At 48.5% G+C, this 71,722-nt stretch overlaps 2 protein-coding genes across 3 annotated transcripts; both read right to left on the bottom strand.

The window, feature by feature from the left end:
- Positions 1-46,053: 46,053 nt before the first annotated feature.
- Positions 46,054-51,475, bottom strand: LOC133115424 (uncharacterized). 2 transcript variants are annotated; one of them, XM_061225332.1, is made up of 4 exons: positions 50,720-51,475; positions 47,285-47,349; positions 46,713-46,891; positions 46,054-46,426 (listed from the first exon to the last, which is right to left on the bottom strand). In XM_061225332.1, the coding sequence occupies exons 1-4, from the start codon at positions 51,233-51,235 to the stop codon at positions 46,269-46,271; spliced, it is 918 nt and encodes a 305-aa protein (XP_061081316.1). In that variant the 5' UTR covers positions 51,236-51,475; the 3' UTR covers positions 46,054-46,268. The 2 variants fall into 2 exon arrangements, with proteins under 2 accessions (XP_061081316.1, XP_061081317.1); XM_061225333.1 differs by having other exon boundaries at positions 46,054-46,423.
- LOC133114208 (probable cyclin-dependent serine/threonine-protein kinase DDB_G0292550) lies at positions 51,444-67,597 on the bottom strand. The gene is made up of 16 exons (XM_061223377.1): positions 67,586-67,597; positions 66,286-66,416; positions 64,864-64,989; positions 64,522-64,629; positions 64,148-64,205; positions 62,578-62,708; positions 61,156-61,281; positions 60,814-60,921; positions 60,472-60,597; positions 58,564-58,653; positions 56,716-56,835; positions 56,098-56,385; positions 54,808-55,053; positions 53,252-53,547; positions 52,232-52,395; positions 51,444-51,614 (listed from the first exon to the last, which is right to left on the bottom strand). Exons 1-16 carry the CDS (start codon positions 67,595-67,597, stop codon positions 51,444-51,446), a joined length of 2,301 nt encoding a protein of 766 aa, XP_061079361.1.
- Positions 67,598-71,722: the final 4,125 nt, after the last annotated feature.

Here is a 71,722-nt window from a genome sequence, read left to right as displayed (position 1 = left end):
TCGCACATGAATATTAATGGTGAAAATAAGTATAATAAATTAATTTTCATTCCAGACATTGCAGGAGCTGCAGCCCAAACAACAACTGAAGCTCCCACAACAACTGCAACCCTTAACACAACTGTAGCTCTAAATACAACTTCAGCCCTGACTACAACTGCAGCCCTGACTACAAGTGCAGCCCCCATTACAACTGCAGGCCTGACTACGACTCTAGCTGCCACTACAACTGCAGCTCCCACAACAACTGCAACCCTGAACACAACTGCAGCCCCAATTACAACTGCAGCCCCCAATACTACAGCAGCCCAGAATACAACTGTAGCCCCCACTACAACTGCAGATCTGACTACAACTGTAACCACCACTACAAATGCAGCCCCGAATACAACTGCAGACCCCACTACAACTGCAGATCCAACTACAACTGCAGCTCCGAATACAACTGTAGCCCCCACTGCAATGACAGCCCCTTCTACAACTGCAGACCCCACTACAACTGCAGCCCCGAATACAACTACAGCCCCCACTACGACGGCATCCCCAAGGAAAACTTTAGGCCCTACTACAACTGCAGCCCAGACAACAAATACAGCCCCGAATACAACTGCAGCTCCGAATACAAATACAGCCCCCACTACAACTTCAGCCCTGACTACAACTGCAGCCCCTACCACAACATCTGCAGCCACAACTACAACTGCAGCCCCTACCACAACATCTGCAGCCACAACTACAACTTCAGCCCCTACTACAAAAGGAGCCCCAACTACAACTGTCACCCCCACTGCAACGACAGCCCTTTCTACAACTGCAGACCCCACTACAACTACAGCCCCGAATACAACTGTCACCCCCACTTCAACTACAGCCCCTTCTACAACTGCAAACCCCACTACAACTGCAGCCCCGAATACGACTGTAGTCACCACTACAATGGCAGCAACAAATACAACTGTAGCCCCCACTAAAACTGCAGCCCTGAATACAATTGTAGCTCCCACTTCAATTGCAGCCCCCAATACACCTGAAGCCCCAACTTCAACTGCATCCCCAACAACAACTGCAGCCCCAAATAAAATGTTTGTCCCCACTACAACTGCAGCCCCAAATACAACTGTAGCCCCCACTGCAACTACAGCCCCTTCTACAACTGAAGCTCCCAATACAACTGCTGCTCTGAATACAACTGCATCCCCCAAAACAACTGCAGCCCCCACTACATCTGCAGCCCCCAAAATAACTGCTGCCCCAAATACAACGGCAGCCTCCACTACATTTGCATCCCAGACTATAGCCCCAACTACAACTGCAGCCCTAACTACACATCTAGGCCCCAGTACAACTGCAGCCCAGACAACAACTGCAGCCCCCAATACAACTGCAGCCATGACGATAACTGCAACCCCCACAACATCTACAGCCCCCACTTTTGGCCCAACTAAATCTGCAGCCCTGACTACAACTGCAACCATGAATAGAACTGTAGCCACAACTACAACTGCAGCTCGAACTAGAAATGAAGTCCCCAGTACAACTGCAGCCACAAATGCAAATACACTCAGCACTACAACTGAAGCTCCCACAGCAACTACAGTCCCGACTGAAACTGCAGCCCCTATGACAACTGCAGCCTCAACTAGAACTGTCGTCCCCACTACAATTGCAGGCCCCTCTACAACAGCAGCCCCAACAAAAACTGCCATCCCCAATACAACTGTAGCCCCCAGTATAATGGCATCCCCCAAAACATCTGCAACTCAAAACACAACTGCAGCATCAAATGCAGCTGAAGCCCCCACTCGACCTGCAGCACCTTTTACAACTGCATCCCCCACTACAACTGCAGCCCCGACTACAACTGCAGCCCTGAATACAACTGCGGCCCAAACTACAACTGCAGCCCCCAATACAACTGTAGCCCTCACTACAACTGCAACAACTACATTCGCAAATACAACTAAAGCACCGACTACAACTGCATCCTCAAGTACAACTGCAGCGCCCACAACAAGTGCAGCCCCGATGATAACTACAGCCACGAATATGACTGTAGTCCCCACTATAACTGCAACCTCAACAACAACTGCAGCCTTGGCCACGACTGCAGCCCCCACAACAACTTTAGCACACCCTACAATAAAAGCCCTGAGTACAACTCTAGCTGCCACAACAACTGCAGCCCCCAATACTACTGCAGCCCAGAATACATCTATAGCCCCAACGACAACTGCAACCCAAACTGCATCTGTAGACCCAACTACATTTGTAGCCCCCACTACAACTACAGACCTAACTACAACTGCAGCCCCGAATACAACTGCAGCTCACATTACAACTGTAGCCCCCACTACAACTGCAGCCCCTTCTACAACTGCAGATCCCACTAAAGCTGCAGCCCCGAATACAACTGCAGCTCACATTACAACTGTAGCCCCCACTACAACTGCAACCCTGAATACAACGACAACCCCCACTATGACGGCATCCCCAAGGAAAACTTTAGGCCCTACGACATCTGCAGCCCCCAATACAACTGCTGCCCCTAATACAACTGCAGCCCCAACAACATTTGAATCCCAGACTATAGCCCCAACTACAACTGTAGCCCCTAGCACAACATCTACAGCCCCCACTAAAACTGCAGCCACAACTACAACTTCAGCCCCTACTACAAAAGGAGCCCCGACTACAACTAGAGGCCCAACAACATCTACAGCCCCCACTACAACTGCAGCCCCGAATACAACTGTAGCCCCGAATACAACTGCAGCCCCCACTACAACTACAGCCCCCACTACAACTGCAGCCCCGAATACAACTGTCACCCCCACTGCAACGACAGCCCCTTCTACAACTACAGGCCCCACTACAACTGCAGCCCCGAATACAACTGCAGCCCCCACTACAACTACAGCCCCTTCTACAACTGCAGACCCCACTACAACTGCAGATCCAACTACAACTGCAGCTCACATTACAACTGTGGGCCCCACAACAACTGCAGCCCCGAATACAACTGCAGACCCCACTGCAACTACAGCCCCTTCTACAACTACAGCCCCCACTACGACGGCATCCCCAAGGAAAACTTTAGGCCCTACTACAACTGCAGCCCAGACACCAAATACAGCCCCGAATACAACTGCAGCTCCAAATACAACTGTCACCCCCACTGCAACGACAGCCCCTTCTACAACTGCAGACCCCATGACAACTGCAGCCCCGAATACGACTGGAGTCATCACTACAATGGCAACAACAAATACAACTGTAGCCCCCACTTCAAGTGCAGCCCCCAATACACCTGAAGCCCCAACTTCAACTGCATCCCCAACAACAACTGCTGCCCCAAATAAAATGTTTGTCCCCACTACAACTGCAGCCCCGAATACAACTGTAGCCCCCACTGCAACTACAGCCCCTTCTACAACTGTAGCTCCCACTACAACTGCATCCCCCAAAACAACTGCAGCCCCCACTACATCTGCAGCCCCCAAAACAACTGCTGCCCAAAATACAACTGCAGCCCCCACTACATTTGCATCCCAGACTATAGCCCCAACTACAACTGCAGCCCTAACTACACATCTAGGCCCCAGTACAACTGCAGCCCCCACTACAACTGCAGCCCCGAATACAACTGTAGCCACAACTACAACTGTAGCCCCCACTACAACTACAGCCCCTTCTACAACTGCAGATCCCACTACAACTGCAGCCCCAAATACAACTGCAGCTCACATTACAACTGTAGCCCCCACTACAACTGCAACCCTGAATACAACGACAACCCCCACTATGACGGCATCCCCAAGGAAAACTTTAGGCCCCACGACATCTGCAGCCCCCAATACAACTGCTGCCCCTAATACAACTGCAGCCCCAACAACATTTGCATCCCAGACTATAGCCCCAACTACAACTGTAGCCCCTACCACAACATCTACAGCTCCCACTAAAACTGCAGCCACAACTACAACTTCAGCCCCTACTACAAAAGGAGCCCCGACTACAACTAGAGGCCCAACAACATCTACAGCCCCGACTACAACTACAGGCCCCACTACAACTACAGCCCCCACTACAACTGCAGCCCCGAATACAACTGTCACCCCCACTGCAACGACAGCCCCTTCTACAACTACAGGCCCCACTACAACTGCAGCCCCGAATACAACTGTCACCCCCACTGCAACGACAGCCCCTTCTACAACTGCAGGCCCCACTACAACTGCAGCCCCGAATACAACTGCAGCCCCCACTACAACTACAGCCCCTTCTACAACTGCAGACCCCACTACAACTGCAGATCCAACTACAACTGCAGCTCACATTACAACTGTGGGCCCCACAACAACTGCAGCCCCGAATACAACTGCAGCCCCCACTACAACTACAGCCCCTTCTACAACTGCAGACCCCACTACAACTGCAGATCCAACTACAACTGCAGCTCACATTACAACTGTGGGCCCCACAACAACTGCAGCCCCGAATACAACTGCAGACCCCACTGCAACTACAGCCCCTTCTACAACTACAGCCCCCACTACGACGGCATCCCCAAGGAAAACTTTAGGCCCTACTACAACTGCAGCCCAGACACCAAATACAGCCCCGAATACAACTGCAGCTCCAAATACAACTGTCACCCCCACTGCAACGACAGCCCCGAATACAACTGCAGACCCCATGACAACTGCAGCCCCGAATACGACTGGAGTCATCACTACAATGGCAACAACAAATACAACTGTAGCCCCCACTTCAAGTGCAGCCCCCAATACACCTGAAGCCCCAACTTCAACTGCATCCCCAACAACAACTGCTGCCCCAAGTAAAATGTTTGCCCCCACTACAACTGCAGCCCCGAATACAACTGTAGCCCCAACTGCAACTACAGCCCCTTCTACAACTGTAGCTCCCACTACAACTGCATCCCCCAAAACAACTGCAGCCCCCACTACATCTGCAGCCCCCAAAACAACTGCTGCCCAAAATACAACTGCAGCCCCCACTACATTTGCATCCCAGACTATAGCCCCAACTACAACTGCAGCCCTAACTACACATCTAGGCCCCAGTACAACTGCAGCCCCCACTACAACTGCAGCCCCGAATACAACTGTAGCCACAACTACAACTGTAGCCCCCACTACAACTACAGCCCCTTCTACAACTGCAGATCCCACTACAACTGCAGCCCCAAATACAACTGCAGCTCACATTACAACTGTAGCCCCCACTACAACTGCAACCCTGAATACAACGACAACCCCCACTATGACGGCATCCCCAAGGAAAACTTTAGGCCCCACGACATCTGCAGCCCCCAATACAACTGCTGCCCCTAATACAACTGCAGCCCCAACAACATTTGCATCCCAGACTATAGCCCCAACTACAACTGTAGCCCCTACCACAACATCTACAGCTCCCACTAAAACTGCAGCCACAACTACAACTTCAGCCCCTACTACAAAAGGAGCCCCGACTACAACTAGAGGCCCAACAACATCTACAGCCCCGACTACAACTACAGGCCCAACAACATCTACAGCCCCCACTACAACTGCAGCCCCAAATATAACTGGCACCCCCACTGCAACTACAGCCCCTTCTACAACTGCAGACCCCACGACAATTGCAGCCCCAAATACAACTGTAGCCCCCACTGCAAAGACAGCCCCTTCTACAGCTACAGACCACACTACAACTACAGCCCCTTCTACAACTGCAGACCCCACTACAACTACAGATCCAACTACAACTGCAGCTCACATTACAACTGTGGGCCCCACTACAACTGCAGCCCCGAATACAACTGTAGCCCCCACTGCAACTACAGCCCCTTCTACAACTACAGCCCCCACTACGACAGCATCCCCAAGGAAAACTTTAGGCCCTACTACAACTGCAGCCCAGACACCAAATACAGCCCCGAATACAACTGCAGCTCCGAATACAAATATAGCCCCCACTACAACTTCAGCCCTGACTACAACTGCAGCCCCTACCACAACATCTACAGCCCCTTCTACAACTGCAGACCCCACTACAACTGCAGCTCCGAATACGACTGTAGTCACCACTACAAAGGCAGCAACAAATACAACTGTAGCCCCCACTAAAACTGCAGCCCTGAATACAATTGTAGCTCCCACTTCAAGTGCAGCCCCAAATACACCTGAAGCCCCAACTTCAACTGCATCCCCAACAACAACTGCTGCCCCAAATAAAATGTTTGTCCCCACTACAACTGCAGCCCCGAATACAACTGTCACCCCCACTGCAACGACAGCCCCTTCTACAACTGCAGTCCCGAATACAACTGCATCCCCCAAAACAACTTCAGCCCCCACTACATCTGCAGCCCCCAAAACAACTGCAGCCCCAAATACAACTGCAGACCCCACTACATTTGCATCCCAGACTATAGCCCCAACTACAACTGCAGCCCTAACAACACATCTAGGCCCCAGTACAACTGCAGCCCCCACTACAACTGCAGCCCGGAATACAACTGTAGCCACAACTACAACTTTAGCCCCCACTACAACTACAGCCCCTTCTACAACTGCAGATCCCACTACAACTGCAGCCCCGAATACGACTGTAGTCACCACTACAATGGCAGCAACAAATACAACTGTAGCCCCCACTAAAACTGCAGCCCTGAATACAATTGTAGCTCCCACTTCAAGTGCAGCCCCCAATACACCTGAAGCCCCAACTTCAACTGCATCCCCAACAACAACTGCAGCCCCAAATAAAATGTTTGTCCCCACTACAACTGCAGCCCCAAATACAACTGTAGCCCCCACTGCAACTACAGCCCCTTCTACAACTGAAGCTCCCAATACAACTGCTGCTCTGAATACAACTGCATCCCCCAAAACAACTGCAGCCCCCACTACATCTGCAGCCCCAAAAATAACTGCTGCTCCAAATACAATGGCAGCATCCACTACATTTGCATCCCAGACTATAGCCCCAACTACAACTGCAGCCCTAACTACACATCTAGGCCCCAGTACAACTGCAGCCCAGACAACAACTGCAGCCCCCAATACAACTGCAGCCATGACGATAACTGCAACCCCCACAACATCTACAGCCCCCACTTTTGGCCCAACTAAATCTGCAGCCCTGACTACAACTGCAACCATGAATAGAACTGTAGCCACAACTACAACTGCAGCTCGAACTAGAAATGAAGCCCCCAGTACAACTGCAGCCACAAATGCAAATACACTCAGCACTACAACTGAAGCTCCCACAGCAACTACAGTCCCGACTGAAACTGCAGCCCCTATGACAACTGCAGCATCAACTAGAACTGTCGTCCCCACTACAATTGCAGGCCCCTTTACAACAGCAGCCCCAACAAAAACTGCCATCCCCAATACAACTGTAGCCCCCAGTATAATGGCATCCCCCAAAACATCTGCAACTCAAAACACAACTGCAGCATCAAATGCAGCTGAAGCCCCCACTCGACCTGCAGCACCTTTTACAACTGCATCCCCCACTACAACTGCAGCCCCGACTACAACTGCAGCCCTGAATACAACTGCAGCCCAAACTACAACTGCAGCCCCCAATACAACTGTAGCCCTCACTACAACTGCAACAACTACATTCGCAAATACAACTAAAGCACCGACTACAACTGCATCCTCAAGTACAACTGCAGCGCCCACAACAAGTGCAGCCCCGATGATAACTACAGCCACGAATATGACTGTAGTCCCCACTATAACTGCAACCTCAACAACAACTGCAGCCTTGGCCACGACTGCAGCCCCCACAACAACTTTAGCACACCCTACAATAAAAGCCCTGAGTACAACTCTAGCTGCCACAACAACTGCAGCCCCCAATACTACTGCAGCCCAGAATACATCTATAGCCCCAACGACAACTGCAACCCCAACTGCATCTGTAGACCCAACTACATTTGTAGCCCCCACTACAACTACAGACCTAACTAAAACTGCAGCCCCGAATACAACTGCAGCTCACATTACAACTGTAGCCCCCACTACAACTGCAGCCCCTTCTACAACTGCAGATCCCACTAAAGCTGCAGCCCCGAATACAACTGCAGCTCACATTACAACTGTAGCCCCCACTACAACTGCAACCCTGAATACAACGACAACCCCCACTATGACGGCATCCCCAAGGAAAACTTTAGGCCCTACGACATCTGCAGCCCCCAATACAACTGCTGCCCCTAATACAACTGCAGCCCCAACAACATTTGAATCCCAGACTATAGCCCCAACTACAACTGTAGCCCCTAGCACAACATCTACAGCCCCCACTAAAACTGCAGCCACAACTACAACTTCAGCCCCTACTACAAAAGGAGCCCCGACTACAACTAGAGGCCCAACAACATCTACAGCCCCCACTACAACTGCAGCCCCGAATACAACTGTCACCCCCACTGCAACGACAGCCCCTTCTACAACTGCAGGCCCCACTACAACTGCAGCCCCGAATACAACTGCAGCCCCCACTACAACTACAGCCCCTTCTACAACTGCAGACCCCACTACAACTGCAGATCCAACTACAACTGCAGCTCACATTACAACTGTGGGCCCCACAACAACTGCAGCCCCGAATAACACTGCAGACCCCACTGCAACTACAGCCCCTTCTACAACTACAGCCCCCACTACGACGGCATCCCCAAGGAAAACTTTAGGCCCTACTACAACTGCAGCCCAGACACCAAATACAGCCCCGAATACAACTGCAGCTCCAAATACAACTGTCACCCCCACTGCAACGACAGCCCCTTCTACAACTGCAGACCCCATGACAACTGCAGCCCCAAATACGACTGGAGTCATCACTACAAAGGCAACAACAAATACAACTGTAGCCCCCACTTCAAGTGCAGCCCCCAATACACCTGAAGCCCCAACTTCAACTGCATCCCCAACAACAACTGCTGCCCCAAATACAATGTTTGTCCCCACTACAACTGCAGCCCCGAATACAACTGTAGCCCCCACTGCAACTACAGCCCCTTCTACAACTGTAGCTCCCACTACAACTGCAGCCCTAACTACACATCTAGGCCCCAGTACAACTGCAGCCCAGACAACAACTGCAGCCCCCAATACAACTGCAGCCATGACGATAACTGCAACCCCCACAACATCTACAGCCCCCACTTTTGGCCCAACTAAATCTGCAGCCCTGACTACAACTGCAACCATGAATAGAACTGTAGCCACAACTACAACTGCAGCTCGAACTAGAAATGAAGGCCCCAGTACAACTGCAGCCACAAATGCAAATACACTCAGCACTACAACTGAAGCTCCCACAGCAACTACAGTCCCGACTGAAACTGCAGCCCCTATGACAACTGCAGCATCAACTAGAACTGTCGTCCCCACTACAATTGCAGGCCCCTCTACAACAGCAGCCCCAACAAAAACTGCCATCCCCAATACAACTGTAGCCCCCAGTATAATGGCATCCCCCAAAACATCTGCAACTCAAAACACAACTGCAGCATCAAATGCAGCTGAAGCCCCCACTCGACCTGCAGCACCTTTTACAACTGCATCCCCCACTACAACTGCAGCCCCGACTACAACTGCAGCCCTGAATACAACTGCAGCCCAAACTACAACTGCAGCCCCCAATACAACTGTAGCCCTCACTACAACTGCAACAACTACATTCGCAAATACAACTAAAGCACCGACTACAACTGCATCCTCAAGTACAACTGCAGCGCCCACAACAAGTGCAGCCCCGATGATAACTACAGCCACGAATATGACTGTAGTCCCCACTATAACTGCAACCTCAACAACAACTGCAGCCTTGGCCACGACTGCAGCCCCCACAACAACTTTAGCACACCCTACAATAAAAGCCCTGAGTACAACTCTAGCTGCCACAACAACTGCAGCCCCCAATACTACTGCAGCCCAGAATACATCTATAGCCCCAACGACAACTGCAACCCCAACTGCATCTGTAGACCCAACTACATTTGTAGCCCCCACTACAACTACAGACCTAACTAAAACTGCAGCCCCGAATACAACTGCAGCTCACATTACAACTGTAGCCCCCACTACAACTGCAGCCCCTTCTACAACTGCAGATCCCACTAAAGCTGCAGCCCCGAATACAACTGCAGCTCACATTACAACTGTAGCCCCCACTACAACTGCAACCCTGAATACAACGACAACCCCCACTATGACGGCATCCCCAAGGAAAACTTTAGGCCCTACGACATCTGCAGCCCCCAATACAACTGCTGCCCCTAATACAACTGCAGCCCCAACAACATTTGAATCCCAGACTATAGCCCCAACTACAACTGTAGCCCCTAGCACAACATCTACAGCCCCCACTAAAACTGCAGCCACAACTACAACTTCAGCCCCTACTACAAAAGGAGCCCCGACTACAACTAGAGGCCCAACAACATCTACAGCCCCGACTACAACTACAGGCCCAACAACAACTACAGCCCCCACTACAACTGCAGCCCCGAATACAACTGTCACCCCCACTGCAACGACAGCCCCTTCTACAACTGCAGGCCCCACTACAACTGCAGCCCCGAATACAACTGCAGCCCCCACTACAACTACAGCCCCTTCTACAACTGCAGACCCCACTACAACTGCAGATCCAACTACAACTGCAGCTCACATTACAACTGTGGGCCCCACAACAACTGCAGCCCCGAATAACACTGCAGACCCCACTGCAACTACAGCCCCTTCTACAACTACAGCCCCCACTACGACGGCATCCCCAAGGAAAACTTTAGGCCCTACTACAACTGCAGCCCAGACACCAAATACAGCCCCGAATACAACTGCAGCTCCAAATACAACTGTCACCCCCACTGCAACGACAGCCCCTTCTACAACTGCAGACCCCATGACAACTGCAGCCCCAAATACGACTGGAGTCATCACTACAAAGGCAACAACAAATACAACTGTAGCCCCCACTTCAAGTGCAGCCCCCAATACACCTGAAGCCCCAACTTCAACTGCATCCCCAACAACAACTGCTGCCCCAAATACAATGTTTGTCCCCACTACAACTGCAGCCCCGAATACAACTGTAGCCCCCACTGCAACTACAGCCCCTTCTACAACTGTAGCTCCCACTACAACTGCATCCCCCAAAACAACTGCAGCCCCCACTACATCTGCAGCCCCCAAAACAACTGCTGCCCAAAATACAACTGCAGCCCCCACTACATTTGCATCCCAGACTATAGCCCCAACTACAACTGCAGCCCTAACTACACATCTAGGCCCCAGTACAACTGCAGCCCCCACTACAACTGCAGCCCCGAATACAACTGTAGCCACAACTACAACTGTAGCCCCCACTACAACTACAGCCCCTTCTACAACAGCAGATCCCAATACAACTGCAGCCCCAAATACAACTGCAGCTCACATTACAACTGTAGCCCCCACTACAACTGCAACCCTGAATACAACGACAACCCCCACTATGACGGCATCCCCAAGGAAAACTTTAGGCCCTACGACATCTGCAGCCCCCAATACAACTGCTGCCCCAACAACATTTGCATCCCAGACTATAGCCCCAACTACAACTGTAGCCCCTACCACAACATCTACAGCTCCCACTAAAACTGCAGCCACAACTACAACTTCAGCCCCTACTACAAAAGGAGCCCCGACTACAACTAGAGGCCCAACAACATCTACAGCCCCGACTACAACTACAGGCCCAACAACATCTACAGCCCCCACTACAACTGCAGCCCCAAATATAACTGGCACCCCCACTGCAACTACAGCCCCTTCTACAACTGCAGACCCCACGACAATTGCAGCCCCAAATACAACTGTAGCCCCCACTGCAAAGACAGCCCCTTCTACAGCTGCAGACCACACTACAACTACAGCCCCTTCTACAACTGCAGACCCCACTACAACTACAGATCCAACTACAACTGCAGCTCACATTACAACTGTGGGCCCCACTACAACTGCAGCCCCGAATACAACTGTAGCCCCCACTGCAACTACAGCCCCTTCTACAACTACAGCCCCCACTACGACAGCATCCCCAAGGAAAACTTTAGGCCCTACTACAACTGCAGCCCAGACACCAAATATAGCCCCGAATACAACTGCAGCTCCGAATACAAATATAGCCCCCACTACAACTTCAGCCCTGACTACAACTGCAGCCCCTACCACAACATCTACAGCCCCTTCTACAACTGCAGACCCCACTACAACTGCCGCCCCGAATACAACTGTCACCCCCACTGCAACGACAGCCCCTTCTACAACTGCAGACCCCACTACAACTGCAGCTCCGAATACGACTGTAGTCACCACTACAAAGGCAGCAACAAATACAACTGTAGCCCCCACTAAAACTGCAGCCCTGAATACAATTGTTGCTCCCACTTCAAGTGCAGCCCCAAATACACCTGAAGCCCCAACTTCAACTGCATCCCCAACAACAACTGCTGCCCCAAATAAAATGTTTGTCCCCACTACAACTGCAGCCCCGAATACAACTGTCACCCCCACTGCAACGACAGCCCCTTCTACAACTGCAGTCCCGAATACAACTGCATCCCCCAAAACAACTTCAGCCCCCACTACATCTGCAGCCCCCAAAACAACTGCAGCCCCAAATACAACTGCAGACCCCACTACATTTGCATCCCAGACTATAGCCCCAACTACAACTGCAGCCCTAACAACACATCTAGGCCCCAGTACAACTGCAGCCCCCACTACAACTGCAGCCCGGAATACAACTGTAGCCACAACTACAACTTTAGCCCCCACTACAACTACAGCCCCTTCTACAACTGCAGACCCCACTACAACTGCAGCTCACATTACAACTGTGGGCCCCACTACAACTGCAGCCTCGAATACAACTGTAGCCCCCACTGCAACTACAGCCCCTTCTACAACTACAGCCCCCACTACGACGGCATCCCCAAGGAAAACTTTAGGCCCTACTACAACTGCAGCCCAGACAAAACATACAGCCTCGAATACAACTGCAGCTCCGAATACAAATACAGCCCCCACTACAACTTCAGCCCTGACTACATCTACAGCCCCCACGAAAACTGCAGCCACAACTCCAACTTCAGCCCCTACTACAAAAGGAGCCCTGACTACGACGACAGGCCCAATAACATCTACAGCCCCTACTACAACTGCAGCCCCGAATACAACTGTCACCCCCACTGCAATGACAGCCCCTTCTACAACTGCAGACCCCACTACAACTGCAACCCTGACTACAACTGCTGCACCAACAAGAACTGCAGCCACAACAACGGCTGCAGGCCCCAATAAAACTGTTCTCCCCACTACAACTGTAGGCCTGACTATGATTCTAGCTGCCACTACAACTGCAGCCCCAATTACAACTGCAGCCCCCAATGCAACTGAAGCCCCAAATATATTTGCATCCCAGACTATAGCCCCAACTACAACTGTAGCCCCTACCACAACATCTACAGCCCCGACTACAACTACAGGCCCAACAACATCTACAGCCCCCACTACAACTGCTACCTCGAATACAACTGTCACCCCCATTGCAACGACAGCCCCTTCTACAGCTGCAGACCCCACTACAACTGCAGCCCCAAATACAACTGTAGCCCCCACTGCAACAACAGCCCCTTCTACAGCTGCAGACCCCACTACAACTGCAGCCCTGAATACAACTGCAGCCCCCACTACAACTACAGCCTCTACGATAACTGCAGCCCTGATTACAACTGCAGCCCCCACTACAACTGCAGCCCCAACTAGAATTGCAGCCCCCACAAGAACTGCAGCTTCAGCAAGAAATGCTGTCTTGACTACAACTGCAGCTCCAACTAGAACTGGAGCACCCACAACAACTGCGGCCCCAACTCCAACTGTAGCCCCAACTAGAACTGCAGCCCCCACAAGAACTGCAGCCCCCACAAGAACTGCGACCACAGCAAAAAATGCTGTCTCAACTACGACTGCAGATCCAACTCGAACTGCGACCCCGACTACAGCTGGAGCCCCCACTATAATTGCAGTCCCATCTACAACTGCAGCCTCGACAACAACTGCCTCCACCACGACAACTGCGGCCCCAACTCCAACTGCAGCCCCCACTACAACTGTGGCCCCCACTACAACTACAACCCCTTCTACAACTGCAGGCCCCACTGCAACTACAGCCCCTTCTACAACTGCAGACCCCACTACAACTGCCGCCCCGAATACAACGACAACCCCCACGATGACGGCATCCCCAAGGAAAACTTTAGGCCCTACTACAACTGCAGCCCAGACAACAAATACAGCCTCGAATACAACTGCAGCTCCGAATACAAATACAGCCCCCACTACAACTTCAGCCCTGACTACATCTACAGCCCCCACGAAAACTGCAGCCACAACTCCAACTTCAGCCCCTACTACAAAAGGAGCCCTGACTACGACGACAGGCCCAACAACATCTACAGCCCCCACTACAACTTCAGCCCCGAAAACAACTGCAGACCCCACTACAACTACAGCCCTGACTACAACTGCTGCACCAACAAGAACTGCAGCCACAACAACGGCTGCAGGCCCCAATAAAACTGTTCTCCCCACTACAACTGTAGGCCTGACTATGATTCTAGCTGCCACTACAACTGCAGCCCCAATTACAACTGCAGCCCCCAATACAACTGCAGCCCCAAATACATTTGCATGCCAGACTATAGCCCCAACTACAACTGTAGCCCCTACCACAACATCTACAGCCCCGACTACAACTACAGGCCCAACAACATCTACAGCTCCCACTGCAATTGCAGCCCCGAATACAACTGCCACCCCTACTGCAACTACAGCCCCTTCTACAACTGCAGACCCCACTACAACTGCAGATCCATCTACAACTGCAACTCACATTACAACTGTGGGCCCCACTACAACTACAGCCCCTTCTACAACTGCAGACCCCACTACAACTGCAGCCCCGAATACAAAGACAACCCCCACTATGACGGCATCCCCAAGGAAAACTTTAGGCCCTACTACAACTGCAGCCCAGACAACAAATACAGCCTCGAATACAACTGCAGCTCCGAATACAAATACAGCCCCCACTATAACTTCAGCCCTGACTACATCTACAGCCCCCACGAAAACTGCAGCCACAACTCCAACTTCAGCCCCTACTACAAAAGGAGCCCTGACTACGACGACAGGCCCAACAACATCTACAGCCCCCACTACAACTTCAGCCCCGAAAACAACTGCAGACCCCACTACAACTACAGCCCTGACTACAACTGCTGCACCAACAAGAACTGCAGCCACAACAACGGCTGCAGGCCCCAATAAAACTGTTCTCCCCACTACAACTGTAGGCCTGACGATGATTCTAGCTGCCACTACAACTGCAGCCCCAATTACAACTGCAGCCCCCAATACAACTGCAGCCCCAACTGCATCTGTAGCCCCAACTACATTTGTAGCCCCCACTACAACTTCAGACTTGACTACAATTGCAGCTCCGAATACAACTGCAGCCCTCATTACAACTGTAACCCCCACTACAACTGCAGCCCCCACTACAACTACAGTCCCTTCTACAACTGCAGACCACACTACAACTGCAGCCCTGAATACAACTGCAGCTCACATTACAACTGTAGCCCCCACTACAGCTGAAGCCCCAAATACAACTGTAGCCCCCTCTACAACTACAGCCCCTTCTACAACTGCAGACCCCACGACAACTGCAGCCCCGAATACAACGACAATCACCATTACGACGGCATCCCCAAGGAAAACTGTAGGCCCCACTACAACTGCAGCGCAGACAAGAACTGCTGCCCCAAATAGAATTGCAGCCCCAACAAGAACTGTGGCAACGGCAACAACTCCTGTCTCGACTAAAACTGCAGCTCCAACTAGAACTGCAGCACCCAGAACAACTGTGACCCCGACAACAATAGCTACCCCGATTACAACTGGAGCCCCCACTACACCAATACCCTTGAAAACAACTGCAGTCCTCTTTACTACTGTAGCCCCCACTAAGAAAGCATCCTTGACTACAACTGCAGGCACCACTACAACTGGAGCCTACACTAAAACTGCTGCCCCCACTACAACTGCAGCCCTGACTACAACTGCAGCACCCACAACAACTGCGGCCCCAACTCCAACTGCAGCCCCAACTAGAACTGCAGCTACGACAAGAAATTCTGTCTTGACTACAACTGCAGCTCCAACTATAACTGCAGCACCCAAAACAACTTCGGCCCCAACTCCAACTGCAGCCCTGACTACAACTGTAACCTTGACTACAAATGCAGCCCACACTGCAACTGCTGCCCTGACTACAACTGCAGAATTCACTACAACTGTAGCCCCCACTACAACTGTAGCCCTGACAACAACTTCTGCCGCGACTACATCTGGAACTTTGACTACAACTGCAGCCCCCACTACAACTGCAGCCCCGAATACAACGACAGCCACCATTACGACGGCATCCCCAAGGAAAACTGCAGGCCCCACTACAACTGCAGCGCAGACAAGAACTGCTGCCCCAAATAGAATTGCAGCCCCAACAAGAACTGTGGCAACGGCAACAACTCCTGTCTCGAATAAAACTGCAGCTCCAACTAGAAATGCAGCACCCAGAACAACTGTGACCCCGACAACAATAGCTACCCCGATTACAACTGGAGCCCCCACTACACCAATACCCTTGAAAACAACTGCAGTCCTCTTTACAACTGTAGCCCCCACTAAGAAAGCATCCTTGACTACAACTGCAGCCCTGACTACAACTGCAGCATTCACAACAACTGTTGCCCCCACTACAACTGTAGCCCTGACAACAACTTCTGCCGCGACTACACCTGTAACCTCGACTACAAATGCAGCCCACACTGCAACTGCTGCCCTGACTACAACTGCAGCATTCACAACAACTGTTGCCCCCACTACAACTGTAGCCCTGACAACAACTTCTGCCGCGACTACATCTGGAACTTTGACTACAACTGCAGCCCACACTGCAACTGCATCCCCCACTACAACTGCAGCCTCTACGACAAATACAGCCCTGATTACAACTGCAGCCCCCTCTACAACCGCAGCCCAAACTAGAATTGCAGCCCCCACAAGAACTGCAGCTGCAGCAAGAAATGCTGTCTTGACTACAACTGCAGCTCCAACTAGAACTGGAGCACCCACAACAACTGCGGCCCCAACTGCAACTGCAGCCCTGACTACAATTGCAGCCCTCACTACAACTGCAGCCCTCACTAGAACTGCAGCCCCGACTCCACCTGCAGCCCCAACTAGAACTGCAACTGCATCCCCCACTACAACTGCAGCCTCTACGACAACTACAGCCCTGATTACAACTGCAGCCCCCTCTACAACTGCAGCCCCAACTAGAATTGCAGCCCCCACAAGAACTGCAGCTGCAGCAAGAAATGCTGTCTTGACTACAACTGCAGCGCCAACTAGAATTGCAGTACCCACAACAACTGCGGCCCCCACTACAATTGCAGCCCTGACTACAACTGAAGTCCTGTCTACAACTGCAGCCCCAACTGGAACTACAGCCCGCCAAACAACTGCAGCCCCAACTGAAATTGCAGCATTCACTACAACTGGAGCCCCCACTACAACTGTAGCCCTGACAACAACTTCTGGCGCGACTACATCTGGAGCTTTGACTACAACTGCAGCCCTCACTGCAACTTCTGCCCCCATTACAACTGGAACCCTCACAACAACTGCATCCCCCACTACATCTGCATCCCCCACTGCAACTGCAGCCTCGACAACAAGTGCAGCCCCCACTAGAACAGCCGCCTTGACTCCCAGGACAGTCCTCATGATAACTGCAGCCCTCACTGCAACTGCAGACCCATCTCCAACTACAGCCCCCACTTCAACTACAGCCTCTATGACAAGAACTGCAGCCCTGACTTCAACTGCAGACTTCACAGCAACTGATACCCTGACAACAATGGCTACCCCGACTAGAACTGGAGCCCCCACTAGAACAGCACCCTTGACTAAAACTGCAGTCCTCACTACAATTGCTGACCAAACTGGAACTACAGACCCCCAAACAACTGCAGCCCCAACTGAAATTGCAGCGCCCCCTACAACTGCAGCCCAGACTCCAACTGCAGACCCAACTAGAATTGCAGCCCCCACAAGAACTGCAGCTACTGCAAGAAATGCTGGCTTGACTACAACTGCAGCTCCAACTAGAACTACAGCCCCCCAAACAACTGCAGCCCCAACTGAAATTGCAGCATTCACTACAACTGGAGCCCCCACTACAACTGTAGCCCTGACAACAACTTCTGCCGTGACTACATCTGGAGCTTTGACTACAACTGCAGCCCTCACTGCAACTTCTGCCCCCATTACAACTGGAACCCTCACAACAACTGCATCCCCCACTACATCTGTAGCCCCCACTAGAATTGCAGCCCCCACAAGAACTGCAGCTGCAGCAAGAAATGCTGTCTTGACTACAACTGCAGCGCCAACTAGAATTGCAGTACCCACAACAACTGCGGCCCCCACTACAATTGCAGCCCTGACTACAACTGAAGTCCTGTCTACAACTGCAGCCCCAACTGGAACTACAGCCCGCCAAACAACTGCAGCCCCAACTGAAATTGCAGCATTCACTACAACTGGAGCCCCCACTACAACTGTAGCCCTGACAACAACTTCTGGCGCGACTACATCTGGAGCTTTGACTACAACTGCAGCCCTCACTGCAACTTCTGCCCCCATTACAACTGGAACCCTCACAACAACTGCATCCCCCACTACATCTGCATCCCCCACTGCAACTGCAGCCTCGACAACAAGTGCAGCCCCCACTAGAACAGCCGCCTTGACTCCCAGGACAGTCCTCATGATAACTGCAGCCCTCACTGCAACTGCAGACCCATCTCCAACTACAGCCCCCACTTCAACTACAGCCTCTATGACAAGAACTGCAGCCCTGACTTCAACTGCAGACTTCACAGCAACTGATACCCTGACAACAATGGCTACCCCGACTAGAACTGGAGCCCCCACTAGAACAGCACCCTTGACTAAAACTGCAGTCCTCACTACAATTGCTGACCAAACTGGAACTACAGACCCCCAAACAACTGCAGCCCCAACTGAAATTGCAGCGCCCCCTACAACTGCAGCCCAGACTCCAACTGCAGACCCAACTAGAATTGCAGCCCCCACAAGAACTGCAGCTACTGCAAGAAATGCTGGCTTGACTACAACTGCAGCTCCAACTAGAACTACAGCCCCCCAAACAACTGCAGCCCCAACTGAAATTGCAGCATTCACTACAACTGGAGCCCCCACTACAACTGTAGCCCTGACAACAACTTCTGCCGTGACTACATCTGGAGCTTTGACTACAACTGCAGCCCTCACTGCAACTTCTGCCCCCATTACAACTGGAACCCTCACAACAACTGCATCCCCCACTACATCTGTAGCCCCCACTGCAACTGCAGCCTCGACAACAAGTGCAGCCCCCACTAGAACAGCCGCCTTGACTCCCAGGACAGTCCTCATGATAACTGCAGCCCTGAATACAACTGCAGCCCCCACTACAATTGCAGCCCTGACTACACCTGTAACCTTGACTACAACTGCAGCCCACACTCCAACTGCTGCCCTGACTACAACTGCAGCATTCATTACAACTGTAGCCCCCACTACAACTGTAGCCCTGACAACAACTTCTGCCGCGACTACATCTGGAACTTTGACTACAACTGCAGCCCTCACTGCAACTGCTTCCCCCACTACAACTGCAGCCTCTACGACAACTACAGCCCTGATTACAACTGCAGCCCCCTCTACAACTGCAGCCCCAACTAGAATTGCAGCCCCCACAAGAACTGCAGCTGCAGCAAGAAATGCTGTCTTGACTACAACTGCAGCTCCAACTAGAACTGCAGTACCCACAACAAATGCGGCCCCCACTACAATTGCAGCCCTGACTACAACTGAAGTCCTATCTACAACTGCAGCCCCAACTGGAACTACAGCCCGCCAAACAACTGCAGCCCCAACTGAAATTGCAGCATTCACTACAACTGGAGCCCCCACTACAACTGTAGCCCTGACAACAACTTCTGCCGCGACTACATCTGGAGCTTTGACTACAACTGCAGCCCTCACTGCAACTTCTGCCCCCATAACAACTGGAACCCTCACAACAACTGCATCCCCCACTACATCTGCATCCCCCACTGCAACTGCAGCCTCGACAACAAGTGCAGCCCCCACTAGAACAGCCGCCTTGACTCCCAGGACAGTCCTCATGATAACTGCAGCCCTCACTGCAACTGCAGACCCATCTCCAACTACAGCCCCCACTTCAACTACAGCCTCTATGACAAGAACTGCAGCCCTGACTTCAACTGCAGACTTCACAGCAACTGATACCCTGACAACAATGGCTACCCCGACTAGAACTGGAGCCCCCACTAGAACAGCACCCTTCACTAAAACTGCAGTCCTCACTACAATTGCAGCCCAAACTGGAACTACAGACCCCCAAACAACTGCAGCCCCAACTGAAATTACAGCGCCCACTACAACTGCAGCCCAGACTCCAACTGCAGACCCAACTAGAATTGCAGCCCCCACAAGAACTGCAGCTACTGCAATAAATGCTGGCTTGACTACAACTGCAGCTCCAACTAGAACTGCAGCACCCACAACAACTGCGGCCCTAACTCCAACTGCAGCCCTGACTACAACTGCAGCCCCCACTACAATTGCAGCCCAGACTCCAACTGCAGCCCTGACTACACCTGTAACCTCGACTACAACTGTAGCCCACACTGCAACTGCAGCTCCCACAAGAACTGCAGCTACAGCAAGAAATGTTGTCTTGACTACAACTGCAGCCCCCACTACAATTGCAGCCCTGACTACACCTGTAACCTTGACTACAACTGCAGCCCACACTCCAACTGCTGCCCTGACTACAACTGCAGCATTCATTACAACTGTAGCCCCCACTACAACTGTAGCCCTGACAACAACTTCTGCCGCGACTACATCTGGAACTTTGACTACAACTGCAGCCCACACTGCAACTGCATCCCCCACTACAACTGCAGCCTCTACGACAACTACAGCCCTGATTACAACTGCAGCCCCCTCTACAACCGCAGCCCAAACTAGAATTGCAGCCCCCACAAGAACTGCAGCTGCAGCAAGAAATGCTGTCTTGACTACAACTGCAGCTCCAACTAGAACTGGAGCACCCACAACAACTGCGGCCCCAACTGCAACTGCAGCCCTGACTACAATTGCAGCCCTCACTACAACTGCAGCCCTCACTAGAACTGCAGCCCCGACTCCACCTGCAGCCCCAACTAGAACTGCAACTGCATCCCCCACTACAACTGCAGCCTCTACGACAACTACAGCCCTGATTACAACTGCAGCCCCCTCTACAACTGCAGCCCCAACTAGAATTGCAGCCCCCACAAGAACTGCAGCTGCAGCAAGAAATGCTGTCTTGACTACAACTGCAGCGCCAACTAGAATTGCAGTACCCACAACAACTGCGGCCCCCACTACAATTGCAGCCCTGACTACAACTGAAGTCCTGTCTACAACTGCAGCCCCAACTGGAACTACAGCCCGCCAAACAACTGCAGCCCCAACTGAAATTGCAGCATTCACTACAACTGGAGCCCCCACTACAACTGTAGCCCTGACAACAACTTCTGGCGCGACTACATCTGGAGCTTTGACTACAACTGCAGCCCTCACTGCAACTTCTGCCCCCATTACAACTGGAACCCTCACAACAACTGCATCCCCCACTACATCTGCATCCCCCACTGCAACTGCAGCCTCGACAACAAGTGCAGCCCCCACTAGAACAGCCGCCTTGACTCCCAGGACAGTCCTCATGATAACTGCAGCCCTCACTGCAACTGCAGACCCATCTCCAACTACAGCCCCCACTTCAACTACAGCCTCTATGACAAGAACTGCAGCCCTGACTTCAACTGCAGACTTCACAGCAACTGATACCCTGACAACAATGGCTACCCCGACTAGAACTGGAGCCCCCACTAGAACAGCACCCTTGACTAAAACTGCAGTCCTCACTACAATTGCTGACCAAATTGGAACTACAGACCCCCAAACAACTGCAGCCCCAACTGAAATTGCAGCGCCCCCTACAACTGCAGCCCAGACTCCAACTGCAGACCCAACTAGAATTGCAGCCCCCACAAGAACTGCAGCTACTGCAAGAAATGCTGGCTTGACTACAACTGCAGCTCCAACTAGAACTACAGCCCCCCAAACAACTGCAGCCCCAACTGAAATTGCAGCATTCACTACAACTGGAGCCCCCACTACAACTGTAGCCCTGACAACAACTTCTGCCGTGACTACATCTGGAGCTTTGACTACAACTGCAGCCCTCACTGCAACTTCTGCCCCCATTACAACTGGAACCCTCACAACAACTGCATCCCCCACTACATCTGTAGCCCCCACTGCAACTGCAGCCTCGACAACAAGTGCAGCCCCCACTAGAACAGCCGCCTTGACTCCCAGGACAGTCCTCATGATAACTGCAGCCCTGAATACAACTGCAGCCCCCACTACAATTGCAGCCCTGACTACACCTGTAACCTTGACTACAACTGCAGCCCACACTCCAACTGCTGCCCTGACTACAACTGCAGCATTCATTACAACTGTAGCCCCCACTACAACTGTAGCCCTGACAACAACTTCTGCCGCGACTACATCTGGAACTTTGACTACAACTGCAGCCCTCACTGCAACTGCTTCCCCCACTACAACTGCAGCCTCTACGACAACTACAGCCCTGATTACAACTGCAGCCCCCTCTACAACTGCAGCCCCAACTAGAATTGCAGCCCCCACAAGAACTGCAGCTGCAGCAAGAAATGCTGTCTTGACTACAACTGCAGCTCCAACTAGAACTGCAGTACCCACAACAAATGCGGCCCCCACTACAATTGCAGCCCTGACTACAACTGAAGTCCTATCTACAACTGCAGCCCCAACTGGAACTACAGCCCGCCAAACAACTGCAGCCCCAACTGAAATTGCAGCATTCACTACAACTGGAGCCCCCACTACAACTGTAGCCCTGACAACAACTTCTGCCGCGACTACATCTGGAGCTTTGACTACAACTGCAGCCCTCACTGCAACTTCTGCCCCCATAACAACTGGAACCCTCACAACAACTGCATCCCCCACTACATCTGCATCCCCCACTGCAACTGCAGCCTCGACAACAAGTGCAGCCCCCACTAGAACAGCCGCCTTGACTCCCAGGACAGTCCTCATGATAACTGCAGCCCTCACTGCAACTGCAGACCCATCTCCAACTACAGCCCCCACTTCAACTACAGCCTCTATGACAAGAACTGCAGCCCTGACTTCAACTGCAGACTTCACAGCAACTGATACCCTGACAACAATGGCTACCCCGACTAGAACTGGAGCCCCCACTAGAACAGCACCCTTCACTAAAACTGCAGTCCTCACTACAATTGCAGCCCAAACTGGAACTACAGACCCCCAAACAACTGCAGCCCCAACTGAAATTACAGCGCCCACTACAACTGCAGCCCAGACTCCAACTGCAGACCCAACTAGAATTGCAGCCCCCACAAGAACTGCAGCTACTGCAATAAATGCTGGCTTGACTACAACTGCAGCTCCAACTAGAACTGCAGCACCCACAACAACTGCGGCCCTAACTCCAACTGCAGCCCTGACTACAACTGCAGCCCCCACTACAATTGCAGCCCAGACTCCAACTGCAGCCCTGACTACACCTGTAACCTCGACTACAACTGTAGCCCACACTGCAACTGCAGCTCCCACAAGAACTGCAGCTACAGCAAGAAATGTTGTCTTGACTACAACTGCAGCCCCCACTACAATTGCAGCCCTGACTACACCTGTAACCTTGACTACAACTGCAGCCCACACTCCAACTGCTGCCCTGACTACAACTGCAGCATTCATTACAACTGTAGCCCCCACTACAACTGTAGCCCTGACAACAACTTCTGCCGCGACTACATCTGGAACTTTGACTACAACTGCAGCCCACACTGCAACTGCATCCCCCACTACAACTGCAGCCTCTACGACAACTACAGCCCTGATTACAACTGCAGCCCCCTCTACAACCGCAGCCCAAACTAGAATTGCAGCCCCCACAAGAACTGCAGCTGCAGCAAGAATTGCTGTCTTGACTACAACTGCAGCTCCAACTAGAACTGGAGCACCCACAACAACTGCGGCCCCAACTGCAACTGCAGCCCTGACTACAATTGCAGCCCTCACTACAACTGCAGCCCTCACTAGAACTGCAGCCCCGACTCCACCTGCAGCCCCAACTAGAACTGCAACTGCATCCCCCACTACAACTGCAGCCTCTACGACAACTACAGCCCTGATTACAACTGCAGCCCCCTCTACAACTGCAGCCCCAACTAGAATTGCAGCCCCCACAAGAACTGCAGCTGCAGCAAGAAATGCTGTCTTGACTACAACTGCAGCGCCAACTAGAATTGCAGTACCCACAACAACTGCGGCCCCCACTACAATTGCAGCCCTGACTACAACTGAAGTCCTGTCTACAACTGCAGCCCCAACTGGAACTACAGCCCGCCAAACAACTGCAGCCCCAACTGAAATTGCAGCATTCACTACAACTGGAGCCCCCACTACAACTGTAGCCCTGACAACAACTTCTGGCGCGACTACATCTGGAGCTTTGACTACAACTGCAGCCCTCACTGCAACTTCTGCCCCCATTACAACTGGAACCCTCACAACAACTGCATCCCCCACTACATCTGCATCCCCCACTGCAACTGCAGCCTCGACAACAAGTGCAGCCCCCACTAGAACAGCCGCCTTGACTCCCAGGACAGTCCTCATGATAACTGCAGCCCTGACTACAACTGCAGCCCCCACTACAATTGCAGCCCTGACTACACCTGTAACCTTGACTACAACTGCAGCCCACACTCCAACTGCTGCCCTGACTACAACTGCAGCATTCATTACAACTGTAGCCCCCACTACAACTGTAGCCCTGACAACAACTTCTGCCGCGACTACATCTGGAACTTTGACTACAACTGCAGCCCTCACTGCAACTGCTTCCCCCACTACAACTGAAGCCTCTACGACAACTACAGCCCTGATTACAACTGCAGCCCCCTCTACAACTGCAGCCCCAACTAGAATTGCAGCCCCCACAAGAACTGCAGCTGCAGCAAGAAATGCTGTCTTGACTACAACTGCAGCTCCAACTAGAACTGGAGCACCCACAACTTCTGCGGTCCCAACTGCAACTGCAGCCCTGACTACAATTGCAGCCCTCACTACAACTGCAGCCCCCACTACAACTGCAGCCCAGACTCCAACTGCAGCCCCAACTAGAACTGCAGCTATGGCAAGAAATGCTGTCTTGACTACAACTGCAGCGCCAACTAGAACTGCAGTACCCACAACAACTGCGGCCCCAACTCCAACTGCAGCCCTGACTACAACTGCAGCCTCCACTACAATTGCAGCCCTGACTACAACTGAAGTCCTGTCTACAACTGCAGCCCCAACTGGAACTACAGCACACCAAACAACTGCAGCCCCAACTGAAATTGCAGCATTCACTACAACTGGAGCCCCCACTACAACTGTAGCCCTGACAACAACTTCTGCCGCGACTACATCTGGAGCTTTGACTACAACTGCAGCCCTCACTGCAACTTCTGCCCCCATTACAACTGGAACCCTCACAACAACTGCATCCCCCACTACATCTGCAGCCCCCACTGCAACTGCAGCCTCGACAACAAGTGCAGCCCCCACTAGAACAGCCGCCTTGACTCCCAGGACAGTCCTCATGATAACTGCAGCCCTCACTGCAACTGCAGACCCATCTCCAACTACAGCCCCCACTTCAACTACAGCCTCTATGACAAGAACTGCAGCCCTGACTTCAACTGCAGACTTCACAGCAACTGATACCCTGACAACAATGGCTACCCCGACTAGAACTGGAGCCCCCACTAGAACAGCACCCTTGACTAAAACTGCAGTCCTCACTACAATTGCTGACCAAACTGGAACTACAGACCCCCAAACAACTGCAGCCCCAACTGAAATTGCAGCGCCCCCTACAACTGCAGCCCAGACTCCAACTGCAGACCCAACTAGAATTGCAGCCCCCACAAGAACTGCAGCTACTGCAAGAAATGCTGGCTTGACTACAACTGCAGCGCCAACTAGAACTGCAGCACCCACAACAACTGCGGCCCTAACTCCAACTGCAGCCCTGACTACAACTGCAGCCCCCACTACAATTGCAGCCCAGACTCCAACTGCAGCCCTGACTACACCTGTAACCTCGACTACAACTGTAGCCCACACTGCAACTGCAGCTCCCACAAGAACTGCAGCTACTGCAATAAATACTGGCTTGACTACAACTGCAGCTCCAACTAGAACTGCAGCACCCACAACAACTGCGGCCCTAACTCCAACTGCAGCCCTGACTACAACTGCAGCCCCCACTACAATTGCAGCCCAGACTCCAACTGCAGCCCTGACTACACCTGTAACCTCGACTACAACTGTAGCCCACACTGCAACTGCAGCTCCCACAAGAACTGCAGCTACAGCAAGAAATGTTGTCTTGACTACAACTGCGACCCCAACTCCAACTGCAGCCCTGACTACAACTGCAGCCCCCACTACAATTGCAGCCCTGACTACACCTGTAACCTTGACTACAACTGCTGCCCACACTGCAACTGCTGCCCTGACTACAACTGCAGTATTCATTACAACTGTAGCCCCCACTACAACTGTAGCCCTGACAGCAACTTCTGCCGTGACTACATCTGGAACTTTGACTACAACTGCAGCCCACACTGCAACTGCATCCCCCACTACAACTGCAGCGTCTACGACACCTGCAGCCCTGATTACAACTGCAGCCCCCACTACAACTGCAGCCCCAACTAGAATTGCAGCCCCCACAAGAACTGCAGCTACAGCAAGAAATGCTGTCTTGACTACAACTGCAGCTCCAACTAGAACTGGAGCCCCCACTACAACAGCAGCCCCGACTACAAGAGCACCCTTGACTACAATTGCAGCCCTCACTACAACTGCAGCCCCCACTACAACTGCAGCCCAGACTCCAACTGCAGCCCCAACTAGAACTGCAGCTAAGGCCAGAAATGCTGTCTTGACTACAACTGCAGTCCTCACTACACCTGCAACCCCAACTCCAACTGCAGCCCTGACTATAACTGCAGCCCAGGCTCCAACTACAGCCCCCACTGCAACTGCTGCCCTGCCTACAAGTGTAGCCCCAATTACAACTGCAGCTCTCACTGCAACTGCTACCCCCATTACAACTTCAGTCCCATCTCCCACTGCAGCCCCCACTGCAACTGCAGGCCTCACAACAACTGCAGCCTCGACTACAACTGCAGCCCCCACTGAAACTGCAGACCCCACTACAACTGCAGTCCCAACTCCAACTATAGTCCCCACTACAACTGCAGCCACGACTAGAACTGCAGCCCCCACAACAACTGCGTCCCCGACAACAACTGCAGCACCCACTACATCTGCAGCCCCCACAACAACTGCAGCCCCCGTATCAGTGACAACTGAAATCTCTACAGATCCACCATCAGGAAATGAGGGTTTCCGAATCCTGAGATTCAGAATTTTTAGACCTTATTTAACACAATTTTCAAATCCGAGCTCAACTGAATTCCTGAATCTAGCACGTCTTGCCGTCAGCCAGGTAATTTGTCATTACTGACTTCTGTATCATTGTTTTATCTCCTTTAAGTCCTTTAAGAGATCCTGTTCATGAAAGACAAAGCTGTAATTCCCCATTAAACATCTCAAATTCACTGTTTTGTGATGAATACCTGTATCTGACCAAACTCACTTGACTGCTGTATCAATTTTTTAATCTCCTTTTTGCAATTCTGCTCATTTGGCACTTCTCTGGAAATCATGCAAAGCTGCCCTGGCTCATTCTGCCTGCTCAAGCCATAGGGCTGCCTGGCTCTATCTGCATGCTAAAACCATAGTGCTCCCTGGCTCATTCTGCATGATAATGCCTTAGCGCTGCCTATGTTGCCATTGCTCATACGTATAGCATGCTATTGCTGCATTTGCTCTTATTATCCTGCTTCTTTTCTTATACCTTTTGTTGCACTCCCACCACCACCCCAGCATCCACCAGCTTCTCAAGATTTTGCACTCCCTGTATTGGCTGGCTTACAACAGTGATGAGAGGCAGAGCCTTGCATTCATATTAAACCTCAATAAATATTGCTTAATTGTGACTTGTCTGGCTGAACAGAATCTGGGTCAGACTAATATGGTGTGAGAAGTAATGAACAAAGAACAGATTCAAAACCAAAAGACCAGTAATGTTTAAAATATTTAAGAAAGGAAAGATGATTCACTCAACTTTATTCCACAAATGCAGCAATCCTTTTTGGCTATACTGAATGTTTAGAAGGAAATAACATACAACTGAAATATTTTGTGCCATTTGCGAAGATAATAAAGATGAGGTCCTACAATCACATGTATTGTTTACAGTTCAGTTCTCAGCTTCTTTTTGTGGTTGTGCTTATGTTTTTGGTGACAATTATTTATTTATTTGCTATAAAGCCTTGGTATGACTTCCCAAATTCATATACTATCAAATATTAAATTACCATGTTTTCATTGTATTTATTGAAAAATTATATGCTTAAATATACCATGCATACATACTATATCTATATTGAATTAACCTGCATATGCTCTGGCTTATTTTTCACAGTTGAATCATGCGTATCGCAGAAGATTCCGCAGATTCCGCAGGTGTAGGGTTGTACGGTTCAGGTAAGGGTAATCGCAACATTGCTTTGGTGATTGGTTCCAGGAGTGTTATAATAGGAGACTGGAAAGTTTGCCTTGGGAAGGGGGCCCACGGAGAATTCCATGCCACATCCCTGTGGGTTTCTACTGCCGTCACTGCCCAGAATGAGACATGGCTATTAGTGGTGCTGCTGCCTTTTCTACTGAGCCACTTTGATATTGTAGTGGCAGAAGGACTATGGCTGCTCCATAGAGACGTCTGCTTCATGCCTAACCTGCAACCCTTTTCTGTTCCTTCCTTTCTCTTTCCCTTCATCCGTAATCTCTTTGTCTTTTCCTCACCTCCACTCCTCCCCCTCCCCCCCTCCCCCCCATGACCTTCCCGTGAACAGCCGTGGGCCTCCTTTCTTCCCATTTACCAACCGGATGGACACCACAGAACTGACCACAATGCTGATCTTTGCCAACCAGGCTGTGGTTCCAAACGCGACCCTGACAGAAACAGCCCTTCAGCAGGCCATTGATGATTCAACTGTTAACTTGGACATCATTCCATCCAGCATTAATGCAGGTCAGTTCATTACTCTTCACTCAAGTAGCATCATACTTATTTACTCCTCATCTATGCATCTGTCACCACTCTTATTTATTTCATCACATTCTTTTGTAATGCAACCTGCTTTTGATATTTATTGTTCAACTTTTGTCTCAAAACAGCACCCACTACATCTGCAGCCCCCACAACAACTGCAGCCCCCGTATCAGTGACAACTGAAATCTCTACAGATCCACCATCAGGAAATGAGGGTTTCCGAATCCTGAGATTCAGAATTTTTAGACCTTATTTAACACAATTTTCAAATCCGAGCTCAACTGAATTCCTGAATCTAGCACGTCTTGCCGTCAGCCAGGTAATTTGTCATTACTGACTTCTGTATCATTGTTTTATCTCCTTTAAGTCCTTTAAGAGATCCTGTTCATGAAAGACAAAGCTGTAATTCCCCATTAAACATCTCAAATTCACTGTTTTGTGATGAATGCCTGTATCTGACCAAACTCACTTGACTGCTGTATCAATTTTTTAATCTCCTTTTTGCAATTCTGCTCATTTGGCACTTCTCTGGAAATCATGCAAAGCTGCCCTGGCTCATTCTGCCTGCTCAAGCCATAGGGCTGCCTGGCTCTATCTGCATGCTAAAACCATAGTGCTCCCTGGCTCATTCTGCATGATAATGCCTTAGCGCTGCCTATGTTGCCATTGCTCATACGTATAGCATGCTATTGCTGCATTTGCTCTTATTATCCTGCTTCTTTTCTAATACCTTTTGTTGCACTCCCACCACCACCCCAGCATCCACCAGCTTCTCAAGATTTTGCACTCCCTGTATTGGCTGGCTTACAACAGTGATGAGAGGCAGAGCCTTGCATTCATATTAAACCTCAATAAATATTGCTTAATTGTGACTTGTCTGGCTGAACAGAATCTGGGTCAGACTAATATGGTGTGAGAAGTAATGAACAAAGAACAGATTCAAAACCAAAAGACCAGTAATGTTTAAAATATTTAAGAAAGGAAAGATGATTCACTCAACTTTATTCCACAAATGCAGCAATCCTTTTTGGCTATACTGAATGTTTAGAAGGAAATAACATACAACTGAAATATTTTGTGCCATTTGCGAAGATAATAAAGATGAGGTCCTACAATCACATGTATTGTTTACAGTTCAGTTCTCAGCTTCTTTTTGTGGTTGTGCTTATGTTTTTGGTGACAATTATTTATTTATTTGCTATAAAGCCTTGGTATGACTTCCCAAATTCATATACTATCAAATATTAAATTACCATGTTTTCATTGTATTTATTGAAAAATTATATGCTTAAATATACCATGCATACATACTATATCTATATTGAATTAACCTGCATATGCTCTGGCTTATTTTTCACAGTTGAATCGTGCGTATCGCAGAAGATTCCGCAGATTCCGCAGGTGTAGGGTTGTACGGTTCAGGTAAGGGTAATCGCAACATTGCTTTGGTGATTGGTTCCAGGAGTGTTATAATAGGAGACTGGAAAGTTTGCCTTGGGAAGGGGGCCCACAGAGAATTCCATGCCACATCCCTGTGGGTTTCTACTGCCGTCACTGCCCAGAATGAAACCTGGCTATTAGTGGTGCTGCTGCCTTTTCTACTGAGCCACTTTGATATTGTAGTGGCAGAAGGACTATGGCTGCTCCATAGAGACGTCTGCTTCATGCCTAACCTGCAACCCTTTTCTGTTCCTTCCTTTCTCTTTCCCTTCATCCGTAATCTCTTTGTCTTTTCCTCACCTCCACTCCTCCCCCTCCCCCCCTCCCCCCCATGACCTTCCCGTGAACAGCCGTGGGCCTCCTTTCTTCCCATTTACCAACCGGATGGACACCACAGAACTGACCACAATGCTGATCTTTGCCAACCAGGCTGTGGTTCCAAACGCGACCCTGACAGAAACAGCCCTTCAGCAGGCCATTGATGATTCAACTGTTAACTTGGACATCATTCCATCCAGCATTAATGCAGGTCAGTTCATTACTCTTCACTCAAGTAGCATCATACTTATTTACTCCTCATCTATGCATCTGTCACCACTCTTATTTATTTCATCACATTCTTTTGTAATGCAACCTGCTTTTGATATTTATTGTTCAACTTTTGTCTCAAAACAGCACCCACTACATCTGCAGCCCCCACAACAACTGCAGCCCCCGTATCAGTGACAACTGAAATCTCTACAGATCCACCATCAGGAAATGAGGGTTTCCGAATCCTGAGATTCAGAATTTTTAGACCTTATTTAACACAATTTTCAAATCCGAGCTCAACTGAATTCCTGAATCTAGCACGTCTTGCCGTCAGCCAGGTAATTTGTCATTACTGACTTCTGTATCATTGTTTTATCTCCTTTAAGTCCTTTAAGAGATCCTGTTCATGAAAGACAAAGCTGTAATTCCCCATTAAACATCTCAAATTCACTGTTTTGTGATGAATGCCTGTATCTGACCAAACTCACTTGACTGCTGTATCAATTTTTTAATCTCCTTTTTGCAATTCTGCTCATTTGGCACTTCTCTGGAAATCATGCAAAGCTGCCCTGGCTCATTCTGCCTGCTCAAGCCATAGGGCTGCCTGGCTCTATCTGCATGCTAAAACCATAGTGCTCCCTGGCTCATTCTGCATGATAATGCCTTAGCGCTGCCTATGTTGCCATTGCTCATACGTATAGCATGCTATTGCTGCATTTGCTCTTATTATCCTGCTTCTTTTCTAATACCTTTTGTTGCACTCCCACCACCACCCCAGCATCCACCAGCTTCTCAAGATTTTGCACTCCCTGTATTGGCTGGCTTACAACAGTGATGAGAGGCAGAGCCTTGCATTCATATTAAACCTCAATAAATATTGCTTAATTGTGACTTGTCTGGCTGAACAGAATCTGGGTCAGACTAATATGGTGTGAGAAGTAATGAACAAAGAACAGATTCAAAACCAAAAGACCAGTAATGTTTAAAATATTTAAGAAAGGAAAGATGATTCACTCAACTTTATTCCACAAATGCAGCAATCCTTTTTGGCTATACTGAATGTTTAGAAGGAAATAACATACAACTGAAATATTTTGTGCCATTTGCAAAGATAATAAAGATGAGGTCCTACAATCACATGTATTGTTTACAGTTCAGTTCTCAGCTTCTTTTTGTGGTTGTGCTTATGTTTTTGGTGACAATTATTTATTTATTTGCTATAAAGCCTTGGTATGACTTCCCAAATTCATATACTATCAAATATTAAATTACCATGTTTTCATTGTATTTATTGAAAAATTATATGCTTAAATATACCATGCATACATACTATATCTATATTGAATTAACCTGCATATGCTCTGGCTTATTTTTCACAGTTGAATCGTGCGTATCGCAGAAGATTCCGCAGATTCCGCAGGTGTAGGGTTGTACGGTTCAGGTAAGGGTAATCGCAACATTGCTTTGGTGATTGGTTCCAGGAGTGTTATAATAGGAGACTGGAAAGTTTGCCTTGGGAAGGGGGCCCACGGAGAATTCCATGCCACATCCCTGTGGGTTTCTACTGCCGTCACTGCCCAGAATGAGACATGGCTATTAGTGGTGCTGCTGCCTTTTCTACTGAGCCACTTTGATATTGTAGTGGCAGAAGGACTATGGCTGCTCCATAGAGACGTCTGCTTCATGCCTAACCTGCAACCCTTTTCTGTTCCTTCCTTTCTCTTTCCCTTCATCCATAATCTCTTTGTCTTTTCCTCACCTCCACTCCTCCCCCTCCCCCCCTCCCCCCCATGACCTTCCCGTGAACAGCCGTGGGCCTCCTTTCTTCCCATTTACCAACCGGATGGACACCACAGAACTGACCACAATGCTGATCTTTGCCAACCAGGCTGTGGTTCCAAACGCGACCCTGACAGAAACAGCCCTTCAGCAGGCCATTGATGATTCAACTGTTAACTTGGACATCATTCCATCCAGCATTAATGCAGGTCAGTTCATTACTCTTCACTCAAGTAGCATCATACTTATTTACTCCTCATCTATGCATCTGTCACCACTCTTATTTATTTCATCACATTCTTTTGTAATGCAACCTGCTTTTGATATTTATTGTTCAACTTTTGTCTCAAAACAGCACCCACTACATCTGCAGCCCCCACAACAACTGCAGCCCCCGTATCAGTGACAACTGAAATCTCTACAGATCCACCATCAGGAAATGAGGGTTTCCGAATCCTGAGATTCAGAATTTTTAGACCTTATTTAACACAATTTTCAAATCCGAGCTCAACTGAATTCCTGAATCTAGCACGTCTTGCCGTCAGCCAGGTAATTTGTCATTACTGACTTCTGTATCATTGTTTTATCTCCTTTAAGTCCTTTAAGAGATCCTGTTCATGAAAGACAAAGCTGTAATTCCCCATTAAACATCTCAAATTCACTGTTTTGTGATGAATGCCTGTATCTGACCAAACTCACTTGACTGCTGTATCAATTTTTTAATCTCCTTTTTGCAATTCTGCTCATTTGGCACTTCTCTGGAAATCATGCAAAGCTGCCCTGGCTCATTCTGCCTGCTCAAGCCATAGGGCTGCCTGGCTCTATCTGCATGCTAAAACCATAGTGCTCCCTGGCTCATTCTGCATGATAATGCCTTAGCGCTGCCTATGTTGCCATTGCTCATACGTATAGCATGCTATTGCTGCATTTGCTCTTATTATCCTGCTTCTTTTCTAATACCTTTTGTTGCACTCCCACCACCACCCCAGCATCCACCAGCTTCTCAAGATTTTGCACTCCCTGTATTGGCTGGCTTACAACAGTGATGAGAGGCAGAGCCTTGCATTCATATTAAACCTCAATAAATATTGCTTAATTGTGACTTGTCTGGCTGAACAGAATCTGGGTCAGACTAATATGGTGTGAGAAGTAATGAACAAAGAACAGATTCAAAACCAAAAGACCAGTAATGTTTAAAATATTTAAGAAAGGAAAGATGATTCACTCAACTTTATTCCACAAATGCAGCAATCCTTTTTGGCTATACTGAATGTTTAGAAGGAAATAACATACAACTGAAATATTTTGTGCCATTTGCGAAGATAATAAAGATGAGGTCCTACAATCACATGTATTGTTTACAGTTCAGTTCTCAGCTTCTTTTTGTGGTTGTGCTTATGTTTTTGGTGACAATTATTTATTTATTTGCTATAAAGCCTTGGTATGACTTCCCAAATTCATATACTATCAAATATTAAATTACCATGTTTTCATTGTATTTATTGAAAAATTATATGCTTAAATATACCATGCATACATACTATATCTATATTGAATTAACCTGCATATGCTCTGGCTTATTTTTCACAGTTGAATCGTGCGTATCGCAGAAGATTCCGCAGATTCCGCAGGTGTAGGGTTGTACGGTTCAGGTAAGGGTAATCGCAACATTGCTTTGGTGATTGGTTCCAGGAGTGTTATAATAGGAGACTGGAAAGTTTGCCTTGGGAAGGGGGCCCACAGAGAATTCCATGCCACATCCCTGTGGGTTTCTACTGCTGTCACTGCCCAGAATGAGACATGGCTATTAGTGGTGCTGCTGCCTTTTCTACTGAGCCACTTTGATATTGTAGTGGCAGAAGGACTATGGCTGCTCCATAGAGACGTCTGCTTCATGCCTAACCTGCAACCCTTTTCTGTTCCTTCCTTTCTCTTTCCCTTCATCCATAATCTCTTTGTCTTTTCCTCACCTCCACTCCTCCCCCTCCCCCCCTCCCCCCCATGACCTTCCCGTGAACAGCCGTGGGCCTCCTTTCTTCCCATTTACCAACCGGATGGACACCACAGAACTGACCACAATGCTGATCTTTGCCAACCAGGCTGTGGTTCCAAACGCGACCCTGACAGAAACAGCCCTTCAGCAGGCCATTGATGATTCAACTGTTAACTTGGACATCATTCCATCCAGCATTAATGCAGGTCAGTTCATTACTCTTCACTCAAGTAGCATCATACTTATTTACTCCTCATCTATGCATCTGTCACCACTCTTATTTATTTCATCACATTCTTTTGTAATGCAACCTGCTTTTGATATTTATTGTTCAACTTTTGTCTCAAAACAGCAGCCACTAACACCTCTACTCCAGCTACAACAAGCAGTGCCATGGCAACAAACAAACCCCAGGAAGTCATCACTCTTCTGTTTCCTCTTTTTCTTGTCATTTACTTTCTGTCAGCAGATATGAGGCTACCTCAGTTTTTGCCAGATAAAGCCTGATGTAGCCTATGATTTGGACACTTGATGCTACTCTATGACGGGTAATTTGTTTGAACAGATTTTTTTTGTGCCTCTCTAGGCATATCCTTCACTGAGTGCCTCATTGAGTCATCTGAACATACCCCATGTCAAACCTCTAAGTGGATAGGCTACAGCAGCAGAAGACTTAATAAGTCCAACAAAAAAGTCTAATAAATACCTAAAAACATGCTCACTGAGTGTATATACATATAATACATATAATACATATATACAAAGACTCCATGACACGGCCTCACAGATACCCAGCTACCTCGCCCGGAAAAGGGAAACCGGGGCCCCCTTCCGGAGGCAGACCCGGGAGGGGAGCTCATTGGCGAGCGTCTGGTGGCCGGGCCTTATCCCATGGGGCCTGGCCGGGCACAGCCCGAACTGGTCACGTGGGGTCGCCGCCCTGTGGGCTCACCACCTGCAGGGTCGGCATCGGCATTGGCACTTCATCTAAAACAAATGTTTTAATGATATATTATACAACAGTAAGCTACTGAATGTGACTTGTTTTAGGCCAAAAAAAAATGTGTTATCCCTGTGCTAACGTTTTCAGCAGTTTGATTCAAGATGGAATTGCTTGATAAACAAATTGAACATCTCACTGGCTCTCATGTTGGCTTCAATTCAAATATGTTTAGTGGGTCTGGCTCAGGTGTGGCACGCACATATTAGAATCAATTTTCTTCTTATTTGTTCAAAATAAGTGAAGTGTAGAGAACGAGTTCACTACATTATCCAAAATATACCATTTGGAGAGGTTTTGGACACCAAAAGGACACATCTCATCTTGCCTCATCTTGGAAAAACACTTGCAGAATGTCACTGCTTTTAGATATCTACACAATTTATTTTCTAGTTGTGGACAACATTTAAAGTGCATCTCATTACGTGCTCCCCATGCACCTCTAAAAATGCCTTTGAAGGACAGCAACTCATCAGGTAGCAAGGTTACAAGAGATCAAGACAACTGTCTTTGGCTGGAGAATGAACACAAATGAACACTGTGCTGTGGGTAGAGCTATAAGGCAGTCTGTAGCTGTTCCCTTCACTATGTTGAAGAACTGTGTAGACATTAGAACATCCTCCCATTCACAGTTCTGTGTATAGCACATTAGTCACTCTGTACACGGTGCTGATCTGTGTGCTGTGTATAAGGCTACAGGTCAGTTAGAAAATCCTACTTACTTGCTGTGTGTAGGATTCTACGCCACACAGCATTGCACGGTCTGTAGTGCTGTATGCCATATGGTTAGCATAGCTTTGGACTTGGATAGGGGGTTGTACCTATTCCCTTCTCACCTCGTTTCGGTAGCTCTCTCACTACTAGTAGGGCTAGAGGTGGAGTTTGCTGGGTGTACAACTGTTGTCATGACCTGCCATGTCGCCATGTTAGGTAGATGTTAGCTGGTTTTTCGCTCCAGGACAGGCTGCCCTTGAATAGGCAGTCGTGTTTTCTACCTGTTGTTCCTCGCCTTGGATGTGCGCTCCTGGGATTACTAGAGGAGTGCGAGGCGGAGGGTTATTTGCTGGTCGTGTGTCTGAAGTCCCCCTTTATTTCTGTCTTCTTATACTCATTCCTTTGTTTCAGGGTAGCTTCATGTTGGCAGTTGGCAGTTTCTTCCTGATTTTTATTGCACTTTACTTCTAGCGGTTACCTCATGGTCTGGGAGAAACTTAAGGATCCCCTTCACAGTCGTACTCGGTCTTTGGACCACACTCTCACGTTTCACAAAAGGTCCCTTTCATGGTCCCGCTTGGTCCTCCAAACTCACACCTTCTCAGCGGAACTAAAAGATACAGAAAACAGGGAAGTCAGGAGACGAAAAAGGACAAGGGCATGGAATGTGACACCCTGACCCAATAGCTCAGAGTCTGGTGATGAATAGAACTCCACCCATTCAGTCCCCACATAGGAATAGATGGAATAGATGCTTAGACTGATATACTGTAAGTGGATTTTGCAATGCATTTGATTGCTCTAATTTTGCTGATGCTTAATATAGTACATACCATAATAACATGATTCACCGTAGGCTGCAGCCATTCACAGATTTATGTTTACAGCCTTCTGTGACAATAGTCAGGCGCACATATATGACGATTCTTCCCAGGAAACAACCAAACTGCCGCTTGGGGATGGAACCACAGCTAGGTGAGTCATCACAAGATGCACTTCGTGCCTTAATGCATGTGCATTTAAGGGTGGACCGTGCAAATAAATGGTAAATGGCAGGCATTTATATAGCGTGGAGATGTTATAAGAAGAACAGGCTACAAATCTTGAAAAATGTTTGCACTGAAATATCTGCTATAGAAATCATTACTATTTCAACTCCAAGAAATCATCAAACAGATCATTAATGTTAAATATGAATTCATGATTGCAGTCAAGCAATAATTAAGGCTGGGTGTTTGCTAGCTAACATTTTTCCATTAAATCATCCATCATGAAGAGAGAGATCACTTTTAATTTTAACATTTATTTTCTTTTGGAGTTTATTTTCAAAATCTGTCTTTTTGTAGTCCTTTTAATTAGGAGTAAATTGAATTCAACATCACGAGCCTAAATGATTCCAGGGTTGCAAGGCTTATTATTTAGTGGTTTTAATGACGCGGAAAGCAGGAAATAGCTTACTGTAAGGTACAAAAGCTTAATATTCTACATATGATTTTGTTTGCTTTGACTAACCTATGTGATTTGGCTGAAAACTTTAGCAATTGAAAAATAGGGGTAAAGGTAGCTAAATATGTTTCTGGCACAAATTAGCATTTGTCTGATGATTAATGCTATATTTTGCAACATTTTCGCTTTTTGGCATTATGTAATAAATATCCAAAAAAAATTTGCATTTATGTTTAACAAATAATAGTCATTATACATGCTAACTCTAAGAAATGTTGATAGAATGTTGATTGTTTATGGATAATTTATCTGGAGGAATTATAATTGTTGTCTATTTCGCTGCAGTTTACTTGAAAAGTATATTGCAAAAGTACTTGTACATAGGAATGAGTGAAATGCTGTATATGGCATAAGATGTTTCAAACCAAGATCAGAACATACTGAACGCACATTTCATTCTGATTGTTTAAGTGCAACTGGTGCGATGATCTAATTTCCACAGCAGTATACCTAGGGCTCAATAAACATCTAAGAACACAGTAAAAACTGGTGCGATGATTTAATTTCCACAGCAATTTACCTAGGGCTTAATAAACATTTAAGAACACATGGGTAACTGGATGGCAGTGTAGATGGTGTGGAAATCTGCCCCCAGTGATGCCATCTGCCCCACTGTTTCAGGGGGGTGTGTGGAAACTGGCTCAAAATCCCAAATTACGGCATTTGGATTACTTCATGACTTTTTATGACTCTCTGGGTTGGCTTTTAAGCAAATGAAACTAAGAATCTGGGAGCTTCTGCAACCATTTCTGAAATACTTTTATTTATTGTGTAATTGGAATGTAATTGGCTTTAACTAACCTGCCTGCCTGTTTAAACTTTCTCTTACTGAACACTGTCTGTTATACAGGTAATGCTTGGATTTCTGCCTTGAGCTGGTCTAGGGAGGATGCACATTTATGCTTATTGTATCACAGAGTATTTCACACATAGACCGTTGTCATTAAAACAATCTCCTCTGCTTGGTAGTTCCATGAGAACGGGAATAGCTAATGTTGGCCTTCTTGGGTCCCTGAGGCACTAATGTCAATACCTAAAGTAGTATCTCCCTACAGCACCTGATGTGACATGCAGGACCAGCAGATAAGAGCTCAGAGAGCAGTTACAGTACAGGATCCCTTTAGCAATCAAGTTTAAATTATAAATAACAAATCTAAATTGGATATACAATTCAATTCTTGAATTGGAGTTTAAATGAGGGTTTTGCACTGTTCTGGAGATTCTTGGTCAGCCCATACCAGAATAATGTGGAAGTCAGCCCATGCTTGTTTCGAGGACTAGTCCCCTTAAGTTTTCTCTTGAGCATATAAAAGACATGTTCAATTGGGTTCAGATCAGGTGATTGACTTGGCCACTGAAGAATTTACCATTTTTAGCTTTGAAAAGGTTTAGCAGTATGTTTGGGATCATTGTCTTGCTGCACAATGAACTGCCAGCCAAACACTTCAGAATTAATTTTGCTACTAGCATCAGCAGTTATATTATCATTAAAGGTAAGTTAAGCCCAATTTATACCTCCTTGGCTCGAGGCTCACAGCCATGAGCTCCGGGCATTTATACTCAATACACCGGCTCACTGACGCATCCTGTAGCTAACGTTAAATTATTATAGTAATAATAATATAATATAATAATATTAATGATTATAATTAACTAATAATAATAACTAATTAATTAATATTCATATAATACACTTTATTATAGTGTTAACGAACGTTAACGTTATTTAGATTTTAGCCTACATGTTGCGAAGGCTTCTCCAGGTATCCTTCACTCGTTTGACGTTTGGATTGCCTTCGGGGGTGCGGGCAACACCAAGAGTTTCGGAAATTTCGACCCATGAATTCATATTTCCTACCACATCTTTATAATCCTGACTGCTGGAGTCATATAGATTACGGTACTTCCTCACCTCCTCCGCCAGTCTCTCTTCAAAACCATTCATATTATTGACTCGGTTGACTCGGCTCCGATCAAAACATGGAACTTCTCGTCTCCTAGGAACACAGAACGCTCGTCCAGGCCAGTCAACCAATCAAAGCTATAAGACATGAATGACGCGGTGTGAGCCGCTAGAAATTTCAGGTGGTATGAGCCAAGACTTTTTGGCTCACAGACGTCATTTGAGACGTTCCAAATGACGTCTGTGAGCCACGGCTCATGCCTGTGAGCCGTGAGCCAAGGAGGTATAAATTGGGCTTAAGCCAGTACCTGCCATACGTGCCTCCCCTTAAAAAGCCTTTAAGTTTATTTTTGGTATATGTTCAAGAAGCATGTATAGATACATAGAAAATGCTTTTCTTATAGAACACGTTATACCTTTTAGTGCACTCTCTTTTTTTAGCCCTTTTTTTCAGCTTTATTGGACAGTATATAGTATAGAGAGACAGGAAGAATGGGAGCGAGAGAGAGGGGAAGACATGCGACAAATGTCGGACGGTCGGATTCAAACCGCCGACATCGCGGCTCGCAATGAGCATGCGGTCAGTGCTCTACAGGTTGCGCCACCGAGACACCCATTAGTGCTCTCTCTAATAGAAAAAGTAGTATAGATTCATACTGGAGTGTCACAGTTCTGAACTTCTCTTCTGATGAATTTCCAGGCACTTCCTCTGCTAGAGGGAGCACTTGCCATATTTCTGCTAATTGGTGATTTGTTTCACTTTGGCTATCAGGTAATCAATATCTTTGTGCTGACTACTGATTCCAATTGTCTGCTATATGTGGTCTGATTAGCATGTGGGAGCCGAACACGCAGTGACCCTTCATCACTTTAGGGTAGTGAGGACAGTCACACAAATGTCAGACACACGACAGTTGGAATCCTTCCTCTGGAAATTGAGGCCCCGTTAGCAGCTTCCTTCTGCCTAGGCCTAATTGTTGTGCCCTTTTTCACACGCTTGCTCTCATTGGATTTTCGTCCACATGGTTTATTTCCACCTTGCTTAAAAGCTACCTTTTTGGAGGAAGGACCTGAGTTTGAGTGGACTTAGGAGTACTAAGGCCCTCTGGTAATTAAGACTGGCTCAGACTCCCTACAGCTTTGATCAAGTATAAGGGATAAGTCAATGTTCCCTCTATCCGTACGTGGAAATTATTCTTGGTGCTGCTGTGTGTCTGTTTTCCGTAGCATGCCATTTTCAAATTTGACAGGCACATAATGTTTACTTTGGTACAGCAAGGTGTTTCTTTATGTCACTTTCAACTCATTGTTTTTATTTTTGTCATGGTTTATTTCTGTTATTGTGCATGTAGCACTAAGGCTCAAGACACCGCTGTCAGGGGTAACATCCTAGAGCCTTGCGCACCCCCGATAGTTGGGGATTGTAAGTTAGAGATCCCCGTAGTTGATTGTATTTAGGCTGCTTCCGCATAGGTATTAAGCACCAGATTCTTGTGCTCTTTGTTGCCTTCTTAGTGCATGTTTGTTTCTGTGTATTACACTAAGGTTAAATACGCCAGTTTGGAGTTGTCGCTCCTCTCAGTGGGAGCTTTGTGAATTTGCACCTTTGCCCGGAATTCTATATAGGAGATCCTGGTGGCTGTTTGTGTATTCAGCTTTCTCTTGAGTCTCCCGCTCTGTCAGTGGAGCTGAGAAGCGTACTGAAGTAGTGTCAATATTAATGTATGTTTGCTATTAGTGTGGGGAGTTCACCCAAACTAAATGCATGGTCGTGGGAGACCTCCCCTCCCATCGGACAGACTCGCGGTACTCGCCGACCACCCAGGGGTCTGTGTTGAATAACACCCTATTCAAACATCCCGCCCGACCCATACATCCCCAAGACATTGTAGCCATGCGGAAACATCTGCTAGAGCTGCTGGACATTTCATGAGAGACAGAGTCACATTTATAATTACCTATAGGTTGTTACCTATAGGAAGTTGAACATGCAGACCATCAACGATGCATACGCCCTCCCAAACCTAGAGGATACCTTCTTGCCTGACTAGGTCCAGGTGGTTCATTGTCCTCGAATTGAAGTCTGGGTATTACCAGATTGAAGAACAAGACAAGCCGAAGACCACATTTGTCTGTCCTCTTAGATTCTGGGAGTTCAGCCATATACTAACCGTACACCCCAAGCCCCAGGCACCCCAAGACTAATGGAGAGATGTGTGTGTAACCTGCACTTAAAGGAGGTGTTGGTCTTCTTAGGGGCGACATGGCTCAGGCAGTAAGAGCAGTCGTCTGGCAGTCGGAGGGTTGCCGGTTTGATCCCCCGCCCGGGCTGTGTCGAAGTGTCCCTGAGCCAGACACCTAACCCCTAAATGCTCCTGACGAGCTGGTTGGTGCTTTGCATGGCAGCCAATCGCTGTTGGTGTGTGAGTGTGTGTATGAATGGGTGAATGAGAAGCATCAATTGTATAGCACTTTGGATAAAGGCCATATAATGGTTGGCTATATAAATGCCAATTTAACCATTTAGGTGACTTAATAGTGTTCTCCAAGAATCGACTAAAAGAGTATAGCTTGAAACTCTCATTGGAGAAGTTTTTCCAGAGCTTGGTTCCTTACCTGGGCCACATTGTGTTGAAGAATGGTGTTGAGACAGATCCTGAGAAGCTTGAAGCTCTGAAGCTTGGCCCAGACCGAAGAACTTGAAGGAATTAAAATCTTTCTTGGGATTGTCAGGGTATTGCAGGACATTCATCACAAAAGTATTCTCATATCGTCAAGCCAATTGTCAAGTTAGCAGGTTACTTACCACAGTGTAGAAGTGTTATGTGTAAGTTGAACAAAGACCTCTACTTCACCCTTTAGTGGCCACTGGATGAGTGACTGCCAGGAAGCATTCAATACCATCATCGACAAGCTCACAACTGCTCCAGTATTAGGGTTTGCTGATCCAAAGCTGCCGTACATCCAATACACAGATGCTAGCATGGCTGGCCTTCCTGTCAGCTCTGACCAGTCTGGCCATTCTCCTCTGACATCTCTCATTAACAAGGTGTTTCTGTCTGCAGAACTGCTGCTCACTGCATTTTTTTGTTTGTTATTGTTTGCAAGCTCTAGAGACTAGTGTGTGTGAACCCCAATCCCACATTTGAGGACTTGTGACCGCTTTCCCCGCAAAAAAACATTACCAGAGAAGGGAAGGCCACAACCATCTTATTTTGCAACAACTTTCTCCACCATTTTTAGATTGGACTGTTCAGTTGCTAAACCATCTTTTCAGACAGAGCACAGTGCTCTGAATGTTCGACCGTGGACTCTCTGAACGCTCAGAGAGCGCTATCGACAACCAACTACATGGAACAAAACAATAATAACCATGTAATAATCATGTTCATACATGGGAGGAATAAACATTCATTTGAACATTAACATTTATTAACATTCATTTTAAAAGATGAAAACGTCAACTTTAGTAAACAAATATCTACTGTCAACATCCCTAACGTTAGCAACAGAAAGCTAGCTAATATCGCAAGGATGTTTCCCTGTTCTCCACATCATACCAAAGGGGCATGTGTAAACAGCAGCTGCACTGCGTTGAGATCACAGTTTATAGTTTCATAGAACTGTTAAAATCAGGCCTGCAACTTGGGAGTTATGTTTGAATGTCATCTTGTAACCTACATGCAATTCTTTAATCAAATGATTGTAAATATCCTCTCTGAGCATTGCTATGTGTGGTTTTGGTTCATATGCTACATTTATTAATTACATGCTAATTTGTCTTTGATTTAATGGTTGCTTTAATAATCACTTCATAATGTATCATTATACATTACAATTTAAATAAATATATGATACAGAGCAATCCCATATCATAGCTTTCACATTTTTAGAATTAGTCCAAAGATATGTAAATATATATGAAAAAAGGACAGATTAGATTTATGTTTTATAATGGTGAAAGGGGTGAAGGAGCAGTTTTCATTCAAAACATTTGGACTTAAACAGTTTCATTTGGTTTTCCACCTGGATTCCAACTTTAAAAGCTGTGCAAGTGTGTATAAATATATATACACTCAGTGAGCACTTTATTAGGTATTTATTAGACTTATTTGTTGGACTTAGAGGTCTGACATGTTGTGTGTTCAGAGATGCTCCTCTGCACACCACTGTTGGTTATTTGCGTTACTGTCACTGTCCTGTCAGCTTCGACCAGTCTGGCCCTTCTCTGTTGACCACTCTCATCAACAAGGTGTTTCTGTGCGCATAACTGCCGCTCACTGGATGTTTTTCGCATGACTAGACTAGAGACCATGTTTTCCACAAAAATCCCAGGAGATCAGCAGTTTCTGAGATACTTAAACCACCTTGTCTGCCACCAACAATCATTCCAAGGTCAAAGTCACTTAGATCAAATTTTTTCCCCATTCTGATGGTTCATGTGAACATTAATTGAAGCTCCTGACCCGTATCTACATGATTGTGTGCATTGCACTGTTGCCACACAATTGGCTGATTAGATAATCGCATGAATAAGTAGGTGTATAGATGTTCCTAATAGAGTGCTCAGTGAGTATATATGTACAAAGAACTTTTAAAGAAATATATACAGTCATGGACAAAAGTATTGGCAATTCTGTCAGATAATGCTCAGTTTCTCCCAGAACATTGTTGCAATTACAAATGTTTTGGTTTTAATATCTTTATTTGTTTGGCTTGCAATGAAAAAACACAAAAAAGAATTGACAAAAATCCAAATCAGATATAATTTTACACCTAAATCAAAAAAGGGCCGAACAAAAGTATTGGCACCCTCAACTTAATATTTGGTAGCACAGCCTTTAGAAAAAAGAACTGAAAACAATCGCTTCCTGTAACCATCAATGAGTTTCCTACACCTCTCTACTGGAATTTTGGACCACTCTTCTTTTGCCAACTGCTCCAGGTCACTCAGATTTGAAGGGTGCCTTCTCCAAACTGCTTTTTTGAGATCTCTCCACAGATGTTCTATGGGATTCAGATCTGGAATAATTGCTGGCCACTTCAGAACTCTCCAGCGCTTTCCCTCAAACCATTTCTGAGTGCTTTGAAGAGTGCTTGGGGTCATTGTCCTGCTGGAAGACCCATGACCTGTGACGGAGACCCAGCTTTCTGACACTGGGCCCTACATTGCACTCCAAAATTCTTTGGTAGTCTTCAGATTTCATGATGCCATGCACACAGTCAAGGAGTCCAGTGCCAGAGGCAGCAAAGCAACCGCAAAACATCCTGGAACCTCCAGCATATTTGACTGTAGGGACTGTGTTCTTTTCTTTAAAGGCCTCATTTTGTTTTCTGTAAACATTGCGTTGATATCCTTTACCAAAAAGCTCTACTTTAGTCTCATCTGTCCACAATGGTTTGCCAAAAAGTTACCTGAGGAAGCCAAAAACCTTTTGAGAGAAGGTCTTGTGGACAGATGAGACTAAAGTAGAGCTTTTTGGTAAAGGATATCAACGCAATGTTTACAGAAAACAAAATGAGTCCTTTAAAGAAAAGAACACAGTCCCTACAGCAACAATTTTCTGGGAGAAACTGAGCATTATCTGACAGAATTGCAGGGGTGCCAATACTTTTGTCCATGACTGTATAAGAAACGTGATATATGTATAAAGAACTTTGATTACCTGATCAATGGCTCAATGAGGCACTCAGTGAAGGATATGCCTGGAAAGGCACTTTTTTTTTAGAAATCTGTTCAAACAAATTACCCGTCATAGAGTAGCATCAAGTATCCAAATCATAAAGGCTTATTTATTTATCTGGCAAAAAATATGAGGCAGCCTCATATCTGCTGACAGAAAGTAAATGACTAGATAAAGAGGAAACAGAAATGTGATGACTTCCTGGGGTTTGTTTGTTGCCATGGCACTGCTTGTTGTAGCTGGAGTAGAGGTGTTAGTGGCTGCTGTTTTGAGACAAAAGTTGAACAATAAATATCAAAAGCAGGTTGCATTACAAAAGACCGTGATGAAACAAATAATTAGAGTGGTGTCAGATAATTATTGTATATCATGATCTTGTGTGACCAGCTTACAGATAACTAAAGACTATCAGAGGAAAACAAGGATCAGCATTACATATATAAATAATACCACAATGCATCAGAACCATTTTACATATGCACATTTGACACTGCATAGAGGAAGTGTTAATAAGTATGATGCTACTTGAGTGAAGAGTAAAAAACTGACCTGCATTAATGCTGGATGGAATGATGTTCAAGTCAACAGTTGAATCATCAATGGCCTCCTGAAGGGCTGTTTCTATCTCAGTCACATTTGCAACCACAGACTGGTTGACAAATATCAGTTCTGTGTCTACTAGTATGGTGTCCATCCGGTTGACAACAGTAGACAAAGGACGCCCACGCCTGTTCACGGGAAGGTCATGAAAGAGCAAGGGGGGAGGGGGGGGGGAGGAGGAGTGGTGGTGAGGAAAAGACAAAGAGATTACGGATGAAGGGAAAGAGAAAGGAAGGAACAGAAAAGGGTTGCAGGTTAGCCATGAAGCAGACGTCTCTATGGAGTTTGCTTGCTGTAGTCCTTCTGCCACTACAATATCAAAGTGGCTCAGTAGAAAACGCAGCAGCACCACTAATAGCCATGTCTCATTCTGGGTAGTGACTGCAGTAGAAACCCACAGGGATGTAGCATGGAATTCTGGGCCCTGTGCAAATGCAATCTCTGAGCCCCCTTCAAACTTTCTAGTCCCCTAATATGACATCCCTGGTAACCAATCACCATGGCAATGTTACTACTCTTACCTAAGACCTCGAACCCTACACCTCCTGTAGGTTCTGGGGTATCTTCTGCGATAGGCACGGTTCAACTGTGAAAAATGAGCCAGAACATATGCAGGTTATGCAGGTTAGTTCAATACAAATATAAATTTGCATTATAGATTTAAACATGTAACTTTTCAGTAAACATAATGAAAACATAAGATAAGTCAATGGTTAAAAGTATACAAAATCCGAAGTCATACCAAGGATTAGTAGCAAATCTTTTTTTTTTTTTTAAATGTAACACAATCTCAAAAATAATCTGAGAGAATTCTGAGAATCTGATTTGTAAACAACGCATTGCAGGATCTCTTATTATCGTATTATCTTTGCAAATTGGACAACATAATTAAGTTGCATGTTATTTCCTTCTAAATGATTAGTTTAATCAAACAGAGTTGTGGAATTAAATTGACAAAATCATCTTTCCTTCCTTAACTATTACTACTGGTGAGGCAGTTTTTAATCTGCTCTGTGTTCACGCATCTCACACCATGTTAGTCTGGCCTAGATTCAATAAATGTTTGTCCTTTGCATTATGAATTAATTAAATTAAAATGTTTTTTACTGGCAGATACAGTTCACTTCGTCTTTTGCTGCACTTGCTTTAAAGGGATTTGAAGGACAAAACTGTCCACTGCATTTAGTCAAGCTCACATTACCACTATAAAAGATAATGCAACTGAATCAAACCAAATCAAACCTTCACTAATTTATCTAGCATCAAATGAAAATAAAAAGTACCTTTTTCTATCTGTACTGAGATTAGGTAAAATTTTATGGCAAATACAGTGCATCCGGAAAGTATTCACCGTGCTTCACTTTTCCCACATGTTACAGCCTTATTCCAAAATGGAATAAATTCTTTTTTTTCCTCAAAATTGTACACACAACACCCCATAATGACAACAAGAAGTTTTTTTTGTCATTTTTGCAAATTTATTAAAAATAAAAAACGAAGAAATCACATGTACATTCACAGCCTTTGCTCAAGCTCCATCAGGTTGGATGGGGAGCGTCGTTTTCAGATGTCTCCAGAGATGTTCAATTGGATTCAAGTCTGGGCTCTGGCTGGGCCACTCAAGGACATTCACAGAGTTGTCCTGAAGCCACTCCTTTGATATCTTGGCTGTGTGCTTAGGGTCGTTGTCCTGCTGATAGATGACCGTCGCCCCAGTCTGAGGTCAAGAGTGCTCTGGAGCAGGTTTTCATCCAGGATGTCTCTGTACATTGCTGCATTCATCTTTCCCTCAATCCTGACTAGTCTCCCAGTTCCTGCCGCTGAAAAACATCCCCACAGCATGATGCTGCCACCACCATGCTTCACTGTAGGGATGGTATTGGCCAGGTGATGAGCGGTGCCTGGTTTCCTCCAAACATGACGCCTGACATTCACGCCAAAGAGTTCAATCTTTGTCTCATCAGACCAGAGAATTTTGTTTCTCATTGTCTGAGAGTCCTTCAGGTGCCTTTTGGCAAACTCCAGGTGGGCTGCCATGTGCCTTTTACTAAGGAGTGGCTTCTGTCTGGCCACTCTACCATACAGGCCTGACTGGTGGATTGCTGCAGAGATGGTTGTCCTTCTGGAAGGTTCTCCTCTCTCCACAGAGGAATGCTGGCGCTCTGACAGAGTGACCATCGGGTTCTTGGTCACCTCCCTGACTAAGATTCTCCCCCGATTGCTCAGGTTAGACAGGCGGCCAGCTCTAGGAAGAGTCCTGGTGGTTCCGAACTTCTTCCATTTATGGATGATGGAGGCCACTGTGCTCATTGGGACCTTCAAAGCAGCAGAAATTTTTCTGTACCCTTCCCCAGATTTATGCCTCGAAACAATCCTGTCTCGGAGGTCTACAGACAATTCCTTTGACTTCATGCTTGGTTTGTGCTCTGACATGTACTGTCAACTGTGGGACCTTATATAGACAGGTGTGTGCCTTTCCAAATCATGTCCAATCAAGTGAATTTACCACAGGTGGACTCCAATTAAGCTGTAGAAACATCTCAAGGTTGATCAGTGGAAACAGGATGCACCTGAGCTCAATTTTGAGCTTCATGGCAAAGGCTGTGAATACTTATGTACATGTGATTTCTTAATTTTTTATTCTTAATAAATTTGCCAAAATCTCAAAAAAACTTTTTTCACATTGTCATTATGGGGTATTGTGTGTAGAATTTGGAGGGAAAAAAATGAATTTAATCAATTTTGGAATAAGGCTGTAACATAACAAAATGTGGAAAAAGTGAAGCGCTGTGAATACTTTCCGGATGCACTGTACATATGACTATTACTCCAGTGATGAATACCATTGGTTCCTTCTTATAAAGCATGCAGTAGCAGCCCATTGCCATTTGCTTGCTGTACAATATAAAGGCTCTTATATCACCAGCACATATCTGTATATATCTGTAGGCAAGATGCCATCTCAAAAATGAGAACATGACTAACTTTACTCCTAAAGCTCGAGACTTTGCATTTGTATGATTGTCATGGCAGGAAAGCTCATTGTCCTTTTAAAAAATGTTTTAAATGTGGATTCAATAAAACTACAATCAGTGAGCATGTTATTAAGTATTTATTAGACTTTTACTGCTGTAGGCTATCCACTTAGAGTTATGATGAGTTGTGTGTTCAGAGATGCTCTTCTGCATACCACTATTGTAATGTGTGCTTATTTGCATTACTGTCACCTCCCTGTCAGCTTTGACCAGTCTGGCCATTCTCCTCTGACGTCTCTCATTAACAAGGTGTTTCTGTCTGCAGAACTGCTGCTCACTGGATTATGTTTTTTTGTTTGTTTTTTGCACCATTCTTTGCAAACTCTAGAGACTAGTGTGCATGACAATTTCAGGTGATCAGCAGTTTCTGAGATACTCAAACCACCAAACAACAATCACCAACATTTACTCCACGGTCAAAATCACTAAGATCACATTTTTCCCCATTTTGATGGTTGATCATTAACTGAAGCTCCTGACCCATATCTACATGGTTGTATGCATTGCACTGCTGCCACATAATTGGCTGACTAGATAATCACATGAATAAGTAGGTTTAATAAAATAGAGTGCTCGATTAGTGTATATTTGTGAACAAAAAAAAATGTGTTTGGATTGATACCATTAACCCTGAAAATGGCCAGGTGGGTTTGGTCCGATACAGGCATTAATAAAAAAAAAGTTGAGAATCGGGAATTACAGCTTAAATCGGGAATTACAGCTTTGTTTTTCGTTAACTGGATCTCTTGAATAATTGTATCTACAATGCACACGATAGACAGTATTACTCAGAGTCACAGTGGAAGCAGATTCTTCTTGCAATTCAATTTTATGAATACAATCATTTAACCCAGGCACTGACATGAGTTCTGACTTAAAGGAGATAAAACATTCATACTGAAGTCAGTAATGACAGCTTACCTGTGTGACGATAAGACGTGCTAGATCCTGGAATTCAGGGGAGCTTGGGTTTAACAACTCATCTACAAAAGGTCTAATAATTCTAAAAAACAGGTTCTGGACACCCTCGTTTCCTAATGGTGGACCTGTAGAGGCTGCAGTTGTTGTTGTGAGAACTATAGTTGTTGTAGTCGAGGCTGCAGTTGTAGTCGTTGTAGTGGGGGCTGCAGATGTAGTTGGGGCTGTCATTTTAGTCAGAGCTGCAGTTGTAGTGGTGGCTGCAGTTGTAGTGGGGACTGTACTTTTAGTCAGAGCTGCAGTTGTAGTAGGGGCTCCAGTTGTAGTCAGGGCTGCAGTTGTAGTTGGGGCTGCAGTTGTCATCAAGGCTGCAGCTGGTGTGGGGGCAGCTGTTGTATGGGAAGCAGCAGTTGTAGGAGAGGCTGCTGTTGTAGTGAGGGCTGCTGTTGTTATGGGGGCTGCAGTTGTGGGGGCGGCTACAGTTGTTATTGGGGCTGCAGTTGTAGTCGGGCCTACCATTGTACTCAGGGCTGCAGTTATAGTTGGGGCTACAGTTGTAGTGGGGGTTGCAGTTGAAGTAGGTGCAGCAGTTGTTGTCGGCTTTGCAGTTGTTGTTGGGGCTGCAGTTGTTGTGGGTGCAGAAGTTGTTGTCGGGGCACCAGTTGTAGTGGGGGCTGCAGTTGTAATAGGGGCTGTCGTTGTTGTTTCTGCAGTTGTAGTCAATGCCTCAGTTGTAATCAGGGCTGCAGTTGTTGTCGATGCCACTGTTGTACTGGGGGTTCCAGTTGTTGTGGGGGCTGCAGTTGTTCTCAAGGATGCAGTTGTAGTCGGTGCTGCAGATGTAGTCAGGGCTACAGTTGTAGGGGGTGCCGCAATTATTGTTGGGGCTGGAGTTGTGCTGGGGACTGAAATTGTTGTCATTTCTGCAGTTGTAGTTAGTGCTTCAGTTGTAGTGGGTGTTGATGTTGTCGAGGCTGTAGTTGTGAGGGCGGCTGCAGTTGTTGTCTTGGTTGCAGTTGTAGTCGCGGCTGCAGTTGTAGATGGGGCTGCAGATGTAGTTGGGGTTGCAGTTGTAGTCGGTTCTGCACTTGGCGTTTCTGCCGTTGTGGTGGGCGTTGCAGTTGTTGTGGGGTTAGCCATTTTAGTCAGAGATGCAGTTGTCATATGTGCTGCAGTTGAAGTAGAGGCTGCAGTTGTTGCGGGTGCTGCAGTTGTAGTCAGTGCAGCAGTCGTAGTTGGTGCTGCAGTTGTTATCGGGGCTGTAGTTGTAGTGGGGGCTGCCGTTGTTGGAGCTGCAGTTGTTTTGTCTGCAGTAATAGTCAGGGATGCAGTTGTAGGTTCTGCAGCAGTTGTACTCGGGGCTGAAGTTGTTTTCAGGGATGCAGTTGTTGTGGGAGCTGCAGTTGTAGTTGGGGCTGTAGTTGTAGTAGATGCTGCAGTTGGAGTGAAGGCTGCTGTTGTTGGAACTACAGTTTTTTGGGCTGCAGTTGTAGTGAGGGATGCAGTTGTTGTGGGTGCAGCAGTTGTAGTAGGGGCTGCAGTTGTTGTTGGGGCTGCAGTTGTAGTCAGGGATGCAGTTGTAATTGGTGCAGTAGTTGTAGTGGGGGTTGCAGTTGTAGTCAGGGATGCAGTTGTAGTCAATGCAGCAGTATTAGTCGATGCTGCGGTTGTTGTTGTTACTGCAGTGGTAATGGGAGCTGCAGTTTTCGTCTGGACTGTAGTTCTAGTCAGTACTGGGGTTGTTGTGGGTGCTGCAGTTGTAGTCAGGGATGCAGTTGTATTGTCTTCAGCAGTTGTAGTAGGGGCTGCATTTGTTGTCGGGGCTGCAGTTGTAGTCAGGGATGCAGTTGTTTGTGCTGCTGTTGAAGTAGAGGCTGCAGTTGCAGTGGATGCAGCAATTGTAGTCGGTACAGCAGTTGTTGTGGGGGCTGCCGTTGACGTGGGTGCTTCTGTTGTAGTCAGGGATGCAGTTGTAGTTTGTGCAGCAGTTGTACTCAGGAATGCAGTTGTGATTGGGGAGGGAGTTGTAGTGGGAGCTGCAGTTGCCGTGGGGGCTGAGGTTGTAGTACGTGCAGCTGTTGTAGTTTCTGCAGCAGTGGTCATCAGGGCTGCAGTTGTTCTCAATGAATCAGTTGTAGTCGGCGCTGCAGTTGTTGTCTTTTCTGCAGTTGTAGTGGGGGCTACAGTTGTAGTCAGGGCTGCAGTTGTAATCGGTGCCACAGTTGTAGTGGGAGGTCCAGTTGTTGTGGGTGCAGCAGTTGTGGTAGGGGCTGCAGTTGTTGTCATTTCTGCAGTTGTAGTTAGTGCTTCAGTTGTAGTGGGTGTTGATGTTGTCGAGGCTGTAGTTGTGAGGGCGGCTGCAGTTGTTGTCTTGGTTGCAGTTGTAGTCGCGGCTGCAGTTGTAGATGGGGCTGCAGATGTAGTTGGGGTTGCAGTTGTAGTCGGTTCTGCACTTGACGTTTCTGCCGTTGTGGTGGGCGTTGCAGTTGTTGTGGGGTTAGCCGTTTTAGTCAGAGATGCAGTTGTCATATGTGCTGCAGTTGAAGTAGAGGCTGCAGTTGTTGCGGGTGCTGCAGTTGTAGTCAGTGCAGCAGTCGTAGTTGGTGCTGCAGTTGTTATCGGGGCTGTAGTTGTAGTGGGGGCTGCCGTTGTTGGAGCTGCAGTTGTTTTGTCTGCAGTAATAGTCAGGGATGCAGTTGTAGGTTCTGCAGCAGTTGTACTCGGGGCTGAAGTTGTTTTCAGGGATGCAGTTGTTGTGGGAGCTGCAGTTGTAGTTGGGGCTGTAGTTGTAGTAGATGCTGCAGTTGGAGTGAAGGCTGCTGTTGTTGGAACTACAGTTTTTTGGGCTGCAGTTGTAGTGAGGGATGCAGTTGTTGTGGATGCAGCAGTTGTAGTAGGGGCTGCAGTTGTTGTTGGGGCTGCAGTTGTAGTCAGGGATGCAGTTGTAATTGGTGCAGTAGTTGTAGTGGGGGTTGCAGTTGTAGTCAGGGATGCAGTTGTAGTCAATGCAGCAGTATTAGTCGATGCTGCGGTTGTTGTTGTTACTGCAGTGGTAATGGGAGCTGCAGTTTTCGTCTGGACTGTAGTTCTAGTCAGTACTGGGGTTGTTGTGGGTGCTGCAGTTGTAGTCAGGGATGCAGTTGTATTGTCTTCAGCAGTTGTAGTAGGGGCTGCATTTGTTGTCGGGGCTGCAGTTGTAGTCAGGGATGCAGTTGTTTGTGCTGCTGTTGAAGTAGAGGCTGCAGTTGCAGTGGATGCAGCAATTGTAGTCGGTACAGCAGTTGTTGTGGGGGCTGCCGTTGACGTGGGTGCTTCTGTTGTAGTCAGGGATGCAGTTGTAGTTTGTGCAGCAGTTGTACTCAGGAATGCAGTTGTGATTGGGGAGGGAGTTGTAGTGGGAGCTGCAGTTGCCGTGGGGGCTGAGGTTGTAGTACGTGCAGCTGTTGTAGTTTCTGCAGCAGTGGTCATCAGGGCTGCAGTTGTTCTCAATGAATCAGTTGTAGTCGGCGCTGCAGTTGTTGTCTTTTCTGCAGTTGTAGTGGGGGCTACAGTTGTAGTCAGGGCTGCAGTTGTAATCGGTGCCACAGTTGTAGTGGGAGGTCCAGTTGTTGTGGGTGCAGCAGTTGTGGTAGGGGCTGCAGTTGTTGTTGGGGCTGCAGTTGTAGTCAGGGATGCAGTTGTAGGTGGTGGAGCTGTTGTAGTTTCTGCAGCAGTTGCCATAGGGGCTGCAGTTATTGTCGGGACTGGAGTTATAGTCATGGATGCAGTGGTCATCAGGGCTTCAGTTGTAGTGGGTGCAGCAGTTGTTATGGAGGTTGCAGTTGTTTTTGGGGCTGCAGTTGTAGTGGGAGCTGCAGTTGAAGTCAGGGCTGGAGTTGTCATCGGAGCCACAGTTGTAGTGGGAGTTCCAGTTGTTGTGGGTGCAGCAGTTGTAGTGATGGTTGCAATTGAAGTCAGGGCTGGGGTTGTAGTGTGTGCAGCGGTTGTTGTGGGGGCTGCAGTTGTTGTTGGAGATGGAGTTGTCATCAGGTCTTTAGTTGTCGTGGGTGCAACAGTTGTTGTCAGGGCTGCAGTTGTTGTCAATGAATCACTTGTAGTCGGCGCTGCAGTTTTTGTTGTTTCTGCAGTTGTTGTTGGAGCTACAGTTGTAGGCAGGACTGCAGTTGTTGTCATTTCTGCAGTTATAGTGGGAGCTACATATGTAGTCATGGCTGCAGTTGTAATCGATACCGCAGTTGTAGTGGGGGTTCCAGTTGTTCTGTGGGCTGCAGTTGTAGTCAGGGATGCAGTTGTTGGGGGTGCAGCAGTTGCAGTAAGGGCTGCAGTTGTTTTTGGGGCTGCAGTTGTAGTGGGAGCTGCAGTTGAAGTCAGGGCTGGAGTTGTAATCGGTGCCACAGTTGTAGTGGGAGTTCCAGTTGTTGTGGGGGCTGCAGTTGTAGTCAGGGATGCAGTTGTTGTGGGTGCAGCAGTTGTAGTAGGGGCTGCAGTTGTTGTTGGGGCTGCAGTTGTAGTGGGAGCTGCAGTTGAAGTCGGGGCTGGGGTTGTAGTCAGTGCAGCAGTTGTTTTTGGGGCCGCAGTTGTAGTGGGAGCTGCAGTTGAAGTCAGGGCTGGAGTTGTAATCGGTGCCACAGTTGTAGTGGCAGTTCCAGTTGTTGTGGGGGCTGCAGTTGTAGTCAGGGATGAAGTTGTTGTGGGTGCAGCCATTGTAGTAGGGGCTGCAGTTGTTGTTGGCACTGCCGTTGTAGTGGGAGATGCAGTTGTCATCAAGTCTTCAGTTGTAGTGGGTGCAACAGTTGTTGTCAGGGCTGCAGTTGTTGTCAATGAATCACTTGTATTCGGTGCTGCAGTTTTTGTTGTTTCTGCAGTTGTAGTTGGAGCTACAGTTGTTGTGGGGGCTGCAGTTGTAGTCAGGGATGCAGTTGATGTTGGGGTTGCAGTTGTAGTGGGACCTGCAGGTGAAGTCGGGGCTGGGGTTGTAGTGGGAGCTGCAGTTGAAGTCAGGGCTGCAGTTGTAGTCAGGGATGGAGTTGTTGTGGGTGCAGCAGTTGTAGTAGGAGCTGCAGTTGAAGTCAGGGCTGGAGTTGTAATCGGTGCCGCATTTGTAGTCAGGGATGCAGTTGTTGTGGGTGCAGCAGTTGTAGTAGGGGCTGCAGTTGTTGTGGGGGCTGGAGTTGTAGTGGGAGATGCAGGTGTCATCAGGTCTTCAGTTGTAGTGGGTGCAATAGTTGTTGTCAGGGCTGCAGTTGTTGTCAATGAATCACTTGTAGTCGGTGCTGCAGTTTTTGCTTTTTCTGCAGTTGAAGTTGGAGCTACAGTTGTTGTGGGTGCAGCAGTTGTAGTAGGGGCTGCAGTTGTTGTTGGGGTTGCAGTTCTAGTGGGACCTGCAGGTGAAGTCGGGGCTGGGGTTGTAGTGGGAGCTGCAGTTGAAGTCAGGGCTGGGGTTGTAGTCAGTGCAGCAGTTGTTTTTGGGGCTGGAGTTGCAGTGGGAGCTGCAGTTGAAGTCAGGGCTGGAGTTGTAATCGGTGCCACAGTTGTAGTGGGAGTTCCAGTTGTTGTGGGGGTTGCAGTTGTAGTCAGGGATGCAGTTGTTCTGGCTGCAGCCATTGTAGTGGGAGCTGCAGTCGAAGTCGGGGCTGGGGTTGTAGTCAGTGAAGCAGTTGTTGTGGGGGCTGGAGTTGTTGTCAATGAATCACTGGTAGTCGGTGCTGAAGTTTTTGTTGTTTCTGCTGTTGTAGTTGGAGCTACAGTTGTAGGCAGGACTGCAGTTGTAATCGGTGCCACAGTTGTTGTGGGAGTTCCAGTTGTTGTGGGGGCTGCAGTTGCTGTCATTTCTGCAGTTATAGTGGGAGCTACAGTTGTAGTCATGGCTGCAGTTGTAATCGGTGCCGCAGTTGTAGTGGGGGTTCCAGTTGTTCTGTGGGCTGCAGATGTAGTCAGGGATGCAGTTGTAGTGGGTGCAACAGTTGTTGTCAGGGCTGCAGTTGTTGTCAATGAATCACTTGTAGTCGGTGCTGAAGTTTTTGTTGTTTCTGCAGTTGTAGTTGGAGCTACAGTTGTAGGCAGGACTGCAGTTGTAATCGGTGCCACAGTTGTCGTGGGAGTTCCAGTTGTTGTGGGGGCTGCAGTTGGAGTCAGGGATGCAGTTATTGTCAATGAATCAGTTGTAGTTGGTGCTGCAGTTGCTGTCATTTCTGCAGTTATAGTGGGAGCTACAGTTATAGTCATGGCTGCAGTTGTAATCGGTGCCGCAGTTGTAGTGGGGGTTCCAGTTGTTCTGTGGGCTGCAGTTGTAGTCAGGGATGCAGTTGTTGTGCGTGCAGCAGTTGTAGTAGAAGCTGCAGTTGAAGTCAGGACTGGAGTTGAAATTGGTGCCACAGTTGAAGTCAGTGCAGCAGTTGTTGTGGGGGCTGGAGTTGTAGTGGGAGATGCAGTTGTCATCAGGTCTTGAGTTGTAGTGGGTGCAACAGTTGTTGTCAGGGCTGCAGTTGTTGTCAATGAATCACTTGTAGTCGGTGCTGCAGTTTTTGTTGTTTCTGCAGTTTTAGTTGGAGCTACAGTTGTAGGCAGGACTGTAGTTGTAATCGGTGCCACAGTTGTCGTGGGAGTTCCTGTTGTTGTGGGGGCTGCAGTTGAAGTCAGGGATGCAGTTGTTGTCAATGAATCAGTTGTAGTTGGTGCTGCAGTTGCTGTCATTTCTGCAGTTATAGTGGGAGCTACAGTTGTAGTCATGGCTGCAGTTGTAATTGGTGCCGCAGTTGTAGTGGGGGTTCCAGTTGGTCTCTGGGCTGCAGTTTTAGTCAGGGATGCAGTTGTTGTGGGTGCAGCAGTTGTAGTAGGAGCTGCAGTTGAAGTCAGGGATGCAGTTGTCATCAGGTCTTCAGTTGTAGTGGGTGCAGCAGTTGTAGTAGGGGCTGCAGTTGTTGTTGGGGTTGCAGTTGTAGTGGGACCTGCAGGTGAAGTCGGGGCTGGGGTTGTAGTGGGAGCTGCAGTTGAAGTCAGGGCTGGGGTTGTAGTCAGTGCAGCAGTTTTTTTGGGGGCTTCAGTTGTAGTGGGAGCTGCAGTTGAAGTCAAGGCTGGGGTTGTAGTGGGAGCTGCAGTTGAAGTCGGCGCTGGGGTTGTAATCGGTGCCACAGTTGTAGTGGGAGTTCCAGTTGTTGTGGGGGCTGCAGTTGTAGTCAGGGATGCACTTGTTATGGGTGCAGCCATTGTAGTAAGGGCTACAGTTGTTGTTGGGTCTGCAGTTGTAGTGGGAGCTGCAGTTGAAGTCGCGGCTGGGGTTGTAGTCAGTGCAGCAGTTGTTGTGGGGGCTGCAGTTGTAGTCAGGGATGCAGTTGATGTGGGTGCAGCAGTTGTAGTAGGGGCTGCAGTTGTTGTTGGGGTTGCAGTTGTAGTGGGACCTGCAGGTGAAGTCGGGGCTGGGGTTGTAGTGGGAGCTGCAGTTGAAGTCAGGGCTGGGGTTCTAGTCAGTGCAGCAGTTTTTTTGGGGGCTTCAGTTGTAGTGGGAGCTGCAGTTGAAGTCAAGGCTGGGGTTGTAGTGGGAGCTGCAGTTGAAGTCGGCGCTGGGGTTGTAATCGGTGCCACAGTTGTAGTGGGAGTTCCACTTGTTGTGGCGGCTGCTGTTGTAGTCAGGGATGCACTTGTTATGGGTGCAGCCATTGTAGTAAGGGCTGCAGTTTTTGTCAATGAATCACTTGTAGTCGGTGCTGCAGTTTTTGTTGTTTCTGCAGTTGTAGTTGGTGCTACAGTTGTTGTGGGGGCTGCAGTTGTAGTCAGGGATGCAGTTGATGTGGGTGCAGCAGTTGTAGTAGGGGCTACAGTTGTTGTTGGGGTTGCAGTTCTAGTGGGACCTGCAGTTGAAGTCAGGGCTGGGGTTGTAGTGGGAGCTGCAGTTGAAGTCGGCGCTGGGGTTGAAGTCAGTGCAGCAGTTGTTGTGGGGGCTGGAGTTGTAGTGGGAGATGCAGTTGTCATCACGTCTTCAGTTGTAGTGGATGCAACTGTTGTTGTCAGGGCTGCAGTTGTTGTCAATGAATCACTTGTAGTCGGTGCTGCAGTTTTTGTTGTTTCTGCAGTTTTAGTTGGAGCTACAGTTGTAGGCAGGACTGTAGTTGTAATCGGTGCCACAGTTGTCGTGGGAGTTCCTGTTGTTGTGGGGGCTGCAGTTGAAGTCAGGGATGCAGTTGTTGTCAATGAATCAGTTGTAGTTGGTGCTGCAGTTGCTGTCATTTCTGCAGTTATAGTGGGAGCTACAGTTGTAGTCATGGCTGCAGTTGTAATCGGTGCCGCAGTTGTAGTGGGGGTTCCAGTTGGTCTCTGGGCTGCAGTTTTAGTCAGGGATGCAGTTGTTGTGGGTGCAGCAGTTGTAGTAGGAGCTGCAGTTGAAGTCAGGGATACAGTTGTCATCAGGTCTTCAGTTGTAGTGGGTGCAGCAGTTGTAGTAGGGGCTGCAGTTGTTGTTGGGGTTGCAGTTGTAGTGGGACCTGCAGGTGAAGTCGGGGCTGGGGTTGTAGTGGGAGCTGCAGTTGAAGTCAGGGCTGGGGTTGTAGTCAGTGCAGCAGTTTTTTTGGGGGCTTCAGTTGTAGTGGGAGCTGCAGTTGAAGTCAAGGCTGGGGTTGTAGTGGGAGCTGCAGTTGAAGTCAAGGCTGGGGTTGTAGTGGGAGCTGCATTTGAAGTCGGCGCTGGGGTTGTAATCGGTGCCACAGTTGTAGTGGGAGTTCCAGTTGTTGTGGGGGCTGCAGTTGTAGTCAGGGATGCTGTTATTGTCAATGAATCAGTTGTAGTTGGTGCTGCAGTTGCTTTCATTTCTGCAGTTATAGTGGGAGCTACAGTTGTAGTCATGGCTGCAGTTGTAATCGGTGCTGCAGTTGTAGTGGGGGTTCCAGTTGTTCTGTGGGCTGCAGTTGTAGTCAGGGATGCAGTTGTTGTGCGTGCAGCAGTTGTAGTAGGAGCTGCAGTTGAAGTCAGGGCTGGAGTTGAAATTGGTGCCACAGTTGTAGTCAGGGATGCAGTTGTTGTGGGTGCAGCAGTTGTAGCAGGGGCTGCAGTTGTTGTGGGGGCTGGAGTTGTAGTGGGAGATGCAGTTGTCATCAGGTCTTCATTTGTAGTGGGTGCAACAGTTGTTGTCAGGGCTGCAGTTGTTGTCAATGAATCACTTGTAGTCGGTGCTGCAGTTTTTGTTGTTTCTGCAGTTGCAGTTGGTGCTACAGTTGTTGTGGGGGCTGCAGTTGTAGTCAGGGATGCAGTTGATGTGGGTGCAGCAGTTGTAGTAGGGGCTGCAGTTGTTGTTGGGGTTGCAGTTGTAGTGGGACCTGCAGGTGAAGTCGGGGCTGGGGTTGTAGTGGGAGCTGCAGTTGATGTCAGGGCTGGGGTTGTAGTCAGTGCAGCAGTTTTTTTGGGGGCTTCAGTTGTAGTGGGAGCTGCAGTTGAAGTCAAGGCTGGGGTTGTAGTGGGAGCTGCAGTTGAAGTCGGCGCTGGGGTTGTAATCGGTGCCACAGTTGTAGTGGGAGTTCCACTTGTTGTGGGGGCTGCAGTTGTAGTCAGGGATGCACTTGTTATGGGTGCAGCCATTGTAGTAAGGGCTGGAGTTTTTGTCAATGAATCACTTGTAGTCAGTGCTGCAGTTTTTGTTGTTTCTGCAGTTGTAGTTGGTGCTACAGTTGTTGTGGGGGCTGCAGTTGTAGTCAGGGATGCAGTTGATGTGGGTGCAGCAGTTGTAGTAGGGGCTGCAGTTGTTGTTGGGGTTGCAGTTCTAGTGGGACCTGCAGTTGAAGTCAGGGCTGGGGTTGTAGTGGGAGCTGCAGTTGAAGTCGGTGCTGGGGTTGAAGTCAGTGCAGCAGTTGTTGTGGGGGCTGGAGTTGTAGTGGGAGATGCAGTTGTCATCAGGTCTTGAGTTGTAGTGGGTGCAACAGTTGTTGTCAGCGCTGCAGTTGTTGTCAATGAATCACTTGTAGTCGGTGCTGCAGTTTTTGTTGTTTCTGCAGTTGTAGTTGGTGCTACAGTTGTTGTGGGGCCTGCAGTTGTAGTCAGGGATGCAGTTGATGTGGGTGCAGCAGTTGTAGTAGGGGCTGCAGTTGTTGTTGGGGTTGCAGTTGTAGTGGGACCTGCAGGTGAAGTCGGGGCTGGGGTTGTAGTGGGAGCTGCAGTTGAAGTCGGCACTGGGGTTGTAATCGGTGCCACAGTTGTAGTGGGAGTTCCACTTGTTGTGGGGGCTGCAGTTGTAGTCAGGGATGCACTTGTTATGGGTGCAGCCATTGTAGTAAGGGCTGCAGTTGTTGTCAATGAATCACTTGTAGTCGGTGCTGCAGTTTTTGTTGTTTCTGCAGTTGTAGTTGGTGCTACAGTTGTTGTGGGGGCTGCAGTTGTAGTCAGGGATGCAGTTGATGTGGGTGCAGCAGTTGTAGTAGGGGCTGCAGTTGTTGTTGGGGTTGCAGTTCTAGTGGGACCTGCAGTTGAAGTCAGGGCTGGGGTTGTAGTGGGAGCTGCAGTTGAAGTCGGCGCTGGGGTTGAAGTCAGTGCAGCAGTTGTTGTGGGGGCTGGAGTTGTAGTGGGAGATGCAGTTGTCATCAGGTCTTGAGTTGTAGTGGGTGCAACAGTTGTTGTCAGGGCTGCAGTTGTTGTCAATGAATCACTTGTAGTCGGTGCTGCAGTTTTTGTTGTTTCTGCAGTTTTAGTTGGAGCTACAGTTGTAGGCAGGACTGTAGTTGTAATCGGTGCCACAGTTGTCGTGGGAGTTCCTGTTGTTGTGGGGGCTGCAGTTGAAGTCAGGGATGCAGTTGTTGTCAATGAATCAGTTGTAGTTGGTGCTGCAGTTGCTGTCATTTCTGCAGTTATAGTGGGAGCTACAGTTGTAGTCATGGCTGCAGTTGTAATTGGTGCCGCAGTTGTAGTGGGGGTTCCAGTTGGTCTCTGGGCTGCAGTTTTAGTCAGGGATGCAGTTGTTGTGGGTGCAGCAGTTGTAGTAGGAGCTGCAGTTGAAGTCAAGGATGCAGTTGTCATCAGGTCTTCAGTTGTAGTGGGTGCAGCAGTTGTAGTAGGGGCTGCAGTTGTTGTTGGGGTTGCAGTTGTAGTGGGACCTGCAGGTGAAGTCGGGGCTGGGGTTGTAGTGGGAGCTGCAGTTGAAGTCAGGGCTGGGGTTCTAGTCAGTGCAGCAGTTTTTTTGGGGGCTTCAGTTGTAGTGGGAGCTGCAGTTGAAGTCAAGGCTGGGGTTGTAGTGGGAGCTGCATTTGAAGTCGGCGCTGGGGTTGTAATCGGTGCCACAGTTGTAGTGGGAGTTCCAGTTGTTGTGGGGGCTGCAGTTGTAGTCAGGGATGCTGTTATTGTCAATGAATCAGTTGTAGTTGGTGCTGCAGTTGCTTTCATTTCTGCAGTTATAGTGGGAGCTACAGTTGTAGTCATGGCTGCAGTTGTAATCGGTGCTGCAGTTGTAGTGGGGGTTCCAGTTGTTCTGTGGGCTGCAGTTGTAGTCAGGGATGCAGTTGTTGTGCGTGCAGCAGTTGTAGTAGGAGCTGCAGTTGAAGTCAGGGCTGGAGTTGAAATTGGTGCCACAGTTGTAGTCAGGGATGCAGTTGTTGTGGGTGCAGCAGTTGTAGTAGGGGCTGCAGTTGTTGTGGGGGCTGGAGTTGTAGTGGGAGATGCAGTTGTCATCAGGTCTTGAGTTGTAGTGGGTGCAACAGTTGTTGTCAGCGCTGCAGCTGTTGTCAATGAATCACTTGTAGTCGGTGCTGCAGTTTTTGTTGTTTCTGCAGTTGTAGTTGGTGCTACAGTTGTTGTGGGGCCTGCAGTTGTAGTCAGGGATGCAGTTGATGTGGGTGCAGCAGTTGTAGTAGGGGCTGCAGTTGTTGTTGGGGTTGCAGTTGTAGTGGGACCTGCAGGTGAAGTCGGGGCTGGGGTTGTAGTGGGAGCTGCAGTTGAAGTCGGCACTGGGGTTGTAATCGGTGCCACAGTTGTAGTGGGAGTTCCACTTGTTGTGGGGGCTGCAGTTGTAGTCAGGGATGCACTTGTTATGGGTGCAGCCATTGTAGTAAGGGCTGGAGTTTTTGTCAATGAATCACTTGTAGTCGGTGCTGCAGTTTTTGTTGTTTCTGCAGTTGTAGTTGGTGCTACAGTTGTTGTGGGGGCTGCAGTTGTAGTCAGGGATGCAGTTGATGTGGGTGCAGCAGTTGTAGTAGGGGCTGCAGTTGTTGTTGGGGTTGCAGTTCTAGTGGGACCTGCAGTTGAAGTCAGGGCTGGGGTTGTAGTGGGAGCTGCAGTTGAAGTCGGCGCTGGGGTTGAAGTCAGTGCAGCAGTTGTTGTGGGGGCTGGAGTTGTAGTGGGAGATGCAGTTGTCATCAGGTCTTGAGTTGTAGTGGGTGCAACAGTTGTTGTCAGGGCTGCAGTTGTTGTCAATGAATCACTTGTAGTTCGTGCTGCAGTTTTTGTTGTTTCTGCAGTTGTAGTTGGTGCTACAGTTGTTGTGGGGGCTGCAGTTGTAGTCAGGGATGCAGTTGATGTGGGTGCAGCAGTTGTAGTAGGGGCTGCAGTTGTTGTTGGGGTTGCAGTTGTAGTGGGACCTGCAGGTGAAGTCGGGGCTGGGGTTGTAGTGGGAGCTGCAGTTGATGTCAGGGCTGGGGTTGTAGTCAGTGCAGCAGTTTTTTTGGGGGCTTCAGTTGTAGTGGGAGCTGCAGTTGAAGTCAAGGCTGGGGTTGTAGTGGGAGCTGCAGTTGAAGTCGGCGCTGGGGTTGTAATCGGTGCCACAGTTGTAGTGGGAGTTCCACTTGTTGTGGGGGCTGCAGTTGTAGTCAGGGATGCACTTGTTATGGGTGCAGCCATTGTAGTAAGGGCTGCAGTTGTTGTTGGGTCTGCAGTTGTAGTGGGAGCTGCAGTTGAAGTCGCGGCTGGGGTTGTAGTCAGTGCAGCAGTTGTTGTGGGGGCTGGAGTTGTAGTGGGAGATGCAGTTGTCATCAGGTCTTTAGTTGTCGTGGGTGCAACAGTTGTTGTCAGGGCTGCAGTTGTTGTCAATGAATCACTTGTAGTCGGCGCTGAAGTTTTTGTCGTTTCTGCTGTTGTAGTTGGAGCTACAGTTGTAGGCAGGACTGCAGTTGTAATCAGTGCCACAGTTGTTGTGGGAGTTCCAGTTGTTGTGGGGGCTGCAGTTGCTACCATTTCTGCAGTTATAGTGGGAGCTACAGTTGTAGTCATGGCTACAGTTGTAATCGGTGCCACAGTTGTCGTGGGAGTTCCAGTTGTTGTGGGGGCTGCAGTTGGAGTCAGGGATGCAGTTATTGTCAATGAATCAGTTGTAGTTGGTGCTGCAGTTGCTGTCATTTCTGCAGTTATAGTAGGAGCTACAGTTGTAGTCATGGCTGCAGTTGTAATCGGTGCTGCAGTTGTAGTGGGGGTTCCAGTTGTTCTGTGGGCTGCAGTTGTAATCAGGGATGCAGTTGTTGTGCGTGCAGCAGTTGTAGTAGGAGCTGCAGTTGAAGTCAGGGCTGGAGTTGAAATTGGTGCCACAGTTGTAGTCAGGGATGCAGTTGTTGTGGGTGCAGCAGTTGTAGTAGGGGCTGCAGTTGTTGTGGGGGCTGGAGTTGTAGTGGGAGATGCAGTTGTCATCAGGTCTTGAGTGTTAGTGGGTGCAACAGTTGTTGTCAGCGCTGCAGTTGTTGTCAATGAATCACTTGTAGTCGGTGCTGCAGTTTTTGTTGTTTCTGCAGTTGTAGTTGGTGCTACAGTTGTTGTGGGGCCTGCAGTTGTAGTCAGGGATGCAGTTGATGTGGGTGCAGCAGTTGTAGTAGGGGCTGCAGTTGTTGTTGGGGTTGCAGTTGTAGTGGGACCTGCAGGTGAAGTCGGGGCTGGGGTTGTAGTGGGAGCTGCAGTTGAAGTCGGCACTGGGGTTGTAATCGGTGCCACAGTTGTAGTGGGAGTTCCACTTGTTGTGGGGGCTGCAGTTGTAGTCAGGGATGCACTTGTTATGGGTGCAGCCATTGTAGTAAGGGCTGCAGTTGTTGTCAATGAATCACTTGTAGTCGGTGCTGCAGTTTTTGTTGTTTCTGCAGTTGTAGTTGGTGCTACAGTTGTTGTGGGGGCTGCAGTTGTAGTCAGGGATGCAGTTGATGTGGGTGCAGCAGTTGTAGTAGGGGCTGCAGTTGTTGTTGGGGTTGCAGTTCTAGTGGGACCTGCAGTTGAAGTCAGGGCTGGGGTTGTAGTGGGAGCTGCAGTTGAAGTCGGCGCTGGGGTTGAAGTCAGTGCAGCAGTTGTTGTGGGGGCTGGAGTTGTAGTGGGAGATGCAGTTGTCATCAGGTCTTGAGTTGTAGTGGGTGCAACAGTTGTTGTCAGGGCTGCAGTTGTTGTCAATGAATCACTTGTAGTCGGTGCTGCAGTTTTTGTTGTTTCTGCAGTTTTAGTTGGAGCTACAGTTGTAGGCAGGACTGTAGTTGTAATCGGTGCCACAGTTGTCGTGGGAGTTCCTGTTGTTGTGGGGGCTGCAGTTGAAGTCAGGGATGCAGTTGTTGTCAATGAATCAGTTGTAGTTGGTGCTGCAGTTGCTGTCATTTCTGCAGTTATAGTGGGAGCTACAGTTGTAGTCATGGCTGCAGTTGTAATTGGTGCCGCAGTTGTAGTGGGGGTTCCAGTTGGTCTCTGGGCTGCAGTTTTAGTCAGGGATGCAGTTGTTGTGGGTGCAGCAGTTGTAGTAGGAGCTGCAGTTGAAGTCAGGGATGCAGTTGTCATCAGGTCTTCAGTTGTAGTGGGTGCAGCAGTTGTAGTAGGGGCTGCAGTTGTTGTTGGGGTTGCAGTTGTAGTGGGACCTGCAGGTGAAGTCGGGGCTGGGGTTGTAGTGGGAGCTGCAGTTGAAGTCAGGGCTGGGGTTCTAGTCAGTGCAGCAGTTTTTTTGGGGGCTTCAGTTGTAGTGGGAGCTGCAGTTGAAGTCAAGGCTGGGGTTGTAGTGGGAGCTGCATTTGAAGTCGGCGCTGGGGTTGTAATCGGTGCCACAGTTGTAGTGGGAGTTCCAGTTGTTGTGGGGGCTGCAGTTGTAGTCAGGGATGCTGTTATTGTCAATGAATCAGTTGTAGTTGGTGCTGCAGTTGCTTTCATTTCTGCAGTTATAGTGGGAGCTACAGTTGTAGTCATGGCTGCAGTTGTAATCGGTGCTGCAGTTGTAGTGGGGGTTCCAGTTGTTCTGTGGGCTGCAGTTGTAGTCAGGGATGCAGTTGTTGTGCGTGCAGCAGTTGTAGTAGGAGCTGCAGTTGAAGTCAGGGCTGGAGTTGAAATTGGTGCCACAGTTGTAGTCAGGGATGCAGTTGTTGTGGGTGCAGCAGTTGTAGTAGGGGCTGCAGTTGTTGTGGGGGCTGGAGTTGTAGTGGGAGATGCAGTTGTCATCAGGTCTTGAGTTGTAGTGGGTGCAACAGTTGTTGTCAGCGCTGCAGCTGTTGTCAATGAATCACTTGTAGTCGGTGCTGCAGTTTTTGTTGTTTCTGCAGTTGTAGTTGGTGCTACAGTTGTTGTGGGGCCTGCAGTTGTAGTCAGGGATGCAGTTGATGTGGGTGCAGCAGTTGTAGTAGGGGCTGCAGTTGTTGTTGGGGTTGCAGTTGTAGTGGGACCTGCAGGTGAAGTCGGGGCTGGGGTTGTAGTGGGAGCTGCAGTTGAAGTCGGCACTGGGGTTGTAATCGGTGCCACAGTTGTAGTGGGAGTTCCACTTGTTGTGGGGGCTGCAGTTGTAGTCAGGGATGCACTTGTTATGGGTGCAGCCATTGTAGTAAGGGCTGGAGTTTTTGTCAATGAATCACTTGTAGTCGGTGCTGCAGTTTTTGTTGTTTCTGCAGTTGTAGTTGGTGCTACAGTTGTTGTGGGGGCTGCAGTTGTAGTCAGGGATGCAGTTGATGTGGGTGCAGCAGTTGTAGTAGGGGCTGCAGTTGTTGTTGGGGTTGCAGTTCTAGTGGGACCTGCAGTTGAAGTCAGGGCTGGGGTTGTAGTGGGAGCTGCAGTTGAAGTCGGCGCTGGGGTTGAAGTCAGTGCAGCAGTTGTTGTGGGGGCTGGAGTTGTAGTGGGAGATGCAGTTGTCATCAGGTCTTGAGTTGTAGTGGGTGCAACAGTTGTTGTCAGGGCTGCAGTTGTTGTCAATGAATCACTTGTAGTTCGTGCTGCAGTTTTTGTTGTTTCTGCAGTTGTAGTTGGTGCTACAGTTGTTGTGGGGGCTGCAGTTGTAGTCAGGGATGCAGTTGATGTGGGTGCAGCAGTTGTAGTAGGGGCTGCAGTTGTTGTTGGGGTTGCAGTTGTAGTGGGACCTGCAGGTGAAGTCGGGGCTGGGGTTGTAGTGGGAGCTGCAGTTGATGTCAGGGCTGGGGTTGTAGTCAGTGCAGCAGTTTTTTTGGGGGCTTCAGTTGTAGTGGGAGCTGCAGTTGAAGTCAAGGCTGGGGTTGTAGTGGGAGCTGCAGTTGAAGTCGGCGCTGGGGTTGTAATCGGTGCCACAGTTGTAGTGGGAGTTCCACTTGTTGTGGGGGCTGCAGTTGTAGTCAGGGATGCACTTGTTATGGGTGCAGCCATTGTAGTAAGGGCTGCAGTTGTTGTTGGGTCTGCAGTTGTAGTGGGAGCTGCAGTTGAAGTCGCGGCTGGGGTTGTAGTCAGTGCAGCAGTTGTTGTGGGGGCTGGAGTTGTAGTGGGAGATGCAGTTGTCATCAGGTCTTTAGTTGTCGTGGGTGCAACAGTTGTTGTCAGGGCTGCAGTTGTTGTCAATGAATCACTTGTAGTCGGCGCTGAAGTTTTTGTCGTTTCTGCTGTTGTAGTTGGAGCTACAGTTGTAGGCAGGACTGCAGTTGTAATCAGTGCCACAGTTGTTGTGGGAGTTCCAGTTGTTGTGGGGGCTGCAGTTGCTACCATTTCTGCAGTTATAGTGGGAGCTACAGTTGTAGTCATGGCTACAGTTGTAATCGGTGCCACAGTTGTCGTGGGAGTTCCAGTTGTTGTGGGGGCTGCAGTTGGAGTCAGGGATGCAGTTATTGTCAATGAATCAGTTGTAGTTGGTGCTGCAGTTGCTGTCATTTCTGCAGTTATAGTAGGAGCTACAGTTGTAGTCATGGCTGCAGTTGTAATCGGTGCTGCAGTTGTAGTGGGGGTTCCAGTTGTTCTGTGGGCTGCAGTTGTAATCAGGGATGCAGTTGTTGTGCGTGCAGCAGTTGTAGTAGGAGCTGCAGTTGAAGTCAGGGCTGGAGTTGAAATTGGTGCCACAGTTGTAGTCAGGGATGCAGTTGTTGTGGGTGCAGCAGTTGTAGTAGGGGCTGCAGTTGTTGTGGGGGCTGAAGTTGTAGTGGGAGATGCAGTTGTCATCAGGTCTTCATTTGTAGTGGGTGCAACAGTTGTTGTCAGGGCTGCAGTTGTTGTCAATGAATCACTTGTAGTCGGTGCTGCAGTTTTTGTTGTTTCTGCAGTTGTAGTTGGTGCTACAGTTGTTGTGGGGGCTGCAGTTGTAGTCAGGGATGCAGTTGATGTGGGTGCAGCAGTTGTAGTAGGGGCTGCAGTTGTTGTTGGGGTTGCAGTTCTAGTGGGACCTGCAGTTGAAGTCGGGGCTGGGGTTGTAGTGGGAGCTGCAGTTGAAGTCGGCGCTGGGGTTGTAATCGGTGCCACAGTTGTAGTGGGAGTTCCACTTGTTGTGGGGGCTGCAGTTGTAGTCAGGGATGCACTTGTTATGGGTGCAGCCACTGTAGTAAGGGCTGCAGTTGTTGTCAATGAATCACTTGTAGTCGGTGCTGCAGTTTTTGTTGTTTCTGCAGTTGTAGTTGGTGCTACAGTTGTTGTGGGGGCTGCAGTTGTAGTCAGGGATGCAGTTGATGTGGGTGCAGCAGTTGTAGTAGGGGCTGCAGTTGTTGTTGGGGTTGCAGTTCTAGTGGGACCTGCAGTTGAAGTCAGGGCTGGGGTTGTAGTGGGAGCTGCAGTTGAAGTCGGTGCTGGGGTTGAAGTCAGTGCAGCAGTTGTTGTGGGGGCTGGAGTTGTAGTGGGAGATGCAGTTGTCATCAGGTCTTGAGTTGTAGTGGGTGCAACAGTTGTTGTCAGGGCTGCAGTTGTTGTCAATGAATCACTTGTAGTTCGTGCTGCAGTTTTTGTTGTTTCTGCAGTTGTAGTTGGTGCTACAGTTGTTGTGGGGGCTGCAGTTGTAGTCAGGGATGCAGTTGATGTGGGTGCAGCAGTTGTAGTAGGGGCTGCAGTTGTTGTTGGGGTTGCAGTTGTAGTGGGACCTGCAGGTGAAGTCGGGGCTGGGGTTGTAGTGGGAGCTGCAGTTGATGTCAGGGCTGGGGTTGTAGTCAGTGCAGCAGTTTTTTTGGGGGCTTCAGTTGTAGTGGGAGCTGCAGTTGAAGTCAAGGCTGGGGTTGTAGTGGGAGCTGCAGTTGAAGTCGGCGCTGGGGTTGTAATCGGTGCCACAGTTGTAGTGGGAGTTCCACTTGTTGTGGGGGCTGCAGTTGTAGTCAGGGATGCACTTGTTATGGGTGCAGCCATTGTAGTAAGGGCTGGAGTTTTTGTCAATGAATCACTTGTAGTCAGTGCTGCAGTTTTTGTTGTTTCTGCAGTTGTAGTTGGTGCTACAGTTGTTGTGGGGGCTGCAGTTGTAGTCAGGGATGCAGTTGATGTGGGTGCAGCAGTTGTAGTAGGGGCTGGAGTTGTAGTGGGTGATGCAGTTGTCATCAGGTCTTCATTTGTAGTGGGTGCAACAGTTGTTGTCAGGGCTGCAGTTGCTGTCAATGAATCACTTGTAGTCGGTGCTGCAGTTTTTGTTGTTTCTGCAGTTGTAGTTGGTGCTACAGTTGTTGTGGGGGCTGCAGTTGTAGTCAGGGATGCAGTTGATGTGGGTGCAGCAGTTGTAGTAGGGGCTGCAGTTGTTGTTGGGGTTGCAGTTCTAGTGGGACCTGCAGTTGAAGTCGGGGCTGGGGTTGTAGTGGGAGCTGCAGTTGAAGTCGGCGCTGGGGTTGTAATCGGTGCCACAGTTGTAGTGGGAGTTCCACTTGTTGTGGGGGCTGCAGTTGTAGTCAGGGATGCACTTGTTATGGGTGCAGCCACTGTAGTAAGGGCTGCAGTTGTTGTCAATGAATCACTTGTAGTCGGTGCTGCAGTTTTTGTTGTTTCTGCAGTTGTAGTTGGTGCTACAGTTGTTGTGGGGGCTGCAGTTGTAGTCAGGGATGCAGTTGATGTGGGTGCAGCAGTTGTAGTAGGGGCTGCAGTTGTTGTTGGGGTTGCAGTTCTAGTGGGACCTGCAGTTGAAGTCAGGGCTGGGGTTGTAGTGGGAGCTGCAGTTGAAGTCGGTGCTGGGGTTGAAGTCAGTGCAGCAGTTGTTGTGGGGGCTGGAGTTGTAGTGGGAGATGCAGTTGTCATCAGGTCTTGAGTTGTAGTGGGTGCAACAGTTGTTGTCAGGGCTGCAGTTGTTGTCAATGAATCACTTGTAGTTCGTGCTGCAGTTTTTGTTGTTTCTGCAGTTGTAGTTGGTGCTACAGTTGTTGTGGGGGCTGCAGTTGTAGTCAGGGATGCAGTTGATGTGGGTGCAGCAGTTGTAGTAGGGGCTGCAGTTGTTGTTGGGGTTGCAGTTGTAGTGGGACCTGCAGGTGAAGTCGGGGCTGGGGTTGTAGTGGGAGCTGCAGTTGATGTCAGGGCTGGGGTTGTAGTCAGTGCAGCAGTTTTTTTGGGGGCTTCAGTTGTAGTGGGAGCTGCAGTTGAAGTCAAGGCTGGGGTTGTAGTGGGAGCTGCAGTTGAAGTCGGCGCTGGGGTTGTAATCGGTGCCACAGTTGTAGTGGGAGTTCCAGTTGTTGTGGGGGCTGCAGTTGTAGTCAGGGATGCACTTGTTATGGGTGCAGCCATTGTAGTAAGGGCTACAGTTGTTGTTGGGTCTGCAGTTGTAGTGGGAGCTGCAGTTGAAGTCGCGGCTGGGGTTGTAGTCAGTGCAGCAGTTGTTGTGTGGGCTGCAGTTGTAGTCAGGGATGCAGTTGATGTGGGTGCAGCAGTTGTAGTAGGGGCTGCAGTTGTTTTTGGGGTTGCAGTTGTAGTGGGACCTGCAGGTGAAGTCGGGGCTGGGGTTGTAGTGGGAGCTGCAGTTGAAGTCAGGGCTGGGGTTCTAGTCAGTGCAGCAGTTTTTTTGGGGGCTTCAGTTGTAGTGGGAGCTGCAGTTGAAGTCAAGGCTGGGGTTGTAGTGGGAGCTGCAGTTGAAGTCGGCGCTGGGGTTGTAATCGGTGCCACAGTTGTAGTGGGAGTTCCACTTGTTGTGGCGGCTGCTGTTGTAGTCAGGGATGCACTTGTTATGGGTGCAGCCATTGTAGTAAGGGCTGCAGTTGTTGTCAATGAATCACTTGTAGTCGGTGCTGCAGTTTTTGTTGTTTCTGCAGTTGTAGTTGGTGCTACAGTTGTTGTGGGAGCTGCAGTTGAAGTCAAGGCTGGGGTTGTAGTGGGAGCTGCAGTTGAAGTCGGCGCTGGGGTTGTAATCGGTGCCACAGTTGTAGTGGGAGTTCCAGTTGTTGTGGGGGCTGCAGTTGTAGTCAGGGATGCACTTGTTATGGGTGCAGCCATTGTAGTAAGGGCTACAGTTGTTGTTGGGTCTGCAGTTGTAGTGGGAGCTGCAGTTGAAGTCGCGGCTGGGGTTGTAGTCAGTGCAGCAGTTGTTGTGTGGGCTGCAGTTGTAGTCAGGGATGCAGTTGATGTGGGTGCAGCAGTTGTAGTAGGGGCTGCAGTTGTTTTTGGGGTTGCAGTTGTAGTGGGACCTGCAGGTGAAGTCGGGGCTGGGGTTGTAGTGGGAGCTGCAGTTGAAGTCAGGGCTGGGGTTCTAGTCAGTGCAGCAGTTTTTTTGGGGGCTTCAGTTGTAGTGGGAGCTGCAGTTGAAGTCAAGGCTGGGGTTGTAGTGGGAGCTGCAGTTGAAGTCGGCGCTGGGGTTGTAATCGGTGCCACAGTTGTAGTGGGAGTTCCACTTGTTGTGGCGGCTGCTGTTGTAGTCAGGGATGCACTTGTTATGGGTGCAGCCATTGTAGTAAGGGCTGCAGTTGTTGTCAATGAATCACTTGTAGTCGGTGC

This window comes from Conger conger, chromosome 16, assembly GCF_963514075.1.
Source record: "Conger conger chromosome 16, fConCon1.1, whole genome shotgun sequence".
NCBI lineage: Eukaryota > Metazoa > Chordata > Actinopteri > Anguilliformes > Congridae > Conger > Conger conger.
Note: the sequence above shows the minus strand (reverse complement) of the source record. Positions and strands in the feature narration are given on the sequence as shown.

Bases quoted from the DNA above. Each gene is read 5' to 3' on its own strand.
- LOC133115424 (XM_061225332.1), bottom strand. From the start codon at position 51,235: ATGGTAGGCCCGACTACAACTGCAGCCCCAATAACAACTGTAGCCGCC. The intron at 46,892-47,284 runs GTAAGAGTAGTA...TCCCGTGAACAG, and splicing joins TGTAGGGTTCGAGGTCTTAG to GCGTGGGCGTCCTTTGTCTA. The intron at 46,427-46,712 runs GTCAGTTTTTTA...GTCTCAAAACAG, and splicing joins TCCATCCAGCATTAATGCAG to CAGCCACTAACACCTCTACT.
- LOC133114208 (XM_061223377.1), bottom strand. The intron at 61,282-62,577 runs GTCCCACTACAA...CTACAACTCAAG, and splicing joins AGCCCCGACTTCACCTGCAG to ACCTGATGACAACTGCATCT. The intron at 56,836-58,563 runs GTCCCACTAGAA...CTCCAACTGCAG, and splicing joins AGCCCTGACTTCAACTGCAG to CCCCCACAACAACTGGAACT.